At 45.5% G+C, this 72,089-nt stretch overlaps 1 protein-coding gene and 2 pseudogenes across 2 annotated transcripts; all 3 read left to right on the top strand.

Moving 5' to 3' along the window:
* The first annotated feature begins 1,413 nt into the window (after nt 1–1,413).
* On the top strand, nt 1,414–8,687 carry LOC147958816 (uncharacterized). 2 transcript variants are annotated; one of them, XR_015611870.1, is made up of 3 exons: nt 1,414–2,247; nt 5,234–6,875; nt 8,029–8,687. XR_015611870.1 is itself a non-coding variant. In XM_087537210.1 (2 exons), exon 2 carries the CDS (start codon nt 5,856–5,858, stop codon nt 6,822–6,824), a length of 969 nt encoding a protein of 322 aa, XP_087393336.1. In that variant the 5' UTR covers nt 1,415–2,247; nt 5,234–5,855; the 3' UTR covers nt 6,825–8,687. The 2 variants fall into 2 exon arrangements, 1 of the variants encoding a protein (XP_087393336.1); XM_087537210.1 differs by having other exon boundaries at nt 1,415–2,247; nt 5,234–8,687.
* Nucleotides 8,688–26,031: 17,344 nt separating this feature from the next.
* Nucleotides 26,032–29,625, top strand: LOC147958815 (uncharacterized; annotated as a pseudogene).
* A 26,092-nt stretch (nt 29,626–55,717) lies between these two features.
* LOC125524379 (SKP1-like protein 1 pseudogene) lies at nt 55,718–56,246 on the top strand (annotated as a pseudogene).
* Nucleotides 56,247–72,089: the final 15,843 nt, after the last annotated feature.

Genomic DNA, 72,089 nt, shown 5'->3' with positions numbered 1-72,089 from the left:
TACTTGGCGTGGAAAGCAAGCTAAGCAATACGTATATGGATATCTCCTTCTTTGTAACCGACCTTGTGTAACCCTAACCCTCTCCGGTGTCTATATAAACAGAAGGGTTTTAGTCCGTAGGACAACAATCACAACATACAATAATACCATAGGCTAGCTTCTAGGGTTTAGCCTCTCTGATCTCGTGGTAGATCTACTCTTGTAACACCCATATCTTCAATATTAATCAAGCAGGACGCAGGGTTTTACCTCCATCGAGAAGGCCCGAACCTGGGTAAAACTTCGTGTCCCTTACCTCCTGTTACCATCCGGCCTAGCCGCACAGTTCGGGACCCCCTACTCGAGATCCGCCGGTTTTGACACCGACACCCGCCCTCGCCGTCATGAGTTTCCACGAACAAAAATGGCCACCAGTCGCACCATAAAACGGATGTAGCAAATGAACATGTCGGCCGTAGCAAAAAACAACAGCAGATGCAGCAAGAACGCCGTGGTCGTCGCCGTGGTTCCCAACTCGCCATGAATGGAAGTAACAAAAGCATTTGCCAATTGTGTCAAAAATCAACGATGGTTGCAGCAAAATCATCATCGCCGCCGTGACGGGCGCAGCTCACCGTGAATGATATGTAGCAAAAATATTTGCCGGTTGTAGGAAAGATCGACAACGGTTGTACCAAAAATTGCTAGTTCCAGCACAAAACCCATACGATTATAGCAAAAAAATGTGGTAGTTTCAGCAAAACACAAAGCCGATGGTAGCAAACAAATGGCTATTTCCAGCAAAATCCAAATGGTGGTAGCAAAAAAAAGATATGTCGTTCCAGCAAAAAAATGAGATGGTGGTAGCAAAAATTGATGCTGATTCCAGCAAAAAACAAAGCCGATGTAGCAAAAAGAAGGGGGTGGTTCCCCGCACACGACAACTCCACCCCGTGGCCGCCAGCGTTGTTGTGGTCGGTGGCAGCAATTCTGTGGCGGTTTGTAGCACACGCGGATGCGGGCTCCAGCAAGAAAATCTCGCACGTGCAACCATTACCGGGGGCAAAGTGGAGGTGGCGGCGGACATGGCCATTGCGAGCTACGGTCATGGCGGGTTGCAAGCTCGCGGCACCGTAGGACGCAAAAAAAAAGGGAAGAAGAGGGGGGCAAGGGCAGAAAAGGGGGCCAGGGGTGGGCACCGGCCACGGCCACCACAAAGCAGAAGGGGAGGAGGTGAGCCTCGTCGATGCTTCGATGGTGGCAGCCATGGCGAAGAAAGGTGTGGGGAAAAAACAAAGGAGGGAGATGATGGATAAGGTGTGGATGGATAAGAAGAAGGTGGGTGGTGTGCGGGTCCCACAGAACGTTCGATAGCGTTCCATCGTACGTGTCGCATGCGACCGGCTCAATCTTGAGCGGGCGCACCGGCCACAAACATTTACCTTATCCTTTTCCCCTTTTCCCAACTAGTCTCTCAGTTTATCCACTCCCTCCTCCACTCTGCCGCTCACTTTTCCCCCTCCATCTTGAGCTCGTGCGGGGCTGCCCCGGCGGCGTATTCGGAGATCACGACGGATGAGCTCGTGCTGGTGGTTGCGCCGGTGACGTACCCGGAAACCGCGGCGGACTGGCGGAGGAGCTGCTCCTGGAGCTCGAGCGCGGCGCTCCCAAGCTCTCGTGCTCGGGCGGCTCCGGCGAAGCGCGCTCTGGTGAAGAGGAGCGGCGGGAAGGAGATGGGGGCGATGCGTTCGATGACGGGGGTCGCCCCCTGCTACTGCCCGGGTGTTGGCGCGGCTCCGGCGACTCACAAGGAGGCCACAGCGAGGAGATGCGCGAGCGGGGAGAGCGCGGAGGCGACTCTAGCGGAGAGGAGCAGCGGGGAGGCGACTCTAGCAGAGAGGAGCAGCGGGGAGGCGATGGGGCGTGATTCGGTCGATGACGGGGGGCACCCCTGCTACTGCCCCGGTTGCTGCCGCGGCTACGTGAGCGCTGCGGTCCGGGCTGGGCCATGTTGGCCGTCGACCGATGCCGGACTTGGGCTGCTCCGCCGCCACACCCGCAGCAGGACTTGGTCTGCTCCACCACCACGCCCGCAACCTGGTAGACGACGTGGCCGACGCCGACACACCGGCGAGTTTCTGGTGCGGTTGTAGATGGAAGAGAGCAAGTGAATTCTGATGCGACTGTGAGTTCGACGGCGAGAAGTGACTGTGCAGGAGGCTTGGTGCCTAGCAGCTCTCTCTTCATGCTGCTATCTACAACGACCCGGTGAGCTCCTCTTCGAGGTCTATGTGTCCACATCCTACGCCTTCACCTCTGCTTTCTTTCAAATATTTGTTTCGTTGGTCTTTACAAACTGTTCATGCTTCTATCTGATGCACTTACGGATACAGTGAACTATGTGCCCTCTGTGTGCTTTACCTTCCAGCAATTATTGGGCGAAAATTGCCATGGTTTCCATGAAAATGCTGCCATGTCTTCCAATTTTTTTGGCATGCTTCATAATTGGTTACCATGCTAGAATTGGCATGTTCTTAGGTTTATAACAACTTGTATAGTTTTGACACTATTTGCCATGTCTCAACACAGTATTCCCTTTTTACATGTGTTCACATTTTTGCCATGGCAAATTCCCCAATTTGTGTTGATTGTGAGGTCCCTCGCTCGGTCTGAGCAGAGAGCAGGAAATCGAAATATAGCAATCATTGCTCGCTTATTTAGCAAGGGCAATGGTTATGTGCTCTCCACTTTTGTGTCACACTTCCATGTGCTTGGATGTGTTTTTGACACACTGATGGACTAGATATTATGTTTTGTTCAACAATATTGACTATGTACCATGTGTTCTTTTGCTTCTGAATTTACTACTCACCCTTTTTCCTTTTTCAAAGTCACCATCCGTGTCATATAACAACGTTTCTGAAATGTTAAAAAAATCAAAACACTTTCTAAATGCAGGAAATGTTTTAGTACAATGCACAAGTATTTTTTCAAATAGATTTTTGCCATGGCAACTTTCATTACTACGCATAGGTATCCGAAAGTATTTTTTGCCATTGAAGCATTTCTGTCACCATGCATATGTTCTCAACAGGAATTTTATTTAGCGAAACCTTCCCATGGTCAGCTTATTTTCTGTTTTGCTTTTGGTACATAGCAAACTCGAGAGATAAATTTGTCATCCTTTAAAAAAAGTAGAAATCCCTAAATTTGCCATGTTCCGTTTTATGAAAAAAATATAAAAGCTGTCATCTATTTTTTAGAGAACAATATCCTAAATTCGCCATGGCCCATGTCAATATTCCCAACTTGCCATCTGTTTTTTGCCATGGCAACTTTCATTACTACGCATAGGTATCTGAAACTATTTTTTTGCCATGCATATGTTCTCAACATGAATTTTATTACCCAAAACTTCGCCATGGTCAGCTCTTTTTCTATTTTTTTCTTTTGGTACATGGCAAACTCGAGAGATAAATTTGCCAATCCTTTTTTTATTACATATCCTTAATTTTTCCATGTTTCATTTTACTAAAAAAGTGTAAAGTTGCCATGTGTTTTTTAGAGAACAATATCCTAAATTTGCCATGGCCATGTAAATATTCTCAACTTGCCATCTATTTTTTGCCATGGCAACTTTCATTACTCTGCATAGGTATCCAAAACAATTTTTTTGCCATTGCAACTTTTCATTTTGCTATGCATATGTTCTCAACATGATTTTTATTAGCGAAACCTTCGCCATGGTCGGTTTATTTTCGAAAGTTGCCATGTGTTTTTTAGAGAACAATATCCTAAACTTGCCACTAGCCATGGCAATATTCTCAACTTGCCATCTATTTTTTTAAAGAAAAATATCCTAAATTTGCAATGAAAAACCATTTATAATTTTTTGAAAAGTTGTCCATGCCTTTTTAAGAGAACTAAAATCCCAAAACTTGCCATGTGCTTGATGGCAAATTCCTTATCTTTTTGCCATGTGCCCCTTACAATTTCCTCAAAAAGTTGGCGTGTGTTTTTTAGAACAAATTTTCTTTACAACTTACCAATGTGGCCATTGCAAATTCCAAAAAAAAAATTACCCCACATTTGCCATGATCTAAGAAGGTAATTTGCCATGTTTTTTTAAGAATATGACAATTTTCTTATTTTGGAGAATGCCAAGTTTCTTTGTTTTTGGATCATGGCAAATTTATTTCATGAACATGGCAAGTTTATTTTATGGGCCATGGCAACTCTTCTTGTTGCACCATGATTGTGGCAAATTTATTTCAAAAACATCGCAAACTTGCCATGGCAAACATTAATATGTGCAAAAACATGGTAACTTCTTTTAGTTAAGTTTGTTCAAAAACATGGCAAACTTCTTTTAATTAACATGTTCACAAACACGCAAACTTACCATGGCAAGTAAAGATGTTCAGAAACATGGCAACATTGTATATGTTTAAAAACATTGCAATTTAAGATGTCAAAAACATTTGAAACTTGCCATGGCAAACATAAGATGTGCAAAAACCTGGCAAACTTCTTTTTTAATTAAGTTTGTACAAAAACATGGCAAGCATGCAAACTTCTTTAACTAAGATGTTCAAAAAACATGGCAAACTTGCGATGGCAACTAAAGATGTTCAAAAGCATGTGACAACCTAAGATGTTCAAAAACATGCCAAACTTGCCATGGCAACTAAAATCAGTATTATTTATAGATGTGTCTTTTTCATGGCAACTAAATGCATTTTTTCATGATTCGTTGTGTCTTTTTGCCATGTCCATCCGAAAAATGTTTGTCATGGCCATTACAAACTAGTTTGAGAATACGGCAAGTTTGTTCTTTCAAATTTGTTTTTGCCAGGCAAAAAGTTTTGATCCTTTGAAGTTTGTTTTGCCATGGGGATTACATGTATGATATCATTACAACTTAAGATGTTTTCTCCATTTTCCCCCTAATTTTTCTATGTGTCTAGAGAGAACTTTTTTCACCATCACTCATGGCAACTTCTTCATCTTCTTGTAAACTTCGTAGTGATGGCAACCTTTTGTATTGTAGAGATACAGATCGCCATGACTTTCTTGTCCTTCTTTTTTGCGCCATTTTGAAAACATAAACTTGAACATAATTTTTTCCATAGAATGGCAAAAGATCATGGCAATCTTGTCGTGCAAAAAAACCAGTGTTTATTAGTCACATATAAAAACTGGGCTTTTACTAGTGATTTAATTTGGGCTTTATTTTTCATTTTATTGTTCGCAGGAAAAAGGCCTGTAGGGCCCGGTGGGTGGGGCGTTCGGGCAGGGGGGTTTTCCTCCCGAACGAGTGCGTTCGGTCGATCTCCCTCTCGTAGCGAACGAGTTGTTCGGTCCGGGGGTCTCCCAGACCGAACGTCAGCGCCATATCGGGGTCTATAAAGGAAAATACTGGTTTGGTTTAGATTCTTCCAAGCTACTGTATGATTCGGTTCTGTTTTTCCTTTTTTTGTGCAGCACCGGTTGAGGTTTTGTGGGAAGGGAAAGGAGGCCTGACTCATGATGATCAGTCAATCGGGGATTCTTGGTAACCCAGGATATATATATAAGGAAAAGAGATAAACGATCGGGATTTCCATAGTACGTGTACATGTGGCCTAGTCTAGGATTTGGTGGCTGTGCAGAATTTGTTCGGGTGTGTCTAGGGCACATCTAGATGTGCTCTAATTATTGCACATCTAAGTGAGTGAATCAAGTATAAAGAGAAAAAGACAAAAGAGAAAGAAAATATTCACATGAATCTTAATGTAAGATCAATGGCATATGACTTAGATGTGCTTTAGCAAAACTGAATTCGTATTGGACACTGGAGTCCAGCAGGTTTAGATTGGAATTTGCGGTGGCTGTGTATGTATATACCACACATATTTGCCAGCCCGATCAAAAATCCCAGACTTCCCCCGCCGCAAAATAGAATTGGTGGTGGTGCTATGTCTTCCTCTTCCAGCACAATTTCCCGGCCCAGCGTTGGCCCCGACGATCTCGCCGGCATCCGCTTGATCGGAGTCGAACCCGTGGTCGCTGAAGATGAGCTTGAGAACACGTCCTGGCGACGGCGCTTTGTGAAGCTGGAGCCGGCCCGCCGTGCACATGTGGCGGGAGCTTTGCTGTCCCTATCTGCCATGGCGGTGCTGTCCTTGGCCGTTCCCGTTGTGCTCTTGGTGATTTTCCACGGGCATCAAATGACCCAGGTTGGCATCCTGGCAACCGCTCTATGCTCCTACGTCTTCCTCCTCCAGCTCTGCGTCCGGCGGAGCTGCTCGTTTTACGCCGACTTTGGTCGCATCTCCTATGGCCTTCTCCTCTCCTACTTCAGTGCTGGTCAGATTGGCTCGCGCGCCGCCATTGTCATCCTGCACTTGACCACGGCATGGGCCGCCGCATATCTTGGCTACTCTCTGGCCTCGCACCGCTTGCGCATGGGCACCGAGCGGGCCATCATCGACGGCGAGCTGCCCCAGCCGTGCCACCACGGCAAGGACAGGGCGTACATGATCGCCAATATGATTCCTGTCGCCGCGTTCATTGTGACACTGATCTGGACCGCTTCCATGGCGGCCATCATTTTTACAAACGACATCACCGATGAGTTTGACATTGTCTTTCTCCTCTCATACGTCGGTTGGATACATGTTGCCGTTTGGTTATCATATGTTGCAGATGTACCAATGCGTAAAGTGCTGATGAAAGAGCCAATGGTCTCTCTACTTGCGTCTCTTCTCCCATGCCTGATGATTTCTCCGGTGATCAGCGCTGTCTGCCGTATTCTGTCAATCTTGTTCCAGTGGTTGATGATGAGCTTTGGTCGCTATCCTTAGTTACAGCCTCAGTGTTTATGTACACTATTTGCTGACTGCTGCTTCATACAGGTATGAATGTTTTAAAGCAAACTAGCTAACTCGATATGTTTGGTTAAACGTTCAATCTCAGTGACATTCAATCGACTATTTGGGGCATGAACGTATATATGATCTGCAATTTGAATACATGTTGCATTTGGATGAATCTGTTTTTTGTTTTTTGTGTGCTGAGTTGAGATCTCCTGTAAACAATTTCGTGTCTAATTTCTCAGAAAATTTCAGCAGTCTTTGGGAATGTCCAGAGTGAATGATCAGTAAAATGCCACTGTAGCCTCTTTTCTTGTTTGCTAAAATGCATGTAGTAAAGGCATATCTTTTGTTCTAAAATAAATGCCATTGGAAAGGAAACGACCCTGTTTCACGTTTGATTAAGCAAGTTTCGGAGCAAGTAACCTCCCTAATGTGCTGATGGGTTCAAACAGCGAAATCAGTGTAATAAAATGCTTTAGGAAATTAATGTTATATTGCTAGATCTGGAATATGTAAAGACCGAATTCTCTTAATGGGGTAACTGGACTCTATTTATAATTGTATATGCATCAACAGCATCGCATGCATATATCTAATTGGTAACTCCTAGTTAAGGAACATTGATATGTTTGGTTAATTGCTCAGTTTTGGTTAAATTCAATAGATTAGCTAGGGCATGAGTGTATATATGATCTGCAATTTAAATTCATGTGCGTTTGGATGAATCTTTTTTTGTTGTTGTGCTGACTTGAGATCTCTTATAAACAATTTAACTGTCGGAAAATTTCAGCATAGTCTTTGGTAATGTCTAGTGTGAAGGATCAGTAAAAATGCCACTGTAGCCTCTTTTCTTGTTTGGTAAAATGAATGTAGTAAAGGCATTGTATTTTATTCTAAAATAAATACCATGGGAAAGGAATTGGCCCTGTTTCAAGGTTTGTTAAGCAAGTTTTGAAGTCACCGGTCTAATGTGTTGATGGGCTCTTAACAGCCAAATCAGTGTATAAAATGCTTCAGGAAATTAAAGTTCTATTCCTAGATCTGGAATGTGAAAGACCATATTCTCTTAATGGGTGAACAGGACTCTATTTATATGTATCAACAACATCTGCACCTCACATGCATATATCTTGTTGGTAACTCATAGCTAAGTAACGTTGATCTTTCCTGATTTTTTTTTTTTTGGCTTCAGGGTACTCCTTGGTAAACATGATAAGTCATGTGAAGAGAAGTTAAACAGCATGGAGCATATGTGCGACCATGATGAGAATCCAAAGGAGATGACTGCGACATGTAACCCTGTTAAGGACAAGGCTCTAAGAAGTGCAACAAGACAGGGGGCTGGAAATTCAACAAGACATGGGCAAGAAGGCACTAGATAACATGGAAGAACATCGTTGCTGGTAGCGTAGTCGCGTGCGTTCTGTGTGTGCCGGATATCTCAGGATCGGGTTTGTAAGAGGGCTATCTCATCATCTTGTATCGTTTGACCGTGTATCTTTTCGGATGTCGCTTTACTTATAAAGCGGGGCGAAAGCCTATTTTGAGAGGATCCAACGTGGAGAGTGAAGAAAAGAAGCACACTTTGGGCACGAAGAACATAAGGATCGAGTCTTCTCATTTGGGCACCGCAAGCACCAAAGGTGAGGCCAGGCTGTCCCTGACAGGTCTGGACTACTCTAACTCTCCCCATCACAATGTCAACAACAGGATGGATGCCATGCGCTTGCAGTGATTTGCGCTATCATTTTGGGTGTAGATAGTGCATGAAACTAAGATGGTTTGTTATCACTTGTACTTCTTAGATGCTTTGGATCAGTGCAATAATGTATGGTGTGTCTCGACGTGATATTTCATTGAGTCTGCTACTGAAGGTACTTGGCGTCCCTGCATTTGTTGTTTCCCAAAGCATAGTTGAGGACCTAGCCACCCATTGTACCTATATACGTACGTGCATATGCACCGGATGAATATACCGTGAGTTGCACCAAACCTATTCTCTACACTCCTCATCGAACCTATTCTCTACACTCCTCATAGCCCTACTCCACCGTCCCTATGACCTCGAAACACCGGCACTCATCGCACCATCACGTAGTTTGGACATACCGCTTAGGCCATGTCCGATGCCGGCCGCTTAAGGAGGCGCCAGGATCAATTTCCCATTGACTTCCCGGCTGACTGGCAGTTGGGTTGAAAAATCCTGGCATTGGATTCTCGATCTCCGCCTCGAGGAGAAACTTGGTGGTGGGCCAAAGCATGTCACTGACCTCGTGAAAGCTCCTCCATGCTTTTTGGGTTTCCGGCCGCCACTGAGGGAGAGGGCGTCGCACTCATTGGCCTGCTTCGAGCACCACGGCTCGACCGGAGGGCGGTTGGAGCTACTGGCCTCGGTGTCGTGCAGGGGGCGCTTATGCGACGGTGAGCCGCCGCGGCCCCACACCCACGACCTCTGCCGGCCATGGATCGGAAAGTGTGTGTGCGCGTGAGAATCAGGCACTGGACTAGGGAGGATTTGTTGCCGAAGTAGGTGCAATTATGGCCGAGGCTGGTGGAGGAAATGCCGGATGTAAACCCTAAATCAAGTTCTATCTGGTAAATATAACGGCAGTGGGGAGAAAATACGGCCCACCTTAAAAAAATATGGGCCGGGCCTTTTTTACAGGATCTGCTCGGGCGGAAAAAAGAGCAGATCCTTCAAAACGTTGGGAGTTATAAGGGCCGGCGGGGTATTACAGGATCTGCTAGAGTTGCTTTAAGTTTCCCGAAACTAGGTTGCACCACCGGCTCGCATAGGCAGCAGCTATATCTCGCTTCTGGCAAGATAGAAGCTTCTCTCGCCTCAAGCTTTTCCTGCGCACTACAGTAACAGGCCGGACCATTTTTCACAAGTTGATCGCTTGATCGGTTCCCTCGTTAGCTACATCTTTTTTTTCTATTTTTCATCTGGTTTTTTTGGTCTTTCCTTTTTCTTTGTTATACTTTCATTTTCTTTGTTTCTTCACCGGTTTCAGTTTTTTTTTATTTTCTATGTTGTACTTCAGTTTTTTTTTTGAAAGAAACGCCTTGCATTCCTAAGTTACACTGGACCGACCAAATCGGCGGCCATAGCACGGGTTACATTAAACGATGGGTTTGAATGCCACACAAGCTGGCTCCCTGGTTCAGCATTCGAACCTACAACAGCAATCAAATGAGTCGGGAGATTACATGCTCTAGGACAGAACAAGACTTTTTGATCAATAAAGCCCAACTGCAGGAGGTACTTGGCTTCACGGAAGAGCACACCAAGAGCACTACGGTCCTGAGTTGTGTCATTCATGGCAAGCTGGAGAGTCTGGCAATCAGTCTCATAGTGCACACGTCCCATCCCAAGTGATTCAGCATTCTGGATGGCCTTCAATAACGCTTCAGCCTCCCCATGTAGCGCGCTACTTAGGTTCAGAAGCCTACCTGCTGCTGCCAAAATAAACTCTCCAGAGTTGTCCCGCGCTACTAGACCCCATCCTCCCTCTCCTTTGTCAGGCTGGAACGCCGCATCTACGTTAATCTTAATTGTATTCGACGGGGGAGCAATCCATTTGGGAGATGGGGTTGGGGTAGGGGCTCGTTTCTCCTTGCCGACCAAGAACTCCATCCACTCCTTCGTCAGATATCCCACTCGAGCACTAAAGCCCTCTGCGTTGAGGCGTCTCTTCTGATGGTTTGCATTATTGCGCTCCGACCACCAGGCCCATAGCAGGCAGATTGTACGCAACTTAATTTCCTCGGGAAGCTTGAAAACCGCTGCTAGCACTTCAGAAGGGGTGTCACATAGCAGGAGTTGTTGCCTGGTATACTCAAGACCGCAGTAACGCCACCTGATCTTGACCTCCTTGCAGCGCAGGAATAGATGGCCCCCATCTTCAGCCTGACGATGGCATAGTGGACACAGGACATCTAGCTCCACGCCAAGTCTTTCGACATTACGGAGGAGAGGATGGCTATTTAGAGCAAATCTCCACATGAAGTGATGGACCCTAGGGGGGCAAGGTGTCTTCCAGAGAGCTTGCCAAAACCGTGATTTATCCTCCTGACCGGTCGAGCTAGCACCCCTTTGGCGCGTTTTTTCCTGCTTCAACAGATGCACATAAACCCTGTAGGCTGATCTGACCGAGAAAAGGCCTTTCTTATCAAAGTGCCAAGCCACAAAATCCTCGAATTGGTTGTAGATTGGGATACTCAGAATAGTCTTCACATCATCTGGAATGGAAGTTTGCTGGACCAATTCCTTATCCCACCAACTCGAAATTGGATCGATGAGCTCGGACACCCTAGTCAACAAGTGTGCACCTTGAAGGGTTCGTGGCCGGCGGGTGTCATTTGAGGGAAGCCATGGGTCCTCCCACATGTTTATCCTTTCATCCGAACCCACCCTCCATATCATACCAGCCTTGATGACTTGGACGCCTTGTAGAAGACTGCGCCACACATAACTCATGCCTGGACTAGCTTCAGCTTTAAGCACATCACCGTGGGGGAAATACTTAGCTTGTAGAACACGTGCACATAAGGACTCAGGAACCTGGATTAGGCGCCACACTTGACGTGCTAGCATGGCAATATTGAACGCGTGCAGATCGCGAAAACCCAAACCACCCTGTTCCTTTGGCAGTGTCATTCTTTCCCAACCCACTCAGTGATGTCTGTCCTCTTCTTCCTGATTTGCTCACCAGAATTTGCACACCATTTGGCTGATACTGTCACACAGAGCTTTTGTAAGGTCAAAACAGGACATGGCGTACGTAGGGACAGCTTGGATAACAGCTTTGATTAAGACCTCCTTGCCAGCCTTTGAGAGAAGCTTAATTTTCCAACCCTTCAGGATATCCCAAATCTTCTCCCGGAGGTACTCAAAGCACTTTTGCCTGGACTGCGCAACATAGCTCGGCAGGCCTAGATACTTGCCTTGCAAACATTCAGAGCGCAAGCCTAACAGAGCCAGGAGTTAGGCTTTCAGGCGGTGAGGAGTGTTTTTGCTGAATAACACTGCAGATTTATCCCTATTTATCACTTGGCCGGACCCCAGCTCATAAACCCGCAGTATGTGGTTGATCGTCTAAACACTATTCGGTGTGGCTTCAAACAGCAGCAGTGAGTCATCGGCGAAAAGAAGGTGACTGACAGAGGGGGCTCCCGGAGCTAGTTCAATTCCCTTGATCTGGTTCATGCCTTCGGCATGTTGAAGTAATGCCGAAAGTCCCTCTGCACACAAGAGGAACAAATACGGCGAAATTGGATCGCCCTGACGAAGACCTCTCCCCGGAATCACTTGGTCCGTGCAAGCACCATTTACCTTAAATCTATATTTCACCCTCCGAATGCACTTGCTGATCAGCCCCACAAAATCTTGGGTAAACCCCAATTGCAACATAACTTTCTCAAGGAACGACCACTCTGCCCGGTCATAGGCTTTGCTCATGTCAAGTTTTAAGGCAGCATAAGATTTCTTCCCCGTTCTCTTCCTTTTCAGAAAATGTGTCATTTCGTAGGCCAAAATAGTGTTATCCGAAATAAGACGACCCGGCACGAACGCACTCTGATTAGGTGATATAATTTCACCCAATATACACTTCAGCCTGTTGGCGATGACCTTGGACACCAGTTTGTATACGACGTTGCATAGGCTAATAGGGCGAAGATCCTTTAGCATTTCTGGGTTCTGCACCTTTGGGATTAGCACTACAAGAGTGTCGTTCCATCCCTCCGGCATACTGCCGCCACGCAACACCTGTAACACCTCGCGCACCACATCATCACCAATCAACTGCCAATAATGCTTATAGAACACTGCTGAGAGCCCATCCCCGCCAGGAGCCTTTAAGTCACCAAAATCGTCAAGAGCCATCTTTACTTCTTCCCGTGTGAACTCCGCAGAGAGAAATTCGTTCATCTGGTCAGTCACCTTTGGTGCTATACGAGATAGAATATCCGGAGCATCTGCACCTGCCATGGGGGTAAACAAGGAGGAAAAATAGTTAGTAATATGGGCCTTCATTCCTTCTTCATCTTCCACCACCACCCCATCCTCACGCTTCAGCTTCTTGATAGTATTATTCTTTTTCCTCTCCGAAGCATACGCCTGAAAGTACCGAGTATTCTGGTCACCATTGACGAGCCAATTAGCATGCGCTCGCTGCCTCCACACAAGGTCTTCTTGCTCCTCTAACTTCTCCAATTTGAAACAGAGAGTTTGCTCCCTCCTCAGTTGACTCTCCGACAGTGGTAGCTTCCTGACCTCCTCCAGTTCTCCTGACCTCCTCCAGATGCGGTGGTGGAGGAAGAAGATGGTTTCAAGTGGCGTTTAACAGGGATTTATGGGGAGTCACACACTGAAAGGAAGGTCGAGACTTGGCGGCTTCTTCGTACGCTTCAAAACCAGATTAATCTTCCATGGGTTTGTATGGGGGACTTTAATGAAGTCTTATTTAGTCATGAGAAGCAAGGTGGTGTGCCACGTGCTCATAGATACATGCAAAATTTTCGTGATGCTCTAGACTTTTGTAATCTTCATGACCTCGGATTCGAGGGAGATGTTTTTACTTGGAGGAATAAAAACTACCGTGTTGATGGGTATATTCGTGAGCGTTTGGACCGGGTAGTGGCGACTCCGGAGTGGTGCCAGCGTTTTCCAGCTTATAAGATTGTGAATGGGGACCCCCGCCATTCTGATCACCGTCCCGTGGTGTTGATGAGGGATGGTAGCCTGAGAGTCCGGAGAGCAGCTAGGGGCCAGCGGCTGTTGCGTTTTGAGGCGAGATGGTTGCTGGAGGATGGCTGTGATGGGATAGTAAAGGAAGCGTGGGAGGGTGCGCAGGGTGCGAAAGTAAAGGAGAAATCTCATACGGTGCTCAGTGCACTAGATACGTGGAGTAGGGAGGTTTTGGGCGATCTATGTAAGAGAATTGTACTTCAGTTTTCTTTGTTTCTTAATTGGTTTTCTTTGGTTTTTCTTTCTATCTTTGTTATACTTTGGTTTTTCTTGTTTCTTCAGCGGGTTTCTTCATCTTTCTTTAGTTTTTTTTTCTTTTCTTTCTCTGCTCTTCTTCTTCTTCGGGTTTCTTTTTGTATCTTATTTTCATTTGTTTCTTTCTCGGTTTTTGCTATTTTCCATTCTTTTTTAGGTGGCTTCGTTTGGTTTTTCTTTTGAATTTTTTATTTCTTTTTTAGTTTTCGTTGGTTTTCTTTGTCTTTCTTTAATGAAAAAAAATTTGATCATGTATTTTCAAAATGTTAAACATGTATAAGAAAATATTATTGATGTACACAAAAGATATACAGTATAAATTAAATAAAATTAGTCACAAAAACATATATTTTTAAAAATGTTAATTATGTACTTAAAAATGTTAAACATGTACATAAAAATGTTTCTGATGTATATGAATAATGTATGTTGTGTGTAAAAATATTATTTACATTAAAAATGCTCGACGGTGATCAACATTTATTTATACACATTTAATGTTTTTTTAAATACATGATCAACATCTTTTATACACGTTTAAAAAAATCAATATATGATGAATATTATTTTCATACATATTGTATATTTTATCTTTTTTTGTATAACGCAAAATATTGAAAACCAGAGACTCTTAATATTTTCGGCTATAATGAAATAGTGTATTGTCTCCGGTTTTATATCTACAGATCTGCTAAAAATCTGCCGACTGATTTTCATTTGGCTTCAGGTCAAATTTGTTGGATCATGGTCACGAATCTTAACGCGCAGTGGCAGCATTTTGTACGTTGTGTGGACGAGTGACCATTTCACGAATCTTAAACCAGAGACACTTTGCGCCTTAAAGCATCTCCAGCCGCGTCCCAAAAAGGTCTTCTCAGACGATTTTTTCGCGCCGGCGCCGAAAAAACGGCCCGATCACACCCCTAGAAGTCCAATTTTCGCTGGCCTGAGCCGAAATCAGTGCCGGCGGACCCAGGCCGAACCCGGCGCGCTGGGGGCGCCCGGAGGCGCCGGGGCGAGTTGTTTTGGCACGAAAAAGCCGCGGGCCCGCTGAGTCAGCGAGACGGGCGCTTCGTCGCCCTCATCGCCTCGATTCTCGCGGAATCAATGCCAAGGCTGCCGCGCAGCCGCCGCCGGTTAGCCTTGCCATTGATTCCTCACGGGCGGCGCGGCAACGCCTCCCCTCCCGCGCACGCGTACACACGGGCACGGCTATATAAGCCGGTAGCCTGCCTCGCCTCTGGCCACACCAGCCCTAGCCGTCGAGTTCTCCCCCTCTCCCGTTCGCTGCCGCCAAGCCCTCCCTCTCCCTCCCCCACCGACAGCCCCGATGGCTGAACGTTTCCCCGGCGACGAGGCGGCGGCCAACGTCTTCGGCCGCCGCTCGCTCCGCGAGCAGGAGTCGTGGCTCCCGTTCGAGGTCAACATCCCGGCGCCGCCGGACATGCGCGCCGGGCCGACGGGGTGGAGGCTCAGCAATGGGGGAGTGCCCGTTCCCCCGTTGCTTGGCGTGCGCCTCCTACTTCGTCGTCGAGGTCGAGATCGTACGCGCCTCCCTCATCGACGAGCAGCTCGCCCTCCCCCAGTACGCCGCCGACAACCACGCGACGTGGGCGGCGTACTTCGAGCGCTGTCAGAGCAGAGGCTGGCGTCCACCAACGGGGCGCCGGTGGTGGGCGACACGAAGAACAGCGAGGGGCGCGCGTGTGGTGGGGCGTCCCCGGCCGCACGCTCGAGGGCGTGCTGGCGCACCTTAAGGGCGGCAACAACCCGCCGCTGGCATACCCTCCGCCGGCAGCCGCCCCCGCCCACCGCTGACGTGCCGGGCAATGGATGCCCAGGAGGTTCGGCTCCTCCTCGCACTCCTCCTCGCATTCTTCCTCCCACTCCTCCGGCTCTCCGGCGCTGCTTGGCGTCAAGGCCAAGCCCGCAGCGGAGACGCCGCTCGGCCGGCGCACTCGCAGCGCCGGCTTCGTCATCAACAAGGGCGGCCGCACTACAAGAAATATGTCAACTTGTGACCTTGACTATTGGTCACTGAATGGTCATTATTTTCCATTTGTGACCTTTTTGTGACCAAAAATAGATGGTCAAAAGCTGGCGGTCATAAACTGAAATTAACAACCTTCTCTGTGAGAAGGTCGTAGACGTTTACGACCAAAATATGCCTACTGTTTTGTTTTGGTCACTAGCAGCCTCCCCAGGCCACGTAGGCATCCGACGTGACAATCTAATGTGGCACAAAAATCAGCCCGGTCCAATTCGGTGTTTATATGGGCCAAACCCATTAATTCAGCCTTTTTAATATTTATTTTCCTATTAATTTTTGCTAGCTACATGGGCTGGCCCAGCAATCCAGTCTTTTTGCGATCCATTTCAAATTTGGGCCTCACGATTTTTACAGTGCATTTAATTTTGGGGCCTTGGCATTTTTGCGATCCAATTTTTGGGCCTTGGCCTCTTTGCGATCCATTCTTTTTGGGTTGTAGCCATTTCCACTAATTTTTCATTTGGTCCAATAGACATTTCGGCCAGTTTTTAATTTGGGCCACGCCTCTTTATTTCAAATACAATTTACAGCACAGACATAGAATCAACCCAAATTCAATACCAATATATTCTCTTTTTGACCACTTTCAATCCAAGAATACATTTCAAGTAAACATAGAATAATATTCCAACGATTTGTACATATATCCTAGCATTTGAACAGTAAGTTCAGCAAGCAAATATACACCAAATTCTCAGCAAGATCAACAATACATCCAAATTCCCAGAAAATATGGCATTACAACAAACATATAAAGCAAGTCGTTGACTTGGACTTCCAGCTTCTTCAAAAAAATCAGCACATAACTCTCCTATAGATGACAAGAAAAGCCACATGTTCAGTCTCGATATGGGTAATATATGCTAAAAATAAATCCAAGAACTGTGCAAGAGCCCTAGGTTTTACTATCATTTAAACACCCAGATTGGCGATTCTTCCTTACCTAATGTGTGCAAGTCCAAATAAATTAATAAACAATCCATTTTAGAGCAAATGATATGCCCCCCTTTTATCTAAAACTGTAATGTATGCTAGTGACAAAACAAGGGGTAAGACTGTTATGATATGCCAGATTGCTAGCAACAGTGCTTACATGCATCTTCATATTTCAAAAGGTAACATGCATCACATCAAAAAATTGTAAGCATTGAATCTACATCATATCTACAGTAACATCACCAATCAGGTTGCATGTGTATGCTAGAAATCAAGAATCAAAAGGACTTCAGCTTGTTTCGAATATCTTGCCTTTGTTGCTCCTAGTTCAGTAAAGAAATAGTCGAGCAGTGAGCGCTTCGCCTCATGGACTTGGCAGTGCACAATAGATTTCAGAATGGAGCATAAATAGAATACCAGGAAAAGAACAATAAAGAGCTATACAGTTAACTAAGCATCCTTGGTTGTTCAAATAAGTGGAGAGAACAAGAAAAAGCTACCCAGTGTAGAATTTCTGTTAAGAAACAGTAACTTGATGTAAAGTCGCTTGAAAATAGAAAACACCCACTATTAGGAAAATGGCTATAGATGAAATGGATACTAATGGCGCACCTGACATGTGGTGCGCCACTACAATATAGCAGTGGCGCACCATGTGCAGGTGCGCCATTAGTGTGGAAGACACTAATGGCGCACCAGATACATGGTGCGCCACTAGTAACAATTTTTTTTCATTTTTCCAAACATACTAATGGCGCATCATGTAGACAGTGCGCCATTACTAGTTAAAACTAGTAATACTAGTAATGGCGCGCCATTACTAAGTTTTTCCCCTAGCTAATGGGGCACCGCCAGGGGGTGCGCCATTAGTAATCTCCCCCTAGCTAATTCGCCCGATCCCTTCATCCCTCCCTCCACTTCCCCCCTCGCTCCACACCCGCTCCGACGACCCCCGCGCCTCGCCTCGCCGTCTCGGTCCTCGCCGCCGACCCACTGCGCCGCCGCCCCAACCACGTCGCCCCCGTCGCCGACAGCCTCCCCGTGTCGGCCCCTGCACTGCGCCGCCTCTACCTCAGCCCGGGCACGGGGTGCAGGACGACGACCGCGGCCGCCGGCCTCCCCACGACCAACCGAGGCATCCCTGCATCCCTTCGACGCCGCCGCCGCCGACCGCGACCCCGACCCCTCCGGCGACCGGCCGCGCCCGCCCAGGTACCTCTCCTCCTTCCTCCTTCCTCCCTCTCCACCCTTCCTCCCCATTCCCTGCCCATGAATGATTTTAGCACCACACATATTGTTCCCCTGCCCATGAACGATTATTCAGAGAACAGTTAGGTTTTTGATTTTTTTAGTAAGTGTTTGTGTCAGTGACAGGTACAATGACAAATCAAACCATCATATATTGTCCTTACAATCTGAACATAGTCGTGTATCATGTCTTGGTAAATAGTTCCATCTGGCATCAGATTCATAGAGTCATCATACGGCACATCAGATTCTATTAAGATAGTGAATTTTTAATCAAATGCAAGCGCACAGTGCAAGGAAAATTTAGATTAAGACTTCATATGCATCTGACTAAATCATACCAGTCTGGCAATATCCCAAATTGTAAGGGAACGATTCCTTATCAAATGCTGGATATTCTTTGGCATGAAACTTGCTTCAGAAAATAATCAACATGGCTAGACCTAACAACTAACACACTATTTCAGGGAGACATAATATTTCTAGTGGCATAGTAAAGATCATCTCTCAACGGAAACAATCTTTTCACAATACTATGATCAAAATGCTTAGTCCTACCTATCTAACTAGACTAACAAGACCCCGCAAAAGAAGGACCTCGACTAACAAGAGCTTAGAAAGTTGTATCTCCATTTTACTTTCTCCAAGAGGCAGCTAACTTCTATTTTAAGTTTGCAAGCAATTAATTTTATGTTGTAAGTACAGATTGGCATGCTAAAGTCAACAAATTGTGATGCTACCAAACCTGCCCAGATCGTAAAAACTGTTGTGTTATAGTTATCAAAAAGAAGCTCGAATCTTAACAATAAGCAGTACACTTGCTCAGAGTTTAAGTTTACTGAACCTATTCATTTTTGTGGACTTAGTGAACATGATAAGACAAGCCAGCTGCTCTATTTTTAATTAACAGTAATCCATGATCAGCAACAGTTTCTTTCACTAATTTTCAGTTAACAGCAATCCATGATTTTTTTAGCTAAAACTATTGATGATTTTTTGTTGGGTGACCTATTAGATCTGGAATGAAAGCTCACATAAGTTGAGCTGATTTTTGTCCATATGAAAGCAGAGGACCATATGGTCTGTGGCCTTTTCATCCATATGAAAGTAGAGGCCCTTGAGTTTGCTGGGTTTTGTCTCCGACCATCGTGTCGTGATGATTTTGCAGGTACCCTGAGAGGCCCTTGAGTTTGCCAGAATGTCGATTAACTTCCGTTCCGGCAAATTCGGGTACTCCATATGTCCTATTTTCAGCAAAGGTCATGCTGAAATTTTCCGTGAATTTTAGCATGACTTTGCTAAAAATCGGACATATGGGGTACTTGCTACTAATGCATGGGTCGGGGTATCTTAGTACTTAATTAAATAGGATCAACTGCCTCTTGTGTTATACATATTTTATTTGGATGGCCCTTCTAATCCTTGACCATAAATACTTGAGATGGATGTAGCGGGCCTAAAGAAAGAAATGTTTTTAGGCCAACTCCACTGGGCCTGGCTGAAAATGTACAAGTGTGCATGACTAACAATATTCACCTAACGCAATGCAAGAGATGATGTAGTTTTGAATTATGAACATAGGATATGTCGTCATCGGACGACGAAAGTATCCAGGGGGAGTGCGGCTGGTGCCACGACGATCGAGGTCTGTGTGACATGCCTCACCTGGACGATGATCGGCGCTTCAGCATTAAACTCGAGGAGACCTTCGAAGTTGAAACGGTACACAACGATGACAAGTGTTATTTTCATAATTAAGCATGACTTCAAATATTTCAATGTGTAATTTTCATCTTTTACAATTCGAGTATAGCTTATCCCATGTCATGCAAGACGCTATGTCTTGGAGAGGATGGATTTTGAAGACCATGAAATTTCTGAAACAAAGAAAATTCACCTAAGGACTCATCACGATGTGGATTTTGAAGTAAATCTGTATAATTCTGGGAGCGTAACCCATTTTGGTTGCAAAAATTGGAAATCATTTTGCAAGATGTATGGTTTTGATGAGGGTATGCTTGTCACCATGGATCTTGGTGATCCTGACATCGACCAAGACAATATGGACATTTGGGTCCTTGTTGATACGCCTCCAGTTCTACCGCTATGTGAGTTTCTCAAACATAGTTAATTATTAACTAACATATATTGTTTATTTCAAAATAGTTGACAGCTTATTTCCATTGACAGCTTATTTTTATTGTTCAAAGAATGTGCGGAAAATGGTAGACAAAACCCACTACACCGATGGCTCTGAATTAACAACTTACAAAGAGAAAAATCATCTGGTCGGATTTTGTACTGACATTGAGAATTACAATATCTACAATCAAACTCCTCAACATTATGGTCAATACGTGCCACTAGGGCATGTGTTCAACTATGGTAACTACCATGGAGATACCCTGGTAAGATTTTTTACTATTACGACATCCGTGCATCTTTTGCATACTTCTCAAACTAGTACATCATTGCTAACTATGAAGTTATTACTATGTTTTTCAACAGATAATCCCAGAGAATTGTGTGCCTCATTTGATGTATCAGAAAGGTAGTCTTAATGTTTTGTACATACAGCCAGGTCATCCTACGAATCTCAACTGTCCATACGAGATTTCTAAAAGAAGTGGAGACATGAAAATCAAATGATGGAAAAAATGTATGGACAGTCGTAAGGAGGTTCTTGGAAGCAAAAGGAAGCGAAGTGCAAGAATTGGAGACATGATGATCTCCATTCTTCATAATGGAGAGTCAGGGTCTATATTGTTTTATGCTGTTTTACCTTAAATAGGGTATTTAGGTCCTGCCTAATACTGATGATCATGTGCTAAGAACAATTAAGTAGGGTTGGTTCGATGACTATCAAAATGATGATCGTATGACTTGTTATTAATAAGGAGTAGAAGTTGTATGATGATGATTAGTAGGACTTTTTAGGATTAGTATTACTTCCGACAAACTCGCTACTCGCGGTCTCGAGACTTCTAATGTTCTATCTTTGTTTGGTCTTTTGAATTCGGAGACTAATATGATGAATTGTATTCGGAGACTAATCTTCTATTGTATTCGATGAATCTGCTCTTGCTGTGTGGTGCTGTCTACATTCTATCCAATAATATATTTTGTAACCTGTGCAAAAATCAGAAAAGTAAAAAAACCTTAATATTCATACTAATGGCGCATCACCCCACAGTGTGCCATTAGTATGCCAAAGCTCATGGGTAAATATGGCCCCCTGGGAGGCATACTAATGGCGCATGTTGGTCTATACTAATGGCACACGGCGTGGTGCGCCATTAGTATATAATACTAGTGGCGTGGTACTAGTAGGCCTTTTCCTAGTAGTGACCTTATAAGCTTGTGAAGCTTACCATGATTTCAAAAGCATGGGTTATCTAATCTTTTATGCCATCCTCCCAAAATTTGGCTAGATGATTCTGCAACTGTAGTTGTACCCAACTGCTCAAAATATAAACATATAGATGAGTGCTTCACACATGTCACGAGAGGTAAATAGCAATACACATAAATGAACGAACAGGGGCATATTCTACAGCAAGATGAACCAACAGAGATATATCTTGTAGCCTACAACAATCAAGTTAGAAATCACATCCATTTTCTAATTAACCAGCACCTAAATATATACATGCACTACTTCAGGAAATTTATGACTAGGAGATGTATTAATAACAGATTACGAACTAATGTACTTGTACTTGATCTAGTTGAATAAATGCAGATTAAGTTACAGGTACAGCCAGCTCCAACGTACTCCCTCCGTTTCAAATTACTCGTCGTAGAAATGGATGTATCTAGAACTAAAATACATCTAGATACATCAATACCCGCGACAAGTAATTCGGAACAGAGGGAGTATGCTACTAGCTATTGGCAGAAAAACATAGAGAGAGAGGGGGGAGGAGATCCAGCGACAGTATGACTACAGCAGGCGACCCCGAGAGAAGATCTGGTGCCCCATGGATTGGTCAACCCCAGGATCTCAGGCGCGCCTCCGTTGCCGAGGCCGTCCATCTCACCCGCGAGCTTGACGGTCCAGGCCCCCACGATGACCAAGTCGTGATCCATGCGGAGCTCCACCTCCTGCACGGCTGATCCATGCTTCAGTGGAGGCTCAGGCTCCACCCTCGAATCCGGCGGCGACTATAGAAAGATAGTGTAAGCTCTGCTAACAAGAAAAGAAACTTAGGAAAGTCAAACTGGTACAAATCAAATTCAGAAGAGAGTTTACACTATACCTAGCATAGCAAATGAGGATGGCCAAAGATGAATAAGTTTTTTTAGGAACTATGGACAGTGGGGGAAAGCCCCCACTGACTTTAAATTAGCAAGATTGTAGAGTGAAAGTTGAATAAGTCACGTGGCTCGAATGGTCGGCATCCCTCAGATCTCATAGATACCAGACATCACGGATGAACTATAGCAAACTATTTATAGCCACAGGCCACATGTACAAAGAATATACTAAAATGGCTTGAAGCTAAAACTAATCAACCATTCATATTCGGTACTGCAATTTTTTATTATGCAGTACAAAGATTATTATGCAGAATCTAAAATTGGCCACAGCCTTAAAGGTTATTATGCAGCATCTAAAATTAGCCAACTCTACAAAACAGTGGAGGAAGCATAGGTCTGAACCCAAACAAATTTACATCATCTAATACACTATATTCCCCCCATTAAAAAAAACTAATATTCCAGTATATATGTGTACTGATTCCTGCAGCCAGCTTCTATCAGTAACATGCATGTATATATTGAAGTAAACGTAACAGAGAGTATCTTTGGAAACATTCAAAATATATTCAATGTTGGAGCCGCATCTTACAACTCAAGGAGCCACATGAAATCCATGGAAGGATCTTACTGTGACAATTCACTTGTATAGTCCTGCCTCATGTGCATAATGCCGTTGCAAACAAAATTGTTGGTAAAGTTGCATAAATACAAGTGTCTAAGTTAGAAATCACTGGAGTGTCAGACTCATGCATCTAACAACAGGCCCGTGCATTTGCAACAGGCAAGTACTCCCAAAACCCTTTGTAAACTGAGAACACCTAGGCAGTAAGCACTAAGCACAAAGACAACAGGATTGAGCTATTCACATGCTCATGGCATACTTAGGGGATTAGTGTTGAATACAATGTCTTGCATTTAGTGAGAAAAACATATACAATGCCATTTATTGAAGCCGTGTGTAAACATGACTAAGCTTGACAGATACAGGGAAGAAAAAAACTGAATAAGATAGCAGTTAACGACCTTATAACTTTGAACGGAAACCCATAGCAAGCATATATAAAAATGGAAACCCATAGCAAGCATATATAAAAATTATCGGGGTTGGTGGGATGGATGAGCTGTTGGCAGCTCACACAGGACGATGACAAGAACTTGTAGACCGTGAAGGCAAGAAGGTCAGAGAAGGAGCCCAACAGAGCAACAATCGAATGAAGCAGGACATCTGGTAGGTCTGTCCAACCTTGATGTCCAGAAATGGCGAGGACGCAACACACATCAGCCCTTTCTTGCGTTCTGCAGGTTGCAGCTTCTCTGCGAAAAATTATGAATTCAGAGAAAAATATCAGTACTAGAAGAATATGAAGTGGATGCTAAGGATTAAAATAGACTGTGTGCAGTGGCCGTAAGCATCGATTATGGAAACAGTAGCACTGGCTACTAGGGCTACAGCAACGCCAAGCAATTCAACGAAGCAACGACCACCATACAGAGCTAAGCACTGACTACTACGGCTAGTAAGTGTTCATAAATCAAAACAGATCATTCCAAACTGTTATAAGGTCATACTGGAAAATAGAGATTGCCATTCTACTTTTGACACACAGTAGCAGAATTAGACAGTCCGATCCTGATGAAACAACCAATTATTGCTGCTTGATCCAGTTCAGAATTTGACAGATCATTTCACCCAAACCTCCTAGCCTCAAACTAAAGTGGATCAACACAATTACCTTCCCACGTGGATGGCACGCAGCTATGCAGCGTATACCAATCAAAAGTAAACTCAAACAGAACTCACCAACTCGATCCGGTTGAGAATTTTGGGGTCATTTCATCCCAAACCTCTCAGCTTCACACAACTAAACCAATGTCCCAGGAAGGAATCACCAGAAATTTTACCACATACAGTACAAGGACAACGAAGTAGCATACCGAACAGCAGAGCAGGTAGCGGGGGAGGAGAGGGGGGCGGAGGAGCGGCCGCTTGCCTTGGCTACGTAGTCCATCTCCGCAAACTTGAAGGCGATGCCGAGGCAGCAGAAGAGGACGGAGACGTTGGAGCAGGCGCGTGAGAAGTCCCCCGCCGCCATCGCGGGCTGCTGCTGCTGCTTGGCGATGGCCGCGAGCTACTCGAACGACGCGTCGATCCGCCGTAGCGGCTTGTCCGCCTCGTTGGACCCCATCGGCATCGGTGGTGCTTAGCGCCGCTGCGGTGGTGCCCACAGCGTCGAGGATCTCGCGGTTTCTCGTTGGCCAATGCCGCCAGGGCAGATGCTACCATCGCGTCGCCAGGGCCGCAGCCACGCGGTCGACGGGCGCCACGCGGAAGCGGTTGCGGATCTGGCCCCCAACGGCACGGACCCCCTCCGCCAACGGCACCCCGCTGCCGGCTGCCATGGAGGGGTTGGCCATCGAGGAGGAAGGGGTCTCAGGCTAGGGTTTGGTCTGGAAGTGGGGAGTGTTGCTCGAATCGGCATGGAGGAGGCCGAGATTGGGGGAGGTCTGCGGCGGCGGCGGCTGGGTTGGAAGCGGTTGCGGATCGATCCAGAGAGGAGGAGGAGGAGTCGTGGAGTCGTGGGTTGGAGGGGATCGATCCAGAGAGGAGGAGGAGTCGTGGATCTCGCCGGACAGAGGGCGCCGGAGGTGGCGGCGGCCAGGGAGGAGTGGGGCGCTAGGGTTCGAGAGAGAGAGAGAGGAGGGCACGCGGGGTTGGGTGGGGTTCACGCACGCGAGAGAGGAGAAAATTACATCTACAGTAACTGAACTTGACTCTAGGGTTCACTTTGGTCACTGTATTCACGAAATCGCAAGTTACGGTCACCGGGCTCGCTGAACCGGGTCACTATACGGTAACCCATACCGTTTCGGCTCGTATTGGCCCGATTTGACCAGAAACCCGCTTTGACTCGCCAGCTGGACATGACACGTCGACAAAACTTAAAGAAGCGAGCAGCGACCGAGCTATTTTGCATTTCCCCCCCTGTTCGGTCGAGACGCTTCACCTTTTCATCGACGCCTCCGAGGCAGAGGAGAAGAGAAAGGAAAGGGGAAGCGATCGTGGTGCTGATCGGCTAGGGTTTCGTCGCCGCCGGAGGAGGCATCCACCGACGGAGCGACGGCGGCCAGAGGGTTCGTCGACGACTTGAACCATGGCGCCTCGTCGCCGAGCAGAAGGAGACCACCACCTGTGTATGGTAAACCCCTGTTTTCTCCCTGAACCTCTGTAAAACCCCCCTTTTCTCTCTGAATCTAATCGATTTGAGGTCGATTAGGTGGTTGCACGCTCTTATTTGCCTTCAGATTTTGATGTTACTGCTAGGGTTTCTGTTCTGCTATGGATTTTAGGCAGTTAATCTAGGGTTTTATGTAAATCTGCAGATGAAATTGACTACTTATCAAACTTCAGTCTTTGCATCAATTTTGGTGGTTATTTCCTTGGAGTTGGTAAAAATCGTGCATATGTCAATGGAGAAAACATGTGGTATGATTATGTGGAGGGGGATACACTTACTGTCGAGAAGTTAGAAGATCTGGTAGAAGAATTGGGCTATGAAGTGAAGGGGAGATTGCAAATGTATTACTGCATGCCTGGTAAACCAATGACTGAAGGTGGTCTTGTGAAGATAACTTGCAATGACAACTGTCTTAACATGAGGGCACATGTAACATTTGGGCACAAGTTTTTGCAAATGTATCTTGATCATGATGAGAGTTTCAGGCAGTTTGACTGGGATGATGTGATAGAGTTTCCTGTAGCAGACCTGCCTACTGTTGTTAGTCCTATCAAACCAATTCAGATCATTAAGGAGGAAGCACTAGAGAAGCATAAGAAGAAGATTCAGCAGGATTTATTGGATAGGAAAATTAAGGAGGAAGCAGTGGAAAAAATGCAGTGTACGTTTGTCACTCATGTCACTATTGTAGATGATGCAGACCTAGCAGAAGAAGAAGCTGCAGAACAAGCTGCAGAAGAAGCACTTGCAGAGCAAGAACCAGAAGGAACAAATTCTGCAGAAGAAGCAGTTGCAGAGCAAGCAGCAGAAGAAGCAGTTGCAGAGCAAGCAGCAGAAGAAGCAGTTGCAAATGAGGAGGAAGATGTGGAGCAGGGTGAAGAGGATGGCTCTGTTGCATAAGACAGTGAAGGGTCAGTTTCTGATGCTGAAGTAAATGGGAGTGAACAAGGATCAGACTATGCTGATGAGATTGTAGATAGTGATTATAATGTCAGTGATTTAGATGATGATCTTAAAGAGGAGACAGTGGAGGAGCCTACTGATGTTCATATTAGAGCAAAGTCAGACCCTGTACAAGGATCAGATGAAGAAGACCTTGAGCTCCCAGATTCTGATGATGAAGCAGGTGCAAAGTACAAATTTAAAAGCTTTAGGAAGGAAGATTTGCATGATCCACAATTCAAAATTGGACAAGTTTTCCAGTCACCAGAATTGTTTAGAAAAGCAGTGAGAGAATATGCTTGCAAAAATAGATTTGACATCAAATTGCCAGTAAATGACAGGAAAAGAATTTCAGCAAAATGTCAGTCCCACTGCCCCTGGAACATTTGGTGTAGTTATGATAGCAGAACAAACTGCATGGTCATCAAGAGTTATAATGATGAACACAAATGTTCTAAGAAGTGGAAAGTAAAGGCATTTACTGCTAGATATCTTGCAGAAAAGTACTTGGAGCACTTCAGGGCAGATCAAGGAATGAATTTGAGAAATTTTGGGAGGTTAGTTCAAAAGGACTGGAATATGGCAGCTTCTTGTAGTAAACTAAGCAGAGCAAGGAGATATGCATTGAAGATAATCCATGGAGATGAGGAGGCACAGTACAACATGCTTTGGGATTATGCAAATGAAGTTAGAAGATCCAACCCTGGCAGCACATTTTTCATTCAATTGGACAATGAATCAAGGTTCAACAGATGCTACTTCAGTTTTGATGCATGTAAAAGAGGATTCCTTGCAGGGTGTAGGCCCATAATTTGTTTTGATGGATGTCATTTGAAAACTAAGTATGGAGGTGTGCTTCTGTCTGCAGTTGGCATGGATCCTAATGATTGTATCTATCCTGTGGCACACTGCATTGTAGATGTTGAAGATACTAACACTTGGAGCTGGTTTATGAGAACACTGAAACACGATCTTGGGATTCAGAACACCTCAGCATGGACTGTCATGTCTGATAAGCAAAAGGTAAAGATATGTACATAGTTACTTACATACATACTGTCATGTCTGATATTCACTTACTTACTGACTAACTTACAAAACTTGCAGGGCCTAACAAATGCTGTAGAGCAGCATTTTCATGACTCAGAACACAGATTATGTGTCAGGCACCTTTGGCAGAATTTCAGAGAGAAATATAGAGGAGATGTTCTGAAAAACCAGCTCTGGAAGATAGCTAGGTGCACCACAACTAATCAGTATGAATAATATATGGAAGAGATGAGACTTCCTGATAGTGAGGCTCATGCTTGGCTTGCAGAGAAGAGGCCTAACACTTGGGTTAGGGCATTCCAGACCGATTTGCCCAAATGTGATATTTTACTAAACAACAATTGTGAGGTTTTCAATAAGTAAGTGGTACATTTATGTGTTCATGTACTTGCTATGTGTTCTTCAATTGTTCATGTACTTGCTATGTGTTCTCTCTTCATAATGAATTAAGTATGTGTTATCTCTTCAAATACTTGTAGATATATTTTGGAGGCTAGAGACTTGCCAATCATCAACATGATTGATAGAATCAAGTCACAACTTTCAAGCAGACATTATAACAAGCAGCAAGAGGCTAAGAAATTTAATGGTCGAATCTGCCCAAAGATCAAGAAAAGGCTTCTGAAGCACATAGAATGGTCTAATAGTTGTTACCCTACTAATGCTGGAGAGGGAATCTTCCAAGTTTCTTCACATGGTAGGGAGTACATTGTGGAGTTGCAGTTCAAGGCATGCACATGCAGAAGGTGGCAATTAATTGGCATTCCCTGCCCCCACTCCATAGCTTGCTATAGAGATGAACTAATTGATCCTGAGGAAATGGTGCACAAGTGTTATGATCTTTGCAATTTCTCCAAAGCATATGCTTACATTATTATGCCTTGCAAAGACAGGAGGGGGTGGCAGAAAATGGGTGGTTGTGTAATTAAGCCTCCTTTGTATGAGAAGAAACTAGGGAGAAAGGCCAAGAATAGGAGAATGCAACCAGAGGAGGTAATAGCAAAGAAAGGAGGGAAAAAGATTACAAGACATGGCACAATTATTCATTGCAGCCATTGCAACAATCCTGGACATAATAAGAAAGGGTGCTCTGCCTTCAAGCAAGGCCTACCTGCAGCAAAACCTATGCAGAAGCAAATGAGGAAGAGGCCAAGAGCCACATTTGAAGAAGAAGAACAAGAACCTACTCTATCACAGGTAACATTTGCAAATATTTCAGTGCTCGATATATCCATTTTAGCTTGTGGCTAATATTTCAGTGCTCGATGCATCCATTTTAGCTTCTGGCAAATATTTCAGTGCTCGATACATTCATTTAACCTTGTTGCAAATGTGTAGGCTACAACACAAGAACAAGCACCTGGACCATCAATGACACAGGCAAGTGAGGAGCCTGTTGTCACATAGGAACATGACATGCCTCCAATTGGAGCTCTTCATCCACATTCAATGATGGAAATCATGAGAAATGAGGTATATCCATTGAACCTTGTTAAAAATATGATCTTGATGTGAAATACATCTCATGTTTCACTACTGTTACAGGCTCCTAAACCAAGGAAAAGAAAGGTGCCAACACCATTGCCTGAAAGCTCTTTCCTCAAAGAAGCTAGAGCTGCAATGCCATCTGTAGGTAGCAGCACTGCAACAAGATTAGGAAATCTTGCAGCTAGAGTTGAAGTGATGAGGGAGGCCAAGCAGCAAGCCAATGAAATATTGCATGAAAAGAGGTGTGCTGAAATCCTAGCACAAAGGGAAGCTGCTGCTTTGCAAAAAGCAGGTGAATCCCTTGCCAAGAAACAAGCTGAAAAGGCCAAAAAAGCTCAAGAAAAAGAAGCTTTGAAAGCAGAGGCAAGAAAAAAGAGAGAGCAAGAACTTGAGGCCAAGAAGCTTGCAGCAGCAGCTAAAAAACAAGAACTAATGGAGGCAAAGAAGAGGGCTGCAGAAGAGAAGAAAGCAGCAGCGGAAGCAAAGAAAATTATTGCACTGCAAAAGAAAGCAGCTGCTGCAGCAAATAAGCACAAGAAAGTTAACATGTTTGATGAATTCAGGTCCTGAATGACCATTTAATGTAATGGATGAAGTATTTTGCAATTTCTAGATGTTAAGACAAGTTCAGTTACTGTAGATGTAATTTTCTCTTCAGTACCGTATGCTTTTCAAATACTTATGTGTGTTATCAAGGAGCTATGAATGACCAGTTTTTGTTATGCTAAAGAAATGGTGTTATCAAATTCATGTTCTTCATTTAAAATGCATGTTCAGTTCAGTACTGTTCTGTGTTATCAACTGCAAATTTTTAAATTTCAGTCTTATTCCTTCTTGTCAGTGTTCAACATGTTATTAAATGCATGTTCAGTAAAGGAAGAAACATTTTCCACTTCTCCAATTTCCAACAGCAAAGTTGTCTCCACACAAAGGTTTCTATTAACACTGACATCAAACAACACAAAAGTCTCCTTCTTACTTAGCAATTGCCAACATTGACAGCAATCACATCCTAACTAGAACTAACACTAACACAAAGAGAATTGCAAATAGCAGTACAACTGCTATCTTCATTACAACAACCAAGTCTGTAACATCTCCTGGAAGTGATTTTAGTAGCAGCAGCATCTTCATCATATCTTTAGGATCCACTTCTGTCGTGTTCTTCTTTTTCTTCATCTCTACTACTTTACTATCCACAGATTCACCTCTCAGATGTCCATTTACCTTCAAATAATCAATGTAACTAGCTTCCCAGTGCCAAAAGTTGCAAGGTTTCTTCCCTGCCTATTTGACAAAATCAAGAACAAATCTCAAAATCAAATCAAGAACAAATCTAAAAATCAAATTAAGAAGAACAACATCCAGTCAATGTTCTTGTGCTAACCTTATGATTCATACACTTGTACAAGATCCATCCAGGATGCTTTTCAGTGGTGGACTCAAACCGCCTAATCTGGCGAATCTTGCAATCAGGGCATTGGATAAAAGGAAGCCAACCCGCACCGGCCCCCGATGAGCTACCCGCGCCGGACATGGGAGCAGAGGATGCAACTGTTGGATCCAAGCGACAGTGGAGGGGATGAGAGATTGCGCTAGGGATTTAGCAGTCGGATGAGGGGAACGAGAGGGGAATCGACAGGGGAGGGGAGAGGATGAAGAAACCCTCGACGTGTCATGTCCAGCTGGCGAGTCAAAGCGGGTTTCTGGTCAAATCGGGCCGATACGAGCCGAAACGGTATGGGTTACCGTATAGTGACCCGGTTTAGCGAGCCCGGTGACGTAACTTGCGATTTCGTGAATACAGTGACCAAAGTGAACCCTAGAGTCAAGTTCAGTTACTGTAGATGTAATTTTCTCGCGAGAGAGAGGGGCGGTGGTTGGGTGCGTGTGAGGAGTGCGTGTTGTGGGTTGGGCGACATGGGTGAGACAGGCGGGCCGTTGGATCCAAGAGCATCCAACGGTGATTAGGCACGATCTGCGTGAGATGCTCCTAAACCAATCAGAACGCAGTATACAAGTATCACATTTTGACCATCTAAATTGGTATAATAATAAGGTGCTAAATCATATTGGCTATTTTATGACATGAAAAATAAAAATAAAAATAGAATACCTTCTCATGTATCATCAAATTTGACCTTAGTTTTCAGGAATAATGACAAATCGAAATAAGACAAATATCTTTTAAAAGAGTTAGGAGAAATGAGTTTTTTTAAATCATTTTTCATTTTTCAAGCGTCCAAAATGAGTTTTTTGTAAAATACCTATTATATATTTGTTGAAAAATTGTACCAAATCAATTTTATAAAATACTAGGCCATATTTAATGTACAATTGACAAAATGGTTGGGTGTCAAAAGCTTTGATCCATCTCTGGTGAAAAAGATAAATTTCCGCCGATTCAGTAGGAAGCGGGTCAAATTTGAACTGTAGTTGCCTCATAGTTTGCTATTTATTTTCCCCAAAAATCATTTCTAGGTACATAAGTATCTATTTAATCGGAGAAACATCAAAAAATTTCCAAGATTCAACCACTAGCTAGGAACGGTTAAGCCCGCCGTTTTGACCGCATTTTGAAACGGGCATAAAAAATTCAAAAAAATCAAAAAATTGGAAAACCTTCGCATTGTGTCATCATATGTGACCAAGTTTCCAGGAAAAATAATAAACATGTAATATGACAATTATTTAAAAAAAGTGTTCTAAAAAATGAGCTATCACGCATGAAGATTCGGGGTTTTCAAGCCAAATGATCAATCTTATGGCCACATTCATGGCATAGTTTGTTAAAATGATCTCATATTGTGCACAAGGGTGCATCTTGGAATTACAAACAATGTTGCCTAAGGGAGTTTTCATTTTCTTTGCATGGAAAATTCATTTTCCATTTTCCGAGTGCCCAAAATGAGTTTTTTTGTGAAGGACCTACCATATATTTGTTGCAAAATTGGACAAAATCAATTTTCTAAAATACTAGGCCATATTTAATGCACAATTGACCAAATGGTTGGGTGTGAAAAAATTTGATCCACCTCTGGTGAAAAAGACAAATTTCTGCCGATTCAGTAGAAAGCGGGTCAAATTTGAACTGGAGCTGCCTCATAGTTTGCTCTTTATTTTTTCCAAAAATCATTTCTAGGTACATAAGTATCTATTTAATCAGAGAAACATCAAAAGTTTTGCAAGATTCAACCACTAGCTAGGAATGGTCATTCCCGCCATTTTGACCGCATTTTGAAACGGGCATAAAAAATTCAAAAAAATCAAAAAATTGGGAAACCTTCGCATTGTGTCATTATACGTGGCCAGGTTCCGAGGAAAAATAACAAACTTTTAATATGGCAATTATTTTAAAAAATGTTTTCAAAAACGAGCTATCACGTGTGGAGATCAATGGCTTTCAAGCCAAATGATCAATCTTATGGCCACATTCATGGCATAGTTTGTTCAAATGATATCATATTATGCACAAGGGTGCATATTGGAATGGAAAACAATGTTGCCTAAGGAAGTTTTCATTTTCTTTGGATGAAAAAACCATTTTCCATTTTTCGAGTGCCCAAAAGGAGGGTTTTTTTGTGAAGGACCTCCCAAATAATTGTTGCAAAATTGGACCAAATAAATTTTATAAAATACTAGGACATATTTAATGCACAATTGACAAAATGGTTGGGTGTAAAAAGTTTTGATCTATCGCTCGTCAAAAAGACAAATTTCCGCCGATTCAGATGGAAGCGGGTCAAATTTGAACTACAGCTACCTCATAGTTTGCTATTTATTTTTTCCAAAAATCATTTCTAGTTACATAAGTACCTATTTAATCAGAGAAACATCAAAAGTTTTGCAAGATTCAACCACTAGCTAGGAATGGCCATTCCCGCCGTTTTGACCGCATTTTGAAACGGGCATAAAAAATTCAAAAAAACAAAAAATTGGGAAACCTTCGCATTGTGTAATTATATGTGGCTAGGTTCCCAGGAAAAATAACAAAATTTTAATACGGCAATTATTTAAAAAAAATGTTTTCAGAAACGAGCTATCACGTGTGGAGATCAATGGCTTTCAAGCCAAATGATCAATCTTATGGCCACATTCATGGCATAGTTTGTTCAAATGATCTCATATTATGCATAAGGGTGCATATTGAAATGGCAAACAATATTGCCTAAGGAAGTTTTCATTTTGTTTGGACGAAAAAACCATTTTCCATTTTTCGAGTGCCCCAAAGGAGGTTTTTTTGTGAAGGAGCTCCCAAATAATTGTTGCAAAATTGGACCAAATCAATTTTCTAAAATACTAGGACATATTTAATGCACAATTGACAAAATGGTTGGGTGTAAAAAGTTTTGATCCACCTCTCATCAAAAAGACAAATTTCCGCCGATTCAGTTGGAAGCGGGTCAAATTTGAACTACAGCTACCTCATAGTTTGCTATTTATTTTTTCAAAAAATCATTTCTAGTTACATAAGTACCTATTTAATCATAAATACATGGTTTGGTGGCGATACGTCGAGGTTTGGGTGGTGGCCGAGGGCCCCAACTCTAGAGCGCGTAAACTTGCATGCCCGCCGCGTGGTCACCGTGTGACTGTGGCATTGCCATGTGTTCTGGGCGGCCTAGGAATCTCTACTCCTAATGGAGCAGTTGGTAGTCTCGCTTCCAGGTTTTTTTTGTCCCACCACTTTCGTTCGGTTTTTTTTCGTAGGTTAACCATCGTAGATTTTTTTCGATGTTGGTTTCTTATTCACCGGTTTATTTACCCCTCAGCTCTTTCCTTGCAAATCAGCACTTTCCAAACGTGCACGCAATCATGGATCTAAATTTACTAACTTATCCAAATCAACCAATACCTTCCATTATTGCAAATTTCTTTAGGAAACAAATAATAGATTTTAAGGAAACAAATAAAAGATTTTAAAAACGCATCATACTTTACTAACAATCACTAAAAATCAAATCTAAATTAATTAACCTTACCTTAAATCACTCAATCACTTTAATTAGAAAACATTTTCTTTCCTAACTGCAACCCGCTTAGTGTGCACATAACAATCCGAAGTAATTAGAGTCACATGATTGAATCCATTTATTTAGAGCGACATGATTGAATTCATTTATTAACAATAATCCTCACTAAAAGTGCATTTAGCAATTTTAGAGGGCGGACCAAAACTCTGCCATCCGCTCGCCCGCGTTTGTTTAGGTATAGGAAAAAATGGCATATGGAAACAACACGACCGGGGCGGCGGCGCAATCTTCGGGGATAGGGGATCGGAGGAGAAGGATTGGCCTGGCAGCATGATCGGGGTGCTTCCCCGCGGCCGCGGTCCTCGCGATGCCACCTACCCGAAATCAACGCTGCTCCCTGCCGTCAGCCGAGGCGCCGCCGCCTGCCCTCCTACCCACAGTCCGCTGCCGCGTGCGGCTACGGCGGGAGGAGTAGCGACGGGGCCGAGGTCCTTCATGCGTTCCGGGATGGAGGCCATGATTTCGTCGAGGTCGTTGCTGCCTCCTACACTCAGGGTGTGTCACCGAGATCGAGGCGAGCATGAGGAGTTGTGGCCACCGCCATGGTCACCCCATCACAGTGGATGGAGCACGCCGTCGGCCTACAGCTTGTGGAGATCACTGTTGCTCTTCAGGTCACGTGGTGACCGGATCTTGCCGATGTGTCCCTCCCCAATGACCTCCTCTTCGCCCGGTTGGCCGGCATGGATCTCGCCACTGCTGCCCTCAACTTCTCTGCCTCGAGCTCGACGGTCAGCCACCATGGATCCTCCAGGTGGAGGGTCACGTGAACCAGCCGTCCTCCCATGATGCAGCGGTGAGAAGGTGACATGGCTCTCCGTACACGAAGAGTGGAGTTCAGTCAAGTACTTATATACTTGGCCTCTACTGCTGATCCATGTACATGGAGAAGAACAGACAACCGCTCATTCATGCTTCGTTCCACTCCTTTGCGCTACATTACTGGAGGTGACATTTTCCTATCTCTCTATGTTGTAACAAGCCTGCTGCCTGCATAGTTAATGGATTTTTTATTTAAATTTATCGTTGCTTAGTGCTTTGTTGCAATTGTTCACCCAAGATTCTTATATATAATCTGAGCGTATGTAGGCATACTTAGCTTTGCTATTCCATTTTTTCTGGCGCATAGAAATAAGAGTATTGTCTAGGTTAGGTATTCAATTGAGTATGGTATTTGGATTGCTATCAGAATGTCTTTTCTATGCATGTGATTTCTCACATCTGGTTATAATATTTGTGAAGACGTGCATTGCACGTGCACTTGGAAGCGGGCCCGTGGCCCGCGCTAGACGGCGCCGACGTCGACCCGAGCCACCTCGTCCGCGTATTCTTGGAGCCGTGGCTGGTCGATTTACATGAAATTAATTCCCTCAGTTCTGGTGGCAAATATAATACACATAATCCATATTGTTATGCACTAGCGTGTATGTGTGAAATAGATGGATTATGGTCTCGTACCCAATAAGATGGATATGTGTGTGTGTTAGAGAGAGAGGGAGAGGAGGATAGAGAGTGAGGAAGAGGGAGGGAGAGTGTGTGTCTGTGTGTGTGAGGATTTGATGGTTAAATAGGTCGCCAATGTCGTAATATTGAATTCTTAGAGTTAATGTGGCCCCGTTGCAACGCACGGGCGTTCTTCTAGTGTCTACTTAGTTGGGCACTCCCCAGGTAGGTGCTAGGAAGAAAATTACAACATAATATTCTCACGAGGAGACCGATCGATGCTCAAACATGAATTAGCAGCCAAGTGTTTGATTAGCAGTATGGGAAATGTACATGGCTAATGGGCGTGAGTTTTGACTGAGGATGATCAGTTACTAAGAAGACTGTCTTCAAAAAATTTCAGCTCAAAAGGAGGAGCTTAGGTGGTACTTGCTTTGCAAAGTACCACACTGGACATAAATACGAATGTTAAAGCTGGGTTCAAAATAATGAATGGATTAAACTGGCATTTGGTGGAGGATGGTTATTTGGGCATAGGAAAGCACTGTAGAAAATGGATAGTATTTGGACATGCCAAAGTGGTACTTCCTTCACAAAGTGCTACTCTGAACAGAATAGGAAAATGAATATTGTTGAAATATTTTTGAACTAGGAAAGGAAGGTTTTTGACATATTTGATGAAGATATGATCCAAAAAATTTATGAGATTTTTTTAGGAATTTTTGGAATAAAATAAATATAGGTTGCTTCACAACCTAGGGCAAAAACTGCCACATGGACATGACACATAGGCAAAACTGATGAGGTGGCGCCTTGTCATAGCAACCCACCACAATTTACAAGGTTATGACCATCTATATTGGTCGTTAACAACTAGAAATAAGGCAGCGGACTAGCGCTGTCTGCTTTATGATCATTTCGTGTAAGGAAATTACGACCTTTTTGACCAAAATGGTCGCAATGATTTAGGGTTTGGAGCCCTCGAACAGCTTTTGACCAATTGGTCTCAAATGGTCATAGATCTATGATCAATTCTTCCAGGGTCACTGACGGAAGATCACTAGTTGACATATTTCTTGTAGTGCCGGCGCGCCTCCTCGTCGGATCCTCCGCGTTTCGTCAAGTCAAAGACGGAGCCGGAACTCGCGCCGGTGAAAACGGAGCCGGGGCTCCCCGCCGTGAAGACGAAGCACGGCGGCGGGGAGCTCGACGACGATGCGGCCCTGAAATGGGCGCGCGAGGACTTCCTGAGGATGGAGAGGGAGCGCTAGTGCGCCGCCCCTGCGGCGCTTCGAGCAGCGCAGCCGGGGTCGTGACGAAGAAGGAGTCGCCGTCCTCGAAGACAGCGACGACGACGATGACGCGCCACCGCCGCCGCCACCAGTCCGCCATGGCGACGCCGGGCAGGGGTCCAGCAGGGACCACCGCGTCAAGGAGGAGAAGGCCGCCGACGACGACGGCGGCGAGGATGGCGGCGACTACTCAGCGTTCAGCGATTTCTTTTTTTAGTTTATATTTGCTATGTACCGCGTCGCGAACATGTCTAATATATGCCAAACTTTGCCGAAATTTAGTCGTGTTTAACTGAACTTCGCCAAACCTTTTTTTTTGAAAAAATTAGACGCGTCTGAGGGCGGCCCTGGGGCCGGCGACTGGGGACCAACTCGCCCACAGGCCCTTTTTTTGCGCCGGCTAGCCCCCAGGCGACGATTTTAGGCGCCCTCTGGGGGGCCAACGGCTGGAGATGCTCTTAGGCCTTTCCCAATGCTTCACGGTGTACAGGTGCTAAGGGTGTCATATAGACAAAAATATAATGTGGCAAAGCAATTAAAAAGAAGAGAGAGCATTATAATGACCCTAATAAGAACCAATGCTAAGCACGTGGACCTAGGCAAAAAGAATATCAACCAATACATGAAGGAGTTTTATTATTAAACAATTAAATAAAGGAGGCTTAGCTACAAAAGCTAAGCACCGATGCATTAAGGACATTAATTGCTAAGCATCTTAATACACTTAACATCCCATTTTAACATCAATGCATTGGGAAAGGTCTTAACGGTGAATACCGTTAGATCTTGGGCCGCATGCTCGCTCCGCGATTCGTGCTTTCCCTGGACCACCTCGTTGTATACTCGATGTATAGTCTGGCCCGGTTTCTGTATATTCTTTTAGTCTGTCAGTTTGATGGGTCCCATGGTACTATTTTTATCACTGTTGTATGCATGCCACATCACTTCTCTCTCTCCCAAACAAATCCACAGACTTTCTTTAATCATAGAAAATTAAATCATTCGTATTTTCTAAATTATAAACTTGTTTTTGAAACTTTTTATATATTTGAATTTCTGGCGCAAAGACCTTTAGAACAAGATCAATCTTGGATGCATTTTGACAAGTTTGAAAAAAGTGAAATATGTTTTTTCCGAAATGTCATTTTTGATTATTTTTTGAACAAGTCGGTGGAAAGTGAAATGTAATATGAACATGTGAAATTGATTTTTTTTAAATGTGTAACAATTTATTTCAAAAGAGTGAAATATATTTTTACAAAAACGTGCAATTGAAATAGATGTATTTTTGTGAAACTAGTGAGTGAAAAATGAACTGTAATGTCAACATGTGAAACAGATTATTCGGTAATGTGTAACAGTTTATTTCAAAAGAGTGAAATGTCTTATTACAAAATTTGTAATTGAAATAGATGTGATTTTTGTGAAACAAGTCAGCGGAAAGTGAAATGTAATGTCAACATGTGAACTGATTTTTTTTAAATGTGTAACCGTTTATTTCAAAAAAAAGTGAAATATGTTTTTACAAAATGTGCAATTGAAATAGATGTGATTTTCGTGAAACAAGCCAGTGAAAAGTGAAATGTAATGTCAATATGTGAAACTGGTTATTTTAAAATGTGTAAAAATTTATTTCAAAAGAGTGAAATATGTCATTTCAGAGGTATGCAATTGAAATATATATGATTTTTGTGAAATAAGCTAGTGCAAAGTGAAATGTAGCGTCTGAAATTGAAAAAAAAATACAAAACTGAAATGTCAAATTGTAAAACTAATTGAAATCATTTTATTCAAAAGATTTCAAGATAATGAAATACGTTTCACTCTTTTGAAATAAACTTTTACATGGTAAATTCGGTGTAATGACTGTTGATAGGACCTCTCGGTTCCACACTAAGTGGTTGCGGTTCAGTTTTCGGGCGAAAGATGTTAGGGTATGACCCAATCGGCCCACTGCTCTCACATATCCAACCTTCACCGTTAAGCTAAAGAGGTCTTTAGATCCAATAAGAATAACTATTTTCAAAGGTTGCCTTGTTAAAAGACATCCCAATCACCTAGTGGGCATCATTGCCAGGGTTTACGCATGGCTGCGGCAAAGGAGAATGTCGAAGATAAACATAATTCATAAACGACTTGTCCTCGGACATGAAGCCAATTCAGAAGATCGAACTCTCCTATGAAGCCGAAGACCAGAAGATGAAGCTGTCATGAGGAGTAATTCAAGGTCCTTGGCTTGAAGACGAGTTCAGGGGCTACTCATTCTGTTCTGGATTAGGGGGTACTCACCATGTCGGTCTACCATTCATGGTCCAGACTGAGGACCACCTGTCGTGGTTCTAAGTCTGACAGAGATGTAGGGGGTAAGTACGGAGAGGCAAGATCTTAGCTATGGAGAAGTTGTAAGAACGCAAGGTTTACGAGTTCAGGCCCTTCTCGGAGGAAGTAATAGCCCTACGTCTCGGAGCCCGGAGGCGGTTGACTGGGTTATGAGATTATGAGTTACAGGGGTGCGAACCCTTGTCTCGGAGGAGGGGGTGGCTTATATAGAGTGCGCCAGGACCCCGGCCAGCCCACGTTACGAAGGGTTCAATGTACATTAAGGCAGGGCGTTACTGGTAACGCTAGAAATAAAGTGCTATGATGACCATAAAAGCTACTTAATGACCGACCGTTAGCGTGCGGAGTGACTTTAGGTCTCCTGGCCGTCGAGTGGTTGGATCTTGGTCGAGTGATTGCTTCTTGGTCGAGTGTCTTCGAGTCTGTCGAGTGGAACACCTCCAAGTCGATTGAAAGGTGATTTCTTCTAGAGATGTCCTTGGGTAGGGCAGTTAGGACAGGTCCATGACCCTACCCTAGGTACATAGCTTCATCATTAGCCCCCGAATGGATCGAGGTTTGAGTGGGGAAGGAGTTGAGAACTTCTCCGACTCGTTTTTCATGCCATGAGCATATCTTGTTTCGGATCAACGGACCTGAGTGATGACAGCAACTTCCTTTTCAGTCGCCTTGATCCATTCTAAATTCTTCGTCGAGTGAGTTTCTTTACTTGTAAGGCTCCGAGTGACGGTGCAGAGGAGATCTTTGTTCTGACAAGTTGTTTGCTGCCCGCGGATTTCGTGGGATCCGAATTTTGGGAAGCGCGCGGGACGGGGGAGGCCGCAGTAATCAGACGGGATAGAGCGGAGCCGCCTCGATCCCTGCGCCACCTTTTTCGCCACGTATCGCGCGCGCGATCGTTACGGGATTTGACAGACCCACCCGGGCCTACCAGTCAGCCACTCGGAAGCGGCCTCATATAAGGCGTTGGACCGGGGTCTCCCGAACAGTGCGTTCCCATTATCTCTTCTCCTCTTCGCGCTCCTCCGCTGCGCCCACTCTCGCTCTCGCGCCGCCGTTCCATACGCGTCTCGTCGGCGACGATGGGGAAGGAGAAGACGGCGGCTCTGGAGCGGGCAAAGAAGGCGACGGCGAGGTCGAAGGGGAAGGCGACCGGTCGGGGCGGATCCTCCTCGCGAACCGGCCTGCCGAAGGGCTAGATCCAGGGCGACTGGATCCACTCGAAGATCTCCCAAGAAGACCTCGACGACTTGGCCGAGGGAGGGCTGATCCCCTACGACTCGGCGCGGCTTCCGGGGAAGGAATCCGAGCTGCAACCCCGGGAGGGTGAGCGCGTTCTTCTTACCACCCACGTCGACCATGGGTTTTCCTTGCCTCCTCACCCTTTCTTTCGAGGATTTCTGAACTTCTTTGGGGCACAACTCCACCATTTTACTCCCAACACAATCGTTTATCTTGCCGCTTTCATTTCTTTGTGTGAGAATTTCCTAGGTTGCCGGCCTCACTGGGGTATTTTCAAGCATATTTTCACTTGTCGCTCCCAGACAATGAAAAAGGCTAATCCGAGTGATGAGAGGACCCAAGTGATCCAGATGTGCGGGGGTCTTGGTATCCAGATGAGGGGAAAAAGCTCCTTTCCGGCCATGATTCTTCCCGACTCAGTTCGCGGGTGGCAGTCGACCTGGTTTTATTGTAAGGACCAGTCGACGCCAGGGCAGTTGACTGGACTCCCTCCCTTTACCATGGACCGAGTGAGGAAACCCTCCCCTTTGAAGGTGCTCCCGGAGGAGAAGGCGCAGGTGAGGGTGCTGGTCGATCGAGTGGCCCAGCTTATCCATGACGGGGTCACTGGTATGGATCTCTTGGAGGTCTTCCTTCAGCAGTGCATCCAGCCTCTTCAAGCTCGGGACCATCCGATGTGGATGTATTCGGGTCTTGAAGACTCCACCCGAATCCACCCGGAGGAGGTCGACGATGACACACTGGAGAAGTGGCTGTCGGGCATTACCGGGAACAAGGACAATCCCAGGGGAGCCAGGAGAGTTCCTCCATTCGACCAGTCTCATGCACCAGAGAAGGTCTGATTCTGAGTTTTTGCTTGTAATCTGAATTCACTCGCGCAACTGCCTATATTGCGTCGACTGACTTTGTCCTCCTTGCTTTCTTTCAGGCCATTATTGAAATGTATTCAATGCCCAACGGGGAGCAAGAGCAAGCCCTGGAAGGCGAGGCGAGTGGCGGCAAAAGTGGCGAGTGGACTTCCGACGGTGAAGGGGATGGAGGAAGCGACGACTCAAGCGATGGAGAAGAAGTTGAGTCGCCTCCTCGCAGGGAGAGGCGATCCAAGCTTGACCAAGAACGGCCGAATGCCCGTGACAAGGCAACTGCTCAGGCTGGTCAGTCTTCGAAGCGTCCTCGGATCTCTTCACCAACCCCGACTGAGAAGGCGCCAAAGCACCCCAAAGTTGCAGAGCCGAAGACTCGGAAGGCGTTGCCGAAGATCAAGATTGATATCCCCGTCGCTTCCGCGTGAGTATCTCTCTTTGCATTCACTTCGACGCTCCGCGCTGTTTGTTTTTCTTGTTTTAACTGGACGAACTTTGGAACTGTCAGTGCTGCCATCTCCGGGACCTCAGGTTACAGGGACGATGATGAGGTGATGGAGGATGCGGTCACTTCTAATCCGGGTATGATTTCTGCCATACTGTCTTTGTTCGGTCGATTCAACTGCAATGTGCACCATTGGATGACGTGATTTTGGTAATTGAACTTTGCACAGCTCCCAACATTATTGACCTCCCTGATGATGATGAAGAGCCCGAGAGGCCTTTGACGAGGAAGAATAGGCGAGCTCCTGCAAGCGAGGCGCTACAGTCGACGCCGAGGGCGGAACTAGTCGTTCAGGACACTGGTGACGTCAATCGGGGTTCTGTTACCTTCGCCCTGCCCCTGTCGAGTGCATTGCCTTCTTCGTCGACTGCTCAGGCCCCTGTCGACCCGCCTTCAGTTTTTGCAACCCATCATGTCCCAGAGGACGAGGTGAATGATGCTAGGGAAGCCATACACCAGGCGGGCATTATGATGGAGGAGATGAAGACGGTGCGGGACGCCAGCCAAGCCGCCTATGATGCCAGCTCGGCTCTCCAGAGCAATGTTCAGGTTAGTCGGCTATCTGAAGATTCTTTCCGAAAATCTTTGCATCTGTACACCCACTGGGTGCGTCGATTGATGTTGGACTAGTGGGGGCACGCTGAGTGCACCCACTGGGTGTAGTCCCCGAGACTACGGTGGACTGCTGGCAGTCGACTGTAGTCTTTGTATTTTGTCGAGTAAAAACCGAACTGGTAGTTTGTTTCTTCCGCTCGATCTGGCCGAGTGGGATCAGAACCGGTGGGGGCACGCAAAGTGCACCCACTAGGTGTAGTCCCCAAGACCGCGGTTGACTGCTGGCAGTCGACTGTGGTCTGAGCTCTACTCTCTCTGCCCCCATTTTTTTGAACTCGACTCCAGCGGGCCGGTCGAGTGGGATCAGAACTAGTGGGGGCACGCAAAGTGCACCCACTGGGTGTAGTCCCCGAGACTATGGTGGACTGCGGGCAGTCGACGTAGTCTTAGTACTTAATGTCTTTGTCGTTTTTTTGCTGTGGAATAATTTCTCCCCTTTGATTTCGGAAATCTTGTGATCTTGGAGCTCGCTTCGCTGATTTGGAGAGGCAACATATTCAACTGAACCTTGACTTGGAGCTGGCCAAGACAGAGCTGCAGAAGGTCAGAGACGGCGCCGCTGGTAAGACAAGTTTGTCGACTGGTCAGTTTTAGGCTTGAGCACCCTTCTGCTATTTCTGAATCAATCATCATTTCTTTGCAGAAAAACTGAGAGAAGCTCTGGCGAAAAAGGATCAGGATTTGGCTGTTGCTCATAAGGAGGCTGACGACAGGACCGCTCTGGCCGAACAGAAGCTGGCTTCGGTCGCCTAGTTGGAAGAAGAGAATACCAGGCTGAAGACCGCTCTGAATGACTCCAACAAGGAGTGCTCGCGCTGGAAGAAGGCGAATCTCGTTCAGGGCGAGAAAATGGAAGGCATTGCTCGCAGGAGGGATGATCTGGAGAGCTATCTAAGGAGTCTTGCCAAGAAGTTGTTCATCAAGCTTGAAGGTGCACATTCTGTTCCGACTGATTTTTTTGTGTTGACTCAGTGTACGAAAATTGACTTATCCTTGGATCGTGAATGCAGAGTTTTGCCAGAACTTTGAAGAGGAGACTGGGCGGATTGAACCAGGTTTGGATCCAATCAACTCTCCCGTGAAAGATGAAACTGCCATGAATCTGCTCCGTCTGGAATCTCGCATCGACAGTGCCGTGGACTACTTGGCTCGACTGAAGGTCGCCATGTCGCGGATTGACCCGGCACTTTGGCCAGAGGCTGTGCTCCAAAGTGATCTTGAGTCCCTGATGACTCGACTAAATGAAATCCCAGACCGAGTGTAGGAGTGGAAGAAGTCTGCTGCTCGGTGTGGCGCTGACGTGGCTCTGTCTTTGGTTCGTGTCCACTGCAAGGAGGTGCGACAAGACAAACTGGCAGCAATCAAGGTCGCCAACACCCAGAAACATGACTTCCGAACTTTTATGGAGACTTTCATCGCTGATAGCCGACGGCGTCGACCTGGATGAGTTCATCGAGCCTGCCAGCCCTCCTCCCGCGGAGTGAACAAACTCTTATGTCCCACCTTAAATTTGCCTCGGAATGCCGAGTGGTTTTTGTAACCGTTAAACTTTTTCGGGCTGCATGCCCGAGTACTTCGATCTGTGATCCAGAACCTTTAGAATTTACCTGAACTTGGTTTACCGTTGAATATCTTTATGAATCTCCTGCTGAGTGAACCCATTCTTCATTCGAGACAACTTTTGTATTCGCAGCGCAGCTCCGAAGGAGAGGGAAGCAGTCGACCCATGTCTTGTCGCCCTTGCGGGTCGGCGACGGAGTGCACATCGTATTTGTGGCGGAGCTCTCCAGGGGAAGGCGGCGGTCGATCCACACCTTGTTACTGCAGAGCGGGACGGAGCGCACATTGTATTTGTGGCGAAGCTCTCCAGGAGAAGGTAGCAGTCGACCCGCACTTCGTTACTATAGAGCGGGATGAATCGCGCATTGTATTTGTGGCGAAGCTCCCCAGGAGAAGGTGGCAGTCGACCTGCCCCTCGTCGTCCTTGAGGATTGAGATGTGTTTCGTACTTAGGCGAGTTCTGGACTGCAGCTAAGCCCCCGAGTGGGAGGATTGCTCTCCACTCGGTAGGATTTTTTCAAACTTAGGCGAGTGCCGGACTACAGCTAAGTCTCTAAGTGGGGGAACTTAGGCAAGTACTGGACTGCGGCTAAGCCCCTGAGTGGGAGGATTGCTTTCCACTCGGTAGGATTTTTCATACTTAGGCGAGTGCCTGACTGCAGCTAGGTCCTCAAGTGAGAGAACTTAGGCGAGTACTGGACTACAGCTAAGCCCCCGAGTGGGAGGATTGCTCTCCACTCGGTAGGATTTTTCAAACTTAGGCGAGTGCCTGACTGCAGCTAGGTCCTCAAGTGAGAGAACTTAGGCGAGTACTGGACAGCAGCTAAGCCCCCGAGTGGGAGGATTGCTCTCCACTCGGTAGGATTTTTTCAAACTTAGGCGAGTGCCGGACTGCAGCTAAGTCTTCAAGTGAGAGAACTTAAGCGAGTACTGGACTGCAGCTAAGCCTCCGAGTGGGAGGATTGCTCTCCACTCGGTAGGATTTTTTCAAACTTAGGCGAGTGCCGGACTGCAGCTAAGTCTTCAAGTGAGAGAACTTAGGCGAGTACTGGACTGCAGCTAAGCCTCCGAGTGGGAGGATTGCTCTCCACTCGGTAGGATTTTTTCAAACTTAGGCGAGTGCCGGACTGCAGCTAAGTCTCCAAGTGAGAGAACTTAGGCGAGTACTGGACTGCAGCTAAGCCCCCGAGTGGGAGGATTGCTCTCCACTCGGTAGGATTTTTTCAAACTTAGGCGAGTGCCGGACTGCAGCTAAGTCTTCAAGTGAGAGAACTTAGGCGAGTAGTGGACTGCAGCTAAGCCTCCGAGTGGGAGGATTGCTCTCCACTCAGTAGGATTTTTTCAAACTTAGGCGAGTGCCGGACTGCAGCTAAGTCTCCAAGTGAGAGAACTTAGGCGAGTACTAGACTGCAGCTAAGCCCCCGAGTGGGAGGATTGCTCTCCACTCGGTAGGATTTTTTAAATACTTAGGCGAAACGGATTCGCAGCTAAGCCCCCGAGTGGGAGGCTGGCTCGCCACTCGGTAGGAAACTGTTTTTACAAACTCAGGCAAAACGGATTCGCAGCTAAGCCAACCACTGGGGGATTTCTTACGCAAACAAAAACAATAATAATCACTGGGAAAATTATAACGCTCTTGTCTTTGATAAATAAACTACAGGAGTTTTTCTTATTACATCTCATCCGAGTGAGAATTCAAGTATAAAAGGGGCGGAGTAGCTCCGCATTCCAGGCTTGTGGCTCGTCAATCTGGCGATCGACATTGTAGAGGTGGTATGCTCCATTGTGGAGGACTCTGGTGACTATGAAGGGGCCTTCCCAAGTAGGAGCGAGCTTGTGTGGTTTCTGCTGATCCACTCGGAGGACCAAGTCTCCTTCTTGGAAGGCTCGGCTCTTCACGTTTCTGGCATGGAATCGACGCAAGTCTTGCTGATAGATGGTCGATCGAATCAAGGCCATTTCTCTTTCTTCTTCTAGGAGGTCGACTGCGTCCTGCCGGGCTTGTTCTGCTTCTTCTTCAGAGTAGAGCTCGACTCGGGGAGCGTTGTGAAGCAGGTCACTCGGTAAGACTGCCTCGGCTCCGTAGACCAGAAAGAATGGGGTTCTTCCGGTCGATCGATTCGGGGTTGTCCTCAATCCCCAAAGGACTGATGGAAGCTCGTCGACCCATGCACCTGCTGCGTGCTTGAGATCGCGCATCAATCGGGGTTTCAGTCCTTTGAGAATTAGGCCGTTTGCCCTTTCTGCTTGCCCATTCGACTGGTGGTGAGCGACCGAAGCATAGTCGACCCGAGTGCCCTGAGAGGCGCAAAAGGCCTTGAATTTGTCGGAATCGAAGTTTGACCCATTGTCCGTGATGATGCTGTGCGGAACTCCATATCTGAATATCAACTCTCTGATGAAACTGATAGAGGTGCAAGCATCGAGATTCTTGATAGGCTTGGCTTCAGTCCATTTGGTGAACTTGTCGACTGCTACCAGCACATGAGTGAAGCCGCTCCTGCCTGTTCTCAGTGGTCCAACCATGTCCTGCCCCCAAACAGCGAAGGGCCAGACGAGTGGAATGGTTTTCAGGGCTGACGCGGGCTTGTGCGGCATATTGGAGTAATACTAACATCCTTCACATTTGTCGACTATCTCTTTTGCCATCTCATTGGCTCTTGGCCAGTAGAACCCCGCTCGGTATGCTTTAGCCACAATGGTCCGAGAGGACGCATGATGGCCACAGGTCCCCGAGTGGATATCGTTAAGGATCATCTGACCTTCTTCTGGTGTAATACACTTCTGGCCGACCCCAGTCGCGCTTTCTCTATATAATTGTCCCTTTATGACTGTAAAGGCCTTGGATCGACGGACGATCTGTCGAGCCTCTTCTTCGTCTTCTGGGAGTTCTTTCCTTAGGATGTACGCGATGTACGGTTCTGTCCAGATGGGAGTGATAACCAAGACTTCCATGATCAGGTCGACCACAGCTGGAATTTCAACTTCAGTCGGATCCGTGGCGCTTTTTGGCTGCGGGGCCTCTTCGGTGAAGGGATCCTCCTGGACTGATGGTGTGTGGATGTGTTCCAAAAACACATTGCTGGGAATGGCTTCTCTTTTGGAACCTATTTTTGCCAGATCATCAGCTTCTTGATTTTTCAGTCGGGGTATGTGATGAAGCTCTAACCCCTCGAATTTCTTCTCCAGCTTTCTCACTGCATTGCAATAACCATTCATGGCTGGACTTCTGACGTCCCATTCCTTCATCACTTGATTAACCACCAAATCTGAGTCGCCATAGACCATAAGGCGATGGACACTGAGTGAAATGTCCATGCGCAACCCATATAAAAGTGCTTCATATTCTGCCTCGTTGTTAGAGGAATCAAAGTGGATTTGAAGAACATATCTGAGTTTATCTCCTCTGGGGGAGACCAACACCACTCCGGCGCCGGGACCATTTAGCATCTTGGAACCGTCGAAGAACATGGTCCAATGCTCCGAGTGAACCTGAGTCGGCAGTTGCTATTCAATCCACTCGGCGACGAAATCCGCGATTGCCTGGGACTTGATAGCTTTCTTTGCCTCAAACTTGATATCTAGAGGAAGGAATTCAATCGCCCATTTTGCCACTCGACCAGTTGCGTCCCTGTTATGCAAGATCTCTGACAACGGAGCGTCGCTGACGACTGTAATGGAATGATCAGAGAAGTAGTGGGCAACTTTCTTCGTGGTCATATAAATCCCATATATGAGCTTCTGATAATGAGGATATCTTTGCTTCGATGGGGTCAAGACTTCAGAAATATAATACACTGGGCGCTGAACTTTGAAGGTTTTCCCTTCTTCCTGCTCGACCGTAAGTACCGTACTGACGACTTGTCCTGTGGCTGCAATGTAAAGCAGCAAAGGATCCTTGCTGATTGGGGCAGCAAGCACCGGCTAGGTGGAGAGGAGAGCTTTGAGCTCTGCAAACGCTGCATCAGCTTCAGGAGTCCACTCGAACTTGTCGGACTTCTTCATCAATCGGTAAAGAGGCAATGCCTTTTCACCGAGACGAGATATGAATCGACTTAAAGCGGCCAAGCAACCAGTAAGCTTCTGGACGTCGTGCACTCGCACAGGACTTTTCATTCGGAGTATAGTACCAACTTTTTCTGGATTGGCGTCGATTCCCCGTTCGGAAACGAGAAAACCGAGTAATTTTCCGCCAGGAACTCCGAATGTACACTTTGATGGATTAAGCTTGATATCATACCTTCTGAGGTTGGCAAAGGTTTCAGCAAGGTCAGTCAGCAGGTCGGAACCCTTCCAAGACTTGACCACAATATCATCCATGTATGCTTCCACATTCCGACTGATTTGAGTGAGTAAACACTTCTGAATCATCCTCATGAATGTGGCTCCGGCGTTCTTGAGGCCGAACGGCATGGTAACATAACAGAAGCACCCGAATGGAGTGATGAAAGCTGTCTTGATCTCATCAGGTCCATACAGACGGATCTGATGGTACCCGGAATAGGCGTCTAAAAAAGACAGTCGCTCACATCCCGCAGTCGAGTCGACTATCTGATCGATGTGGGGAAGAGGAAAATGATCTTTCGGGCAGGCCTGATTGATATGTTTAAAGTCAATGCACATACGAAGTGACTTGTCCTTCTTGGGGACCAAGACAACGTTGGCGAGCCACTCGGAGTGGTAGATTTCTCGGATGAACTCCGCTGCTAAGAGCCGAGCCACCTCCTCGCCAATAGCCTTTCTCTTATGGACGGCGGACAGTCGGAGATGTTCCTTGACAGGTTTTATTTTTGAGTCGACTCTTAAGCGGTGCTTAGCCAGCCCCCTGGGAACACCCGGCATGTCAGAAGGCTTCCATGCGAAAATGTCCCAGTTCTCACGGAGGAACTGGATGAGCGCTTCTTCCTATTTGGAGTCGAGTGTTGTCGAGATATGAGTCGGAGAGGCGCTGGGGTCGGTCGGGTGGATGTGAGCTGTCTTCGTATCGCCAGTCGACTGAAAAGCCGACTCTGTAGCGGGCTTCTTGGCTCGCAACAGATCACTCGGGTCTGCAATCTTCTGGTATTCCTGCAACTCCACCACTGCCATCTGAGCATCAGTGATCTTCGAACCTTTCTGAAAACATTCTTCCGCTTTCTTCCGATTGCCCGTAATAGTGATCACGCCTTTGGGGCCAGGCATCTTCAATTTGAGGTACACGTAACATGGTTAGGCCATGAAGCGTGCATAAGCCGGCCTCCCCAAAATAGTGTGGTAGGCACTCTGGAAGTCTACAACTTCAAATGTCAAGTTTTCTTTGCGGTAATTTTTGGAATCACCGAAAACCACATCAAGAGCAATCTGGCCGAGTGATTCAGCCTTCTTCCCAGGAATGACTCCATGGAAACTCATGTTGCTGGCACTGAGTCTGGACATTAGAATGCCCATCCCTTTCAACGTCTCAGCATACAATATGTTCAAACCGCTGCCACCATCCATCAGGACTTTGGTCAGTCGAGTGCCTTCAACAACTGGGTCGACCACCAAAGCTTGCCTCCCAGGGGTGGCGATGTGCGTTGGATGGTCGGACTGGTCGAATGTTATGGCAGTCTGAGACCATTTCAGGTAACTAGGTGTCGCCGGAGCGACCATATTCACCTCTCGGTTAATAACTTTCAGTCGACTTTTGCTTTCAACATCGGCAAAAATCATCAGAGTGGAATTGACCTGAGGGTATCCGTCGTCACTGTCTTCTTTGTCCTCGACCTTGTCCGACTCCTTTTCCTTACCTTTGGGCTGCTTGCCCTAGAACTGCTGGATCAAGAGTCGACACTGTCGAGTGGTATGTTTCGGGTAAATGAAATTACCCTCTTCATCTTTCTTTGTGTGGACGAGACATGGCAAGTCCAACACATCATTTCCGTCCTGGTCTTTAACCTTTTTGGGGTTCCAAGGCCCTTTAGGTTTCCCTTTAAACTTTCCTTGGGTTAAAGCCAAGGCTTCCCCGGGAGCCGCCAGCTCGGCTTTCCGCTTTTGTTTCCGATTGGAATTTCCTCCGGTTTTTTGGGCGACTGACTTGAGCTTGCCACTCCTGAGTCGATCCTCATCTTCACCATTAGCGTACTTGGTGGCAATCTCCATCATCCGATTCAGGGACATATCTCCGGTTCGACCGAATTTCAAATTCAGTTCTCCGTACTTGACGCCTTCCTTGAAGGCACAAACTGCTTGGTGGTCAGGCACATTCTGCACCGAGTGATGTAACGTGATCCATCTCTGGATGTAATCCCTCAAAGTTTCATTCGGCTTCTGCACGCAAGACCGCAGTTCCGTCAGCCCTGCCGGTCGCTTGCATGTGCCTTCAAATGTGGTGACGAACACTCGGGAGAGATCTTCCCAAGTGTAAATGCTGCTAGGTGCTAACTGGTTCAGCCACGCTCTGGCCGAGCCCTCCAACATGAGAGGCAGGTGCTTCATGGCCACTTCATCATTGCCGCCGCCAATCTGGACGGCCACTCGGTAGTCCTCAAGACGAGTATCAGGCTTGGACTCGCCAGTGAACTTACTGACTCCAGTCGCCAACCTGAAGTTGGGAGGAATCACAGCAGCCCTGATGGCTCTACTAAAGCACTCTGGCCCCGAAACATGTACTCTGCTGCTGGTAGGGGCATCTCTGTCGTGACCTTCTCGGTGAGCCCTGTTCCTATCGACCAAACCTTGGACGAGAATGGATCTCGCGTCAAAGCCTGGCCCTCTGGGGTCGACTGGAATCCTTCGCCCACCACTATGAGGGCGCCTGTCATCCTGCTGGCGAGGCACATACGACCCGCTCCTCGGGGGAGGCGTGGGCACTCGACGTCGACCGTCATGATCGACTCGGTAATCATACTACTCATGGTTCCCATACTGGTCACGCCAGTCTCCATGTCCCTCATGCCTCGGGGGCGATCTCGGGCAGTGAGCCGACTTGACTGTGTCCGCGGCAAGGGATCTGCTGTGAATCCTATTCCGCGACTGAGAAACAGCGGAATTCTGATCTCCTGCTGCCCGGAGTAACGCTCTGATCTGCAGCAAGCCTCTGCCAGCCTGCGACTGGGAAGGCTGAATCGACTCCGCTATACGGGCCGCAGCTGCTAAATTCTGAACCGGAGTTCGATATACCTACGGGGGCGGGAAGAGCTGACATCGACTGGATTCAGGAACCCGTTGTTGCGCACGCTCGTCGAGTGCTCGCTGGAGATTCTCCAGTCGAGTGCGCTCGGCCAAGTTTGCCAAGCGCGCGTCCTCCAAGGTGCGAGCCTTGGGGGTTTCTCCAACGATAGGAGTGTGCAGTGCATCCACGTTCCGGCGGCGAAGTTCTTCTCTCTACAGCGACGTGAGAGGCTCGGGAAGATACTCCTCATGGAGACGTGATGGGTCGCCTCCACCCGCGCCTCTGTCGGTGCGGGGAAAACCGGGAGGACTGGGCGGTCCATCGACCATCAGAACCTCCGCCGCCGGATCGCTGCTGTCGCACTCGGATGCGGTCTCTGCAGAGCCAGTCGACAGGTCGAACAGGCCGTAGAGGGATTCGTCGGGCTCGATTGCCGCGAATTGAGGGGTGGCCGACTAATGTGCCACCACGTGTCTCACCCACCGCTGAAGTCTCGACCGACCGGAGCGCTTGCGCCGGCGGGAAACGGGGAGGGAGGACAACACAGGAGCCGACTGGTAGGGGGTCGACGGTTGTTGCAGGAGAACGCCGCGGACGCACGCGCTAAAGTGCGTTGCCCCGCGAACAGGGAGTGCGTCCACGTCGAGCGGAGCCTCCTGGAGCCAAGCAGAGTCGTCGACGATGAACGTGAGCGCGCCGAGACGGATCTCGCGGCCCTCCACCGAAACTCCGCCGAAAACCATGATGATTCGGGTCGGAAAAGATCGCAACTCCTCCAACAAACGCTAAAACACCTGCCCCACGGTGGGCGCCAACTGTCGTGGTTCTAAGTCTGACAGTGATGTAGGGGGGTAAGTACGGAGAGGCAAGATCTTAACTATGGAGAAGTTGTAAGAACGCAAGGTTTACGAGTTCAGGCCCTTCTCGGAGGAAGTAATAGCCCTACGTCTCGGAGCCCGGAGGCGGTCGACTGGATTATGAGAGTATGAGTTAGAGGGGTGCGAACCCTTGTCTCGGAGGAGGGGATGGCTTATATAGAGTGCGCCAGGACCCCGGCCAGCCCACGTTACGAAGGGTTCAATGTACATTAAGGCAGGGCGTTACTGGTAATGCTAGAAATAAAGTGCTATGATGACCATAAAAGCTACTTAATGACCGACCGTTAGCGTGCGGAGTGACTTTAGGTCTCCTGGCCGTCGAGTGATTGGATCTTGGTCGAGTGATTGCTTATTGGTCGAGTGTCTTCGAGTCTGTCGAGTGGAACACCTCCAAGTCGATTGAAAGGTGATTTCTTCTAGAGATGTCCTTGGGTAGGGCAGTTAGGACAGATCCATGACCCTACCCTAGGTACATAGCTTCATCACCACCGACGACCAAAGAATAGGCCACGTATGCCATGCCCTCAGCGTACTCAAGGTGGTATTCTCTGAAGACTTGGCGTACACTTGAAGGCATATTCAAATATTTGGCATGTTTATCTCTAGATGCAACTGACCATATGTAACCCTAGGTATCCCCCGGCCCCTATATAAGCCGAGGGATTTAGCCTGTAGAGGGAGATTAGATCATTCATACAATCTCGAGGTAGATCATCTTGTACTTTGTACCCCATCCACAATCAATACAATACAAGCAGGACGTAGGGTTTTACCTCTTCGAAAGGGTCCGAACCTGGGTAAACACCGCGTTCCTCTACTTCATGTTACCATCTAGCCAAGATCACCAGCTCGGGACCCCCTACCCAAGATATACCGAATTTGGATCCGACAGCGTGTATAACTGATTCTCATCCTATATAAAACGAATTGACCATTAGATCATATATAAACTGGAATGGACCTCCCTTTTCTCTTACTTCCCTACTTTGCTGGCACTTATAGGCATGGCCCTAGGCCCATGTACTGATGCATGCCCCCACACAACCAAAATCACATCTGCCCCTGCCTCCTAAAAATACTCTCCTTGCATTGGTATTTCTAAAAAAAACTCTCCTTGGATTGAGTTTTGTCCCAAAAGGACTCTAATCTCTCAACCTAGTCGACTGCCAACCTTAATGTTAGATCTACTACCACAAGGCCTAACTATATTGGATCTCCAGCATGTTCTCATGTATGCTTGGATCTCCATGCCTGGTCTTTATGTTCTAGCTCTTCCCTAGCACTAGCACGGCGTCAGTCTTCCACCGCGAATTCACTGACCAAGTAGCCTGACAAGGAAGGCGGAGAAAGCGGTAACCCCACTGCTCGGCACAGAACCAACATGGTGGTGCCAGCCCCCACAAATGCACGAAGGAGATAATCAGTCCGTCCCTCCCTAGCAACGAAATAACCTAGATGCCGGAGATGTCCTGTCCCATGCGCATCATGTCGAAGGACGACCAAATGCGCACACACCAGGATGCTCACTTTTGTTGGTTGGCCAATTCCCCTATTGGACCTACGTCCATCTGAAGAAGCGAAGGAAAAAAACAAAGAGAAACGAAAACTAAAAAATGTAGAGAGAAATTTGTATAAAATTTTTATGGATTTGAAGAAAATCTTCATGAAATTAAAAAATGTTTGCAAATTTAGCCAATTAGAAAATGTTCATGAATTTTAAAAATGTTTCCCAAAGTTAAAAACGTTTGTGAATTTAGAAATACTCCCGGATTTCAAAAGAAGCCCTAAATTCCAGAAATATTCATGAATTTAAAGAATTATCTATCGAGCAGCGCAGGAGCGCTACATTCACGTGTGGATAGGCCATCACTAATACATGGGGCCACAAATGCAAAAAGTAGATCGATACACCAGGAGACTCCGTTCCTAGGGAGCTTAGTAACTTAAGAGATTATTGAATCTTCCCCTAAATCAAAATCTACCTTGTCCCCCCCCACCCACCCACCCTCCATACGAACTTGTCATCTATATTTCCTCTTGAGCCGACGACATAGGGGTGAACCCTAACCTCATATCACAGAAGTCCAAACCCATCCCTTCCAAATAGGGTACCAACACACATCTATATTTATCTAAAGGCATCAAAACGGTGTATTCTCATGATGCGCTTCCCTAAACTGAGTCCTAGGGCTTCCAAGATAAAGAAAAATGCTCGGTCCAACAAGTCCACAACTTAACATAGTAGTAGAAGGTTCCAAAGGCAAAAGCCTACACCCATGTTCTTGACTCTTGTCCCGCTCAAGATTCCCCATCTCAATTGTCGTACGATCTAGATAATAAAGCCCAAAATAAAGCATATATGTTGTCCAGTTGACATGGATAGCTGGAAATTTTCTCATGCTCATAGCCGGTTTAACTGAATCCCCATCACTAACATTCATATATTATTGTAATCAGCAATCACATTATCATAATTTCTAATTATTGAAATAACATCATCCAAAATATCAGAAGAAGACTATCACTATCATGCGAGGATAGAACATGACTATTGCTATGATCGTAATTTGTAATTACTGAAATAACATCATCCATAATTTCAGAGAAAGACAAATCACTATCATGTGAGGATAGAGCATAACTATTGGTATGATCCTCTTTCATCGGAGAATCAAACAACGAACCAATATAAGCATGCGATTTTTTCCTACGAAACATGTCCCTCTTAGATACAATCCCCACACCCACAAGTTGAGCAGGAGAACGTGAAATTCTTAAGAGGGGCACTCATGCCTACTTGGAATCGGTGATGACAATCCACCGTCAGAGTCCTCCCCGGCCAGCAACCAGAAGCTATTGTCGGCCGGGGTGGCTCCTACTCCATGGCGACGACACGGCGTAGGGCATGGATCCTCTATGAACGGCAAGGAAACTGGGGAGAGCGACATGAAGATGTGTAATCCTCACTCTGGTCACCATCGTCCTCCTCGGTACCTCTGTCTCCTCATCGTCGTAAGCACAATCAGTGTCCCCTGGGTGCGTGGCACCGGCAATTCCATCACCACCGCCACCGCATCTTCCGCATCCGGGGCTTGTATGTGACTAATAAGCCTTTCAGCACGCCAATTGATCTGGATTAACCGACTCTGTCTCCATCATGGCCCACTACAGGATCTCGCCGGGAAAGCACCATCGTCGATGATCGGGAGTCGCTCCTCCTTTTGTTGTCTCCAAAACCACCTGGATCGCCTCATTGTGCGGTCGTATTTGTGTAGCGGTGAGATTATGTCAGCCGGTATTTCTCGGTATTGCACAGCAGCATACACATTTTAATCCAGTTGTACCTGGGGAAAACTAGCACAGAATTCGACAAAAAAAAAGGTCAAGGTCTGACTTATCAGTCATTGTACAGATGCCATATAATCTCACCTCGAGCCGAACCCACAGCGTCGTGCTTTGTATAGGACTACTATATAGACACGTTTTTTTTTTGTGTGTGTGTGTGTGTGTAGAGTAGACACGTTGACGAGACATGACGCCGTGATGGATTCAAACCCGAGTCTAACTCCCCGATGAATACGGCACGAGCACGATGGATATCCCCCGAGTCCACAATGGCAACGCCTCACCGGCCCCAATAAAAATGCCCGGTTCCCCACCCTAGCCCAACAAGCAGAAAACGCTCCTGTCTCTCGATTGCTCTTCCGCCGCCGCGCCTTCTTCGCTAGGGTTTTGTTTCTTCTCCCAATCTTCTGATCAATGGCGGCCGTTGAAGGCGAGAAGAAGATGGTCACGCTCAAGAGCTCGGACGGTCAGGAGTTCGACGTCGAGGAGGCGGTAGCCATGGAGTCGCAGACCATCCGCCACATGATTGAGGATGACTGCGCTGACAACGGCATCCCGCTCCCCCAACGTCGACTCAAAGATCCTCTCCAAGGTCATTGAGTACTGCAAGAAGCACGTCCAGACCAGCCCCAAACCGGCTAACTCCGGCGCCGCCGCTGACGCCAACTCCTCCACCTCTACTGCAGACGCCGCCCCCGCCGAGGACCTCAAGAGCTTTGACGCCGAGTTCGTCAAGGTCGACCAGGCCACCATCTTCGACCTTATCCTGGCTGCAAACTACCTCAACATCAAGGGATTGCTCGACCTTACTTGCCAGACTGTTGCCGACATGATCAAGGACAAGACTCCAGAGGAGATTCGCAAGATTTTTAACATCAAGAATGACTTCACACCCGAGGAGAAGGCGGAGATCCGCAAGGAAAACCAGTGGGCTTTTGAGTAGAAAGTAGTAGCATCGAGGCAATGTTGCGTTGATGTTATGCTAGTATTAATCTTGTTTTTTTTAGACTTGTATGTCTACGTTTCAGCACTGTTTTTTCTATGTCTTCGTAATTGTTGTAATTATTCTGAAGTCTAAACGTCGTTTATATTCTTAAAAATAGCCTATCGTGGATGATTCGCTTGGTAACATCATCCTTGGCTGATTTATAACGTGATGAACAAAAAAAAAGACACTATGACATAAATTTGGAAACAAAATATAGGAAAAATATTGAAAGCAAATTTGAAAACCAGAGACAATGTTGATATTTTCGGCTATCTTGAAATAGCAATATTGTTTCCCTTTATATCAAGACAATGAAATACTTCTTGATCGCGTGAGTGGAATTTTGGAATAGAGGAAGAACATACAACAGAGTGTATGCACTAAAGAGGTGCTACTACTTAAAGTCTTATTGTTTGTCTTACAGTGAAGGAGTACATGTCCTTCCGTATACTTCTAGCAGCTTGTAGCTCATCTTTGCAATTTTATTGTCTCTGAGGCATGAAAGTAAAAGGGAATGAATCATATTCTTTAAATGGGTTCCGTTCTGAATATAAATTAGCAAATCGAAGACATAGACAGTTTTTACATGTGCATAACTGATAGGTTGCTCTTTTCTCATATTTTATTAGATCGGAGAATTTTAAAGATCCCTCTATCCGAAAATATTTGTCATCAAAATGAATAAAAGGGGACGTATCTAAACGTATTTTAGTTCTAGATACATCTCTTTTTATCCATTTTGATGACAAGTATTTTCGGACGAAGGGAGTACATGTTTATAGGAATGACTCAATATTCTACCAAGAACCCAAGCATGAACCCTGAGGTGATCAGTGGTGCTGCAGTGATACACTTTATTAGTGAAAATATGAAGCCATGGCTTTGAACCTCCTCTCTCTCTCTCTGTGTGTGTGTGTGTCTCTGTGTCTCTCTCTCTGTGTGTGTGTGTGTCTCTGTGTCTCTGTGGCTCTTGCCCTGTTTAGTTCAGCTTTTATGGACGGATTCCGCTGCCGCGCAGCAGAATCTGAATCAAAAGACGAACCCAGCAGAATCCGATTCCAGAAATCTGCTGTCAAAATCTGAACCAAAAGCTGAAGCAGCCCAGTACGTGCTTTTCAAAATCTGATTCCGCTGCGGGTCAAAATTTGAAAAAGTTGTATCAGCTGGTTTGCCAAATGACTGTTAGAATTAATGGGCTAGGCCCATAGCAATTTCTGAAATCTCAAAGCCCATGTGTAAAATGGCAAGTGGTGGTGCTAAGTCTAGTCCCACCTTGGAAGTTGAAGAAGAGTTGGACCTCTTTATATAGTGGGTTCTCTCTACCACTCTAAGTGATGTGTGAGAAGAGAAAGGGAAAACCACACGCGCGCGCTCGCTCGCCTCGCCTGGCCGGGCCGGGCCGTGGCGAGGCGAGGCGAGGCGAGGCGGCGCGTACATGCGACATGCGCGTGAATGGTCCGCCGAAATCCGGTCCGTCTCCTTGCAGGATCGCAGCTTCCTTTTGCCGTTTTATTTTTATGTCTTGGCAGACAAGTTTTTGATTTCTTGTCCGGTAAGTATACGAATTAGAAACCGAGTCGGTTTGGGATTGTGGTCGCGACACAATACCGCCTCTGGTCCTAATATATATACAGCTACCGGCTGCGGCCAGAGACACACCGAAAAACACCTAGGGTTTTGCCTCATCTCACAACTTGCGCCGCCATCGTAGTCTACTCCATCCCAAACGCCGGCGTGCATCGGCGCGTGGGAGAGCAGGTCTCCGGAACCTTTCGTCTTTGCGATCCTGCACCGGGAGAGGACGAATTAGGTTTTTGGGAAGCGCTGTGCGCGACTACTCAAATTCGTCATCACGGGTCGTCTTCCGTCCAAGTCGGGCGGTGCTACTCATCCTCGTATTCATCGCCGTCAGCAGCAGATCGTCGCCAACATCGTCATCAACACTGTCGCACCCATAATAGCTAACGATCAGTACGTCCAACACCCTCTGTTCATGTCTGTTTCTACAGCTACTGTTACGTGTTTGCTGCTGTTATGCATGTCTTGCTGTTCTTCTAGTTTGCTAGATTTTTGCATGCTAGTATCTCTTCTAGTCATGAATTATTTACTGGAATTAATCCTGAACTTGCCTAATTTTCCAACAATCCAAAAACCTAATTGTAGGCAATTTCCTGAGTTAACTATGGCTGGATTCGCTGATGCACTGAGGCCGGATAAGTTTACCGATGTGCACTTTAAGAGGTGGCAGGTGAAGACCACGCTCTGGCTTACTGCTCTGAAAGTTTTCCACGCTAGTGTTGGTGCTCCAGAGGGAATGACCGACGAAGATCGGAGAAAATTCCAGGAAGCCAATACTATGTTTGTGGGATGCATTCTGAGTGTTCTTGCTGACCGTCTGTGTGATGTGTACATGCACATAAACGACGGAAAAATTCTGTGGGATGCACTGAATGCAAAATTCGGTGCAACAGATGCAGGCAGTGAACTGTACATCATGGAGAGTTTTCATGACTACAAGATGGAGAATAACCGTTCTGTGGTTGAACAAGCTCATGAGATACAGTGCATTGTGAAGGAACTTGAACTCCTTAAGTGTGTTCTACCCGACAAATTCGTGGCTGGGTGCATGATTGCAAAGTTGCCTCCTTCATGGAGGAATTTCGCCACAACTCTGAAGCATAAGAGACAGGAGATATCAGTTGAAAATCTGATTGCATCTCTTGATGTTGAAGAAAAAGCTCGGGCTAAAGATACCACTGAAAAAGGAGGTGAGGTTCAGCCTACTGCTAACATGGTGCAGAGGTACCCACAGAACAAGAACAAAGGGAAGAACAAACCTGTTTCCAACAAGCCTACCAAGACTACTACCTTCAAGAAGAAGAAGTTCAACAAGGCTGAGCTAGAGTGCTACGCCTGTGGGAAGCCTGGACACTTTTCCAAGGAATGCCCTGAACGTGCAGACCGCAGAGGGAAAACAAGCTCCAAGACTGTCAACATGGTGACCGCTAGCAATACTGATGGGTATGGTAATTTACCTATTGTGCTTTCAGTATTTCAATCATCTTCGTGGTGGATTGATTCGGGTGCTAACGTTCATGTGTGTGCTGACATCTCCCTGTTTACTTCGTATCAGGTCGCAAGGGATTCTTCCGTCCTAATGGGGAATGGGTCACATGCTTCTGTTCGTGGCATTGGCACGGTGGATCTGAAGTTTACTTCGGGAAAGATCGTGCAACTAAGGAACGTGCAGCATGTCCCTACTATGAACAAGAATCTAGTTAGCGGCTCCCTTCTATGTCGAGATGGATTTAAGGTAGTTTTAGAGTCCAATAAAGTAATCGTGTCAAGATTTGGACAATTTATAGGAAAAGGCTATGAGTGCGGAGGCTTGTTCCGCTTTTCTCTTTCAGATTTTTGCAATAAGTCAATAAACCAAATTTGTGCTAGTGTTAATGATGATGCAAGTATTTGGCACTCTCGTTTATGTCATATTAATTTTGGTTTAATGTCTCGGCTATCCAGCATGAGTTTAATTCCGAACTTCACAGTTGCCAAAGGTTCTAAGTGCCATAGTTGTGTGCAATCTAAGCAACCTCGAAAGCCTCATAAGGCTGCCGAGGAGAGAAACTTGGCACCTCTAGAACTCATACATTCTGATCTTTGTGAGATGAATGGTGTGTTGACAAAAGGTGGAAAGAGATATTTCATGACTTTGATTGATGATGCGACTAGATTTTGCTATGTTTATTTGTTGCAAACTAAAGATGAAGCATTAGACTACTTTAAAATCTATAAAGCTGAAGTTGAAAAACAACTAGAGAGAAAGATCAAGCGTCTTAGGTCCGATCGTGGTGGAGAGTATTTTCCAAAAGTTTTTGATGAATTTTGTGAGGAACATGGTATTATTCATGAGAGGACGCCTCCCTATTCACCTCAATCAAATGGAGTGGCCGAGAGGAAAAACCGCACTTTGACTGACTTGGTGAATGCCATGTTAGACACTGCTGGTTTATCTAAGGCATGGTGGGGGGAGGCTCTATTGACTTCATGTCATGTCCTGAATAGAGTTCCCAACAATAATAAAGAGAAAACCCCTTATGAGGAGTGGGTTGGAAGAAAACCATCACTTTCTTATTTGCGCACTTGGGGATGTTTGGCAAAGGTCAATATTCCTATTCCTAAGAAACGCAAACTTGGATCAAAGACAGTGGATTGTGTCTTTCTAGGGTATGCTCAACGGAGCATTGCTTATAGGTTTTTAGTGGTAAAATCTGAAGTACCTGATATGCATGTTGATACTATAATGGAATCTCGTGATGCAACATTTTTTGAGAACATATTTCCTATGAAAGATATGCATAGCATTGCTAGATTTTCTTCTGAGATAATTCCTGAATCTAGTACAACTGATGAATATTTCGAACAATCACATGAGGAAGTCCTTGAGAAGGATAACAATGAAGTTCCTAGAAGGAACAAGAGACAAAGGATTGCAAAATCCTTTGGTGATGATTTCATTGTATACCTTGTGGACGACACACCCAAGACGATTGCAGAAGCATATGCATCTCCGGATGTAGATGATTGGAAAGAAGCTGTTCATAATGAGATGGACTCAATTCTTTCTAATGGAACTTGGGAACTAACTGATAGACCATATGGTTCTAAACCTGTGGGCTGTAAGTGGGTGTTCAAAAAGAAGCTAAAGCCTGATGGTACTATTGATAAATACAAGGCGCGGCTAGTGGCCAAGGGCTACACTCAGAAAGAAGGCGAAGATTACTTTGACACCTATTCACCCGTTGCTAGAATGACCACCATTCGAGTGTTACTTTCCTTGGCTGCCTCTTATGGTCTTATCATTCATCAAATGGATGTAAAGACAGCTTTTCTCAATGGAGAGTTGGAAGAGGAGATCTATATGGATCAGCCTGACGGGTTTGTGGTAAAGGGTGAAGAGAGAAAGGTGTGCAAGTTGTTAAAATCTTTGTATGGTCTGAAACAGGCACCTAAGCAATGGCATGAGAAGTTTGAAAGAACTTTGACTTCTGCAGGATTTGTCATTAACGAGGCTGATAGGTGTGTTTACTATCGCCATGGTGGGGGCAATAGTGTCATATTATGTTTGTATGTGGACGACATACTGATCTTTGGTACAAACATTAATGCAATTAATGAGGTCAAGTCTTTTCTATCAAAAAGTTTTGACATAAAAGATCTGGGAGAAGCCGATGTAATTCTAAACATCAAACTTATTAAGGATGAGAGTGGGATTACATTAACGCAATCTCACTATGTTGAGAAGGTCTTGAACCGATTCGGTTTTATGGATAGCAAGCCTTCTCCAACACCTTATGATCCCAGCGTGACACTCAGAAAGAACAAGAAAGAAACGAGAGATCAATTAAGATACTCTCAAATTGTCGGTTCACTCATGTACTTAGCTAGTGCTACAAGACCAGATATCTCTTTTGCTCTGAGCAAACTGAGTAGGTTCATGTCCAACCCGGGTGATGATCATTGGCATGCACTAGAAAGGGTCTTGCGCTATCTGAGAGGTACTATGAGTTACGGAATTGCTTATTCAGGGCATCCTGCTGTGCTAGAAGGATATAGTGATTCAAATTGGATCTCCGATGTTGATGTACTTTACGCAACAAGTGGGTATGTATTTACTCATGGTGGTGGCGCAGTGTCATGGAGGTCTTGCAAGCAAACCATATTAACGAGGTCAACTATGGAAGCAGAATTAACTGCTTTGGACACAGCTACTGTTGAGGCAGAATGGCTGCGTGAGCTCTTGATGGACTTGCCGGTTGTTGAAAAACCTGTACCGGCTATTCTTATGAATTGTGATAACCAAACGGTTATCGCTAAAGTGAACAATTCTAAAGATAATGCAAAGTCATCAAGACACGTGAAAAGACGTTTGAAGTCTGTCAGGAAGTTGAGAAACTCCGGAGTAATAACTGTTACGTATATACAAACAGACAAAAACCTGGCAGATCCCTTTACAAAGGGACTATCACGAAATGTGATAGATATTGCATCGAGGGAGATGGGTATGAGACCCATAGATGTTACACCATAGTAGTAACCCAACCTTTGTGATCGGAGATCCCGTGAATTAGGATCTGGGAAGAACAAGCTATTGGTTAACTGAGGAGAGTAATAACTTATGATCGTCTCCAAGTGAAGATGCAAAACTCTCAGAGCTGTAAGGCTCAGATTTGTAAGGCAGGTCGGCAACATGCCTTAATGTGGTTCTATTGGCTATAATTAGCAAAGATGCTATCCTACAGAGCAGTCTTGAAAGAACACACCTATATGAGTTCTGACTGTAAACGTCGCAGTCTATGAGATTTGGGTGATCTCTAGTAAACTCACGAAAAGACCAGGGAGTATGACGTATAAGCTCCAAACCGCGGGGTAGCCTACTGGCGGTCAGGTACTGGTTAAGACTTTGAGTGAAACCTGTTCACACAAAACTAGCAATTCAAGGCATAGTCCATTGTCAAGTTGTGAATGGATGTAGCTTAAAGTTCTAGGCAGAAGTTCAACTTAACAGTCTCTGCTGAAACACTGGTATATTAAACAAGTGGTGAGAGAAGGCAAATCTCTAAATGGGTATTTGAGATCTGGTGGGAGATTGTTAGAATTAATGGGCTAGGCCCATAGCAATTTCTGAAATCTCAAAGCCCATGTGTAAAATGGCAAGTGGTGGTGCTAAGTTTAGTCCCACCTTGGAAGTTGAACAAGAGTTGGACCTCTTTATATAGTGGGTTCTCTCTACCACTCTAAGTGATGTGTGAGAAGAGAAAGGGAAAACCACACGCGCGCGCTCGCTCGCCTCGCCTGGCCGGGCCGGGCCGGGCCGGGCCGTGGCGAGGCGAGGCGGCGCGTACATGCGACATGCGCGTGAATGGTCCGCCGAAATCCGGTTCGTCTCCTTGCAGGATCGCAGCTTCCTTTTGCCGTTTTATTTTTATGTCTTGGCAGACAAGTTTTTGATTTCTTGTCCGGTAAGTATACGAATTAGAAACCGAGTCGGTTTGGGATTGTGGTCGCGACACAATACCGCCTCTGGTCCTAATATATATACAGCTACCGGCTGCGGCCAGAGACACACCGAAAAACACCTAGGGTTTTGCCTCATCTCACAACTTGCGCCGCCATCGTAGTCTACTCCATCCCAAACGCCGGCGTGCATCGGCGCGTGGGAGAGCAGGTCTCCGGAACCTTTCGTCTTTGCGATCCTGCACCGGGAGAGGACGAATTAGGTTTTTGGGAAGCGCTGTGCGCGACTACTCAAATTCATCATCACGGGTCGTCTTCCGTCCAAGTCGGGCGGTGCTACTCATCGTCGTATTCATCGCCGTCAGCAGCAGATCGTCGCCAACATCGTCATCAACACTGTCGCACCCATAATAGCTAACGATCAGTACGTCCAACACCCTCTGTTCATGTCTGTTTCTACAGCTACTGTTACGTGTTTGCTGCTGTTATGCATGTCTTGCTGTTCTTCTAGTTTGCTAGATTTTTGCATGCTAGTATCTCTTCTAGTCATGAATTATTTACTGGAATTAATCCTGAACTTGCCTAATTTTCCAACAATCCAAAAACCTAATTGTAGGCAATTTCCTGAGTTAACTATGGCTGGATTCGCTGATGCACTGAGGCCGGATAAGTTTACCGGTGTGCACTTTAAGAGGTGGCAGGTGAAGACCACGCTCTGGCTTACTGCTCTGAAAGTTTTCCACGCTAGTGTTGGTGCTCCAGAGGGAATGACCGACGAAGATCGGAGAAAATTCCAGGAAGCCAATACTATGTTTGTGGGATGCATTCTGAGTGTTCTTGCTGACCGTCTGTGTGATGTGTACATGCACATAAACGACGGAAAAATTCTGTGGGATGCACTGAATGCAAAATTCGGTGCAACAGATGCAGGCAGTGAACTGTACATCATGGAGAGTTTTCATGACTACAAGATGGAGAATAACCGTTCTGTGGTTGAACAAGCTCATGAGATACAGTGCATTGTGAAGGAACTTGAACTCCTTAAGTGTGTTCTACCCGACAAATTCGTGGCTGGGTGCATGATTGCAAAGTTGCCTCCTTCATGGAGGAATTTCGCCACAACTCTGAAGCATAAGAGACAGGAGATATCAGTTGAAAATCTGATTGCATCTCTTGATGTTGAAGAAAAAGCTCGGGCTAAAGATACCACTGAAAAAGGAGGTGAGGTTCAGCCTACTGCTAACATGGTGCAGAGGTACCCACAGAACAAGAACAAAGGGAAGAACAAACCTGTTTCCAACAAGCCTACCAAGACTACTACCTTCAAGAAGAAGAAGTTCAACAAGGCTGAGCTAGAGTGCTACGCCTGTGGGAAGCCTGGACACTTTTCCAAGGAATGCCCTGAACGTGCAGACCGCAGAGGGAAAACAAGCTCCAAGACTGTCAACATGGTGACCGCTAGCAATACTGATGGGTATGGTAATTTACCTATTGTGCTTTCAGTATTTCAATCATCTTCGTGGTGGATTGATTCGGGTGCTAACGTTCATGTGTGTGCTGACATCTCCCTGTTTACTTCGTATCAGGTCGCAAGGGATTCTTCCGTCCTAATGGGGAATGGGTCACATGCTTCTGTTCGTGGCATTGGCACGGTGGATCTGAAGTTTACTTCGGGAAAGATCGTGCAACTAAGGAACGTGCAGCATGTCCCTACTATGAACAAGAATCTAGTTAGCGGCTCCCTTCTATGTCGAGATGGATTTAAGGTAGTTTTAGAGTCCAATAAAGTAATCGTGTCAAGATTTGGACAATTTATAGGAAAAGGCTATGAGTGCGGAGGCTTGTTCCGCTTTTCTCTTTCAGATTTTTGCAATAAGTCAATAAACCAAATTTGTGCTAGTGTTAATGATGATGCAAGTATTTGGCACTCTCGTTTATGTCATATTAATTTTGGTTTAATGTCTCGGCTATCCAGCATGAGTTTAATTCCGAACTTCACAGTTGCCAAAGGTTCTAAGTGCCATAGTTGTGTGCAATCTAAGCAACCTCGAAAGCCTCATAAGGCTGCCGAGGAGAGAAACTTGGCACCTCTAGAACTCATACATTCTGATCTTTGTGAGATGAATGGTGTGTTGACAAAAGGTGGAAAGAGATATTTCATGACTTTGATTGATGATGCGACTAGATTTTGCTATGTTTATTTGTTGCAAACTAAAGATGAAGCATTAGACTACTTTAAAATCTATAAAGCTGAAGTTGAAAAACAACTAGAGAGAAAGATCAAGCGTCTTAGGTCCGATCGTGGTGGAGAGTATTTTCCAAAAGTTTTTGATGAATTTTGTGAGGAACATGGTATTATTCATGAGAGGACGCCTCCCTATTCACCTCAATCAAATGGAGTGGCCGAGAGGAAAAACCGCACTTTGACTGACTTGGTGAATGCCATGTTAGACACTGCTGGTTTATCTAAGGCATGGTGGGGGGAGGCTCTATTGACTTCATGTCATGTCCTGAATAGAGTTCCCAACAATAATAAAGAGAAAACCCCTTATGAGGAGTGGGTTGGAAGAAAACCATCACTTTCTTATTTGCGCACTTGGGGATGTTTGGCAAAGGTCAATATTCCTATTCCTAAGAAACGCAAACTTGGATCAAAGACAGTGGATTGTGTCTTTCTAGGGTATGCTCAACGGAGCATTGCTTATAGGTTTTTAGTGGTAAAATCTGAAGTACCTGATATGCATGTTGATACTATAATGGAATCTCGTGATGCAACATTTTTTGAGAACATATTTCCTATGAAAGATATGCATAGCATTGCTAGATTTTCTTCTGAGATAATTCCTGAATCTAGTACAACTGATGAATATTTCGAACAATCACATGAGGAAGTCCTTGAGAAGGATAACAATGAAGTTCCTAGAAGGAACAAGAGACAAAGGATTGCAAAATCCTTTGGTGATGATTTCATTGTATACCTTGTGGACGACACACCCAAGACGATTGCAGAAGCATATGCATCTCCGGATGTAGATGATTGGAAAGAAGCTGTTCATAATGAGATGGACTCAATTCTTTCTAATGGAACTTGGGAACTAACTGATAGACCATATGGTTCTAAACCTGTGGGCTGTAAGTGGGTGTTCAAAAAGAAGCTAAAGCCTGATGGTACTATTGATAAATACAAGGCGCGGCTAGTGGCCAAGGGCTACACTCAGAAAGAAGGCGAAGATTACTTTGACACCTATTCACCCGTTGCTAGAATGACCACCATTCGAGTGTTACTTTCCTTGGCTGCCTCTTATGGTCTTATCATTCATCAAATGGATGTAAAGACAGCTTTTCTCAATGGAGAGTTGGAAGAGGAGATCTATATGGATCAGCCTGACGGGTTTGTGGTAAAGGGTGAAGAGAGAAAGGTGTGCAAGTTGTTAAAATCTTTGTATGGTCTGAAACAGGCACCTAAGCAATGGCATGAGAAGTTTGAAAGAACTTTGACTTCTGCAGGATTTGTCATTAACGAGGCTGATAGGTGTGTTTACTATCGCCATGGTGGGGGCAATAGTGTCATATTATGTTTGTATGTGGACGACATACTGATCTTTGGTACAAACATTAATGCAATTAATGAGGTCAAGTCTTTTCTATCAAAAAGTTTTGACATAAAAGATCTGGGAGAAGCCGATGTAATTCTAAACATCAAACTTATTAAGGATGAGAGTGGGATTACATTAACGCAATCTCACTATGTTGAGAAGGTCTTGAACCGATTCGGTTTTATGGATAGCAAGCCTTCTCCAACACCTTATGATCCCAGCGTGACACTCAGAAAGAACAAGAAAGAAACGAGAGATCAATTAAGATACTCTCAAATTGTCGGTTCACTCATGTACTTAGCTAGTGCTACAAGACCAGATATCTCTTTTGCTCTGAGCAAACTGAGTAGGTTCATGTCCAACCCGGGTGATGATCATTGGCATGCACTAGAAAGGGTCTTGCGCTATCTGAGAGGTACTATGAGTTACGGAATTGCTTATTCAGGGCATCCTGCTGTGCTAGAAGGATATAGTGATTCAAATTGGATCTCCGATGTTGATGTACTTTACGCAACAAGTGGGTATGTATTTACTCATGGTGGTGGCGCAGTGTCATGGAGGTCTTGCAAGCAAACCATATTAACGAGGTCAACTATGGAAGCAGAATTAACTGCTTTGGACACAGCTACTGTTGAGGCAGAATGGCTGCGTGAGCTCTTGATGGACTTGCCGGTTGTTGAAAAACCTGTACCGGCTATTCTTATGAATTGTGATAACCAAACGGTTATCGCTAAAGTGAACAATTCTAAAGATAATGCAAAGTCATCAAGACACGTGAAAAGACGTTTGAAGTCTGTCAGGAAGTTGAGAAACTCCGGAGTAATAACTGTTACGTATATACAAACAGACAAAAACCTGGCAGATCCCTTTACAAAGGGACTATCACGAAATGTGATAGATATTGCATCGAGGGAGATGGGTATGAGACCCATAGATGTTACACCATAGTAGTAACCCAACCTTTGTGATCGGAGATCCCGTGAATTAGGATCTGGGAAGAACAAGCTATTGGTTAACTGAGGAGAGTAATAACTTATGATCGTCTCCAAGTGAAGATGCAAAACTCTCAGAGCTGTAAGGCTCAGATCTGTAAGGCAGGTCGGCAACATGCCTTAATGTGGTTCTATTGGCTATAATTAGCAAAGATGCTATCCTACAGAGCAGTCTTGAAAGAACACACCTATATGAGTTCTGACTGTAAACGTCGCAGTCTATGAGATTTGGGTGATCTCTAGTAAACTCACGAAAAGACCAGGGAGTATGACGTATAAGCTCCAAACCGCGGGGTAGCCTACTGGCGGTCAGGTACTGGTTAAGACTTTGAGTGAAACCTGTTCACACAAAACTAGCAATTCAAGGCATAGTCCATTGTCAAGTTGTGAATGGATGTAGCTTAAAGTTCTAGGCAGAAGTTCAACTTAACAGTCTCTGCTGAAACACTGGTATATTAAACAAGTGGTGAGAGAAGGCAAATCTCTAAATGGGTATTTGAGATCTGGTGGGAGATTGTTAGAATTAATGGGCTAGGCCCATAGCAATTTCTGAAATCTCAAAGCCCATGTGTAAAATGGCAAGTGGTGGTGCTAAGTTTAGTCCCACCTTGGAAGTTGAACAAGAGTTGGACCTCTTTATATAGTGGGTTCTCTCTACCACTCTAAGTGATGTGTGAGAAGAGAAAGGGAAAACCACACGCGCGCGCTCGCTCGCCTCGCCTGGCCGGGCCGGGCCGGGCCGGGCCGTGGCGAGGCGAGGCGGCGCGTACATGCGACATGCGCGTGAATGGTCCGCCGAAATCCGGTCCGTCTCCTTGCAGGATCGCAGCTTCCTTTTGCCGTTTTATTTTTATGTCTTGGCAGACAAGTTTTTGATTTCTTGTCCGGTAAGTATACGAATTAGAAACCGAGTCGGTTTGGGATTGTGGTCGCGACACAATACCGCCTCTGGTCCTAATATATATACAGCTACCGGCTGCGGCCAGAGACACACCGAAAAACACCTAGGGTTTTGCCTCATCTCACAACTTGCGCCGCCATCGTAGTCTACTCCATCCCAAACGCCGGCGTGCATCGGCGCGTGGGAGAGCAGGTCTCCGGAACCTTTCGTCTTTGCGATCCTGCACCGGGAGAGGACGAATTAGGTTTTTGGGAAGCGCTGTGCGCGACTACTCAAATTCATCATCACGGGTCGTCTTCCGTCCAAGTCGGGCGGTGCTACTCATCGTCGTATTCATCGCCGTCAGCAGCAGATCGTCGCCAACATCGTCATCAACACTGTCGCACCCATAATAGCTAACGATCAGTACGTCCAACACCCTCTGTTCATGTCTGTTTCTACAGCTACTGTTACGTGTTTGCTGCTGTTATGCATGTCTTGCTGTTCTTCTAGTTTGCTAGATTTTTGCATGCTAGTATCTCTTCTAGTCATGAATTATTTACTGGAATTAATCCTGAACTTGCCTAATTTTCCAACAATCCAAAAACCTAATTGTAGGCAATTTCCTGAGTTAACTATGGCTGGATTCGCTGATGCACTGAGGCCGGATAAGTTTACCGGTGTGCACTTTAAGAGGTGGCAGGTGAAGACCACGCTCTGGCTTACTGCTCTGAAAGTTTTCCACGCTAGTGTTGGTGCTCCAGAGGGAATGACCGACGAAGATCGGAGAAAATTCCAGGAAGCCAATACTATGTTTGTGGGATGCATTCTGAGTGTTCTTGCTGACCGTCTGTGTGATGTGTACATGCACATAAACGACGGAAAAATTCTGTGGGATGCACTGAATGCAAAATTCGGTGCAACAGATGCAGGCAGTGAACTGTACATCATGGAGAGTTTTCATGACTACAAGATGGAGAATAACCGTTCTGTGGTTGAACAAGCTCATGAGATACAGTGCATTGTGAAGGAACTTGAACTCCTTAAGTGTGTTCTACCCGACAAATTCGTGGCTGGGTGCATGATTGCAAAGTTGCCTCCTTCATGGAGGAATTTCGCCACAACTCTGAAGCATAAGAGACAGGAGATATCAGTTGAAAATCTGATTGCATCTCTTGATGTTGAAGAAAAAGCTCGGGCTAAAGATACCACTGAAAAAGGAGGTGAGGTTCAGCCTACTGCTAACATGGTGCAGAGGTACCCACAGAACAAGAACAAAGGGAAGAACAAACCTGTTTCCAACAAGCCTACCAAGACTACTACCTTCAAGAAGAAGAAGTTCAACAAGGCTGAGCTAGAGTGCTACGCCTGTGGGAAGCCTGGACACTTTTCCAAGGAATGCCCTGAACGTGCAGACCGCAGAGGGAAAACAAGCTCCAAGACTGTCAACATGGTGACCGCTAGCAATACTGATGGGTATGGTAATTTACCTATTGTGCTTTCAGTATTTCAATCATCTTCGTGGTGGATTGATTCGGGTGCTAACGTTCATGTGTGTGCTGACATCTCCCTGTTTACTTCGTATCAGGTCGCAAGGGATTCTTCCGTCCTAATGGGGAATGGGTCACATGCTTCTGTTCGTGGCATTGGCACGGTGGATCTGAAGTTTACTTCGGGAAAGATCGTGCAACTAAGGAACGTGCAGCATGTCCCTACTATGAACAAGAATCTAGTTAGCGGCTCCCTTCTATGTCGAGATGGATTTAAGGTAGTTTTAGAGTCCAATAAAGTAATCGTGTCAAGATTTGGACAATTTATAGGAAAAGGCTATGAGTGCGGAGGCTTGTTCCGCTTTTCTCTTTCAGATTTTTGCAATAAGTCAATAAACCAAATTTGTGCTAGTGTTAATGATGATGCAAGTATTTGGCACTCTCGTTTATGTCATATTAATTTTGGTTTAATGTCTCGGCTATCCAGCATGAGTTTAATTCCGAACTTCACAGTTGCCAAAGGTTCTAAGTGCCATAGTTGTGTGCAATCTAAGCAACCTCGAAAGCCTCATAAGGCTGCCGAGGAGAGAAACTTGGCACCTCTAGAACTCATACATTCTGATCTTTGTGAGATGAATGGTGTGTTGACAAAAGGTGGAAAGAGATATTTCATGACTTTGATTGATGATGCGACTAGATTTTGCTATGTTTATTTGTTGCAAACTAAAGATGAAGCATTAGACTACTTTAAAATCTATAAAGCTGAAGTTGAAAAACAACTAGAGAGAAAGATCAAGCGTCTTAGGTCCGATCGTGGTGGAGAGTATTTTCCAAAAGTTTTTGATGAATTTTGTGAGGAACATGGTATTATTCATGAGAGGACGCCTCCCTATTCACCTCAATCAAATGGAGTGGCCGAGAGGAAAAACCGCACTTTGACTGACTTGGTGAATGCCATGTTAGACACTGCTGGTTTATCTAAGGCATGGTGGGGGGAGGCTCTATTGACTTCATGTCATGTCCTGAATAGAGTTCCCAACAATAATAAAGAGAAAACCCCTTATGAGGAGTGGGTTGGAAGAAAACCATCACTTTCTTATTTGCGCACTTGGGGATGTTTGGCAAAGGTCAATATTCCTATTCCTAAGAAACGCAAACTTGGATCAAAGACAGTGGATTGTGTCTTTCTAGGGTATGCTCAACGGAGCATTGCTTATAGGTTTTTAGTGGTAAAATCTGAAGTACCTGATATGCATGTTGATACTATAATGGAATCTCGTGATGCAACATTTTTTGAGAACATATTTCCTATGAAAGATATGCATAGCATTGCTAGATTTTCTTCTGAGATAATTCCTGAATCTAGTACAACTGATGAATATTTCGAACAATCACATGAGGAAGTCCTTGAGAAGGATAACAATGAAGTTCCTAGAAGGAACAAGAGACAAAGGATTGCAAAATCCTTTGGTGATGATTTCATTGTATACCTTGTGGACGACACACCCAAGACGATTGCAGAAGCATATGCATCTCCGGATGTAGATGATTGGAAAGAAGCTGTTCATAATGAGATGGACTCAATTCTTTCTAATGGAACTTGGGAACTAACTGATAGACCATATGGTTCTAAACCTGTGGGCTGTAAGTGGGTGTTCAAAAAGAAGCTAAAGCCTGATGGTACTATTGATAAATACAAGGCGCGGCTAGTGGCCAAGGGCTACACTCAGAAAGAAGGCGAAGATTACTTTGACACCTATTCACCCGTTGCTAGAATGACCACCATTCGAGTGTTACTTTCCTTGGCTGCCTCTTATGGTCTT

This window comes from Triticum urartu, chromosome 7A (genome assembly GCF_056163025.1).
Source record: "Triticum urartu cultivar PI428250 chromosome 7A, HENAU_Tu73, whole genome shotgun sequence".
In the NCBI taxonomy this organism is placed as follows: Eukaryota; Viridiplantae; Streptophyta; class Magnoliopsida; order Poales; family Poaceae; genus Triticum; species Triticum urartu.
The sequence above is the reverse complement of the archived record's forward strand: the minus strand, read 5'-3'. Positions and strand labels throughout refer to the sequence as shown.

What these genes read in the sequence shown, in the direction of transcription:
- LOC147958816 (XM_087537210.1), top strand. Translation starts at nt 5,856, where the DNA reads ATGTATATACCACACATATTTGCCAGCCCGATCAAAAATCCCAGACTT.